Source organism: Ochotona princeps, chromosome 22 (assembly GCF_030435755.1).
Source record: "Ochotona princeps isolate mOchPri1 chromosome 22, mOchPri1.hap1, whole genome shotgun sequence".
Taxonomy (NCBI): Eukaryota; Metazoa; Chordata; class Mammalia; order Lagomorpha; family Ochotonidae; genus Ochotona; species Ochotona princeps.
Window position 1 is genome coordinate 35,932,655 of NC_080853.1, and position 62,934 is coordinate 35,995,588.

The 62,934-nt window shown below is 52.6% G+C and overlaps 2 protein-coding genes and 1 non-coding gene across 4 annotated transcripts in view; all 3 read left to right on the forward strand.

The window, feature by feature from the left end:
* The window catches only part of MAVS (mitochondrial antiviral signaling protein), a 13,667-nt gene extending 4 nt beyond the window's left edge, over window positions 1–13,663 (forward strand). The window contains 7 exon segments of the mRNA XM_058679579.1: window positions 1–88; window positions 4,630–4,815; window positions 6,260–6,434; window positions 9,129–9,540; window positions 9,543–9,763; window positions 11,064–11,539; window positions 12,369–13,663. The exon segment at window positions 1–88 is cut by the window's left edge and continues 4 nt beyond it. Of these exon segments, the coding sequence (XP_058535562.1) occupies window positions 4,699–4,815; window positions 6,260–6,434; window positions 9,129–9,540; window positions 9,543–9,763; window positions 11,064–11,539; window positions 12,369–12,794 (1,827 nt within the window). The 5' untranslated portion in view covers window positions 1–88; window positions 4,630–4,698 and the 3' untranslated portion in view covers window positions 12,795–13,663.
* Window positions 13,664–19,937: 6,274 nt separating this feature from the next.
* Window positions 19,938–20,044, forward strand: LOC118760213 (U6 spliceosomal RNA). Its single transcript, XR_004996649.2, has one exon. It is a non-coding gene; the product is annotated as a U6 spliceosomal RNA (small nuclear RNA).
* A 16,816-nt stretch (window positions 20,045–36,860) lies between these two features.
* Window positions 36,861–57,932, forward strand: PANK2 (pantothenate kinase 2). 2 transcript variants are annotated; one of them, XM_058679460.1, is made up of 7 exons: window positions 36,861–37,570; window positions 43,560–43,912; window positions 47,005–47,258; window positions 48,401–48,577; window positions 52,782–52,905; window positions 53,900–54,025; window positions 57,691–57,932. In XM_058679460.1, exons 1-7 carry the CDS (start codon window positions 37,309–37,311, stop codon window positions 57,739–57,741), a joined length of 1,347 nt encoding a protein of 448 aa, XP_058535443.1. In that variant the 5' UTR covers window positions 36,861–37,308; the 3' UTR covers window positions 57,742–57,932. The 2 variants fall into 2 exon arrangements, with proteins under 2 accessions (XP_058535443.1, XP_058535442.1); XM_058679459.1 differs by lacking the exon at window positions 36,861–37,570 and adding an exon at window positions 37,918–37,936.
* The last annotated feature ends 5,002 nt before the right edge of the window (window positions 57,933–62,934 follow it).

The window sequence follows — 62,934 nt, forward strand, 5'->3', positions numbered from 1 at the left end:
CTCCTGGGCCAGGCCCGCCCCAGCGCGCCTCTCTGCGTTCCGGCCTGGAGGCTGCTGTCTGCGGGTCGCCGGGTTGTGGCTGCCCGAGGTAAGGTCACCGTGCCCTGGTTGTCCAGCGCTCTCGGGCCCGCGAGCGCCGACGCCTTTCGGGGAGGTGGGCTGCGGTGGCAGAAGTGGACTCGGAGTCCATGGGGGGCTGGCCATGCAGCGCCCTGAGCCTAAGGCTCGCGGGGACCCTCTAGGGGACAGAGTGCGCGCGCGACGTGGGGTTGGGGCACCTTTGGCCCAGCGTGCCGCATGGAGTGCCCGGGCAGAGGGGCACAGGGCACAGGGCTTCTGCTCTGTCCCTGGAGGAGGTTGGGCCGGAAGGAGCTGGGCTGTGATCGCCGAGCTCCTCCCGCAGGCCCAGGGTGACCCCTGGTAAAGGCCCAGCCCGGGTGCGCCGACCTGTGGTGGCCGCCCTCCCCTGGCCTTTGCAGTTCTCCGCGGTGACACCTGCCTGGAGCAGCCTCCCAGCTCTGTGCAGACCGGGGCCATGCCCAGGAACCTGATGGGGCCTGGGTCAACCCCTACCCAGAGAGGTGGCGGGGTATTTTCTGGGACGTGTCTGGGCTGGGGATCTCTGAACTGGTCAGGTTGGAAACTTCGCTGCTTCATTGAGGACACTCCCCCGCCTCCACCTCATCTTTTCTTTTAAAAAGTTATTTACTTTAAAAATATATATATACATATTATTATTTTTATTGGAAAGTGAAATATGCAGAGAGGAGGAGAGACAGAGAGGAAGATATTCTGTCTGTTGATTCACTCCCCAAGTGAGCCGCAGTGGCCGGAGCTGCGCCGATCTGGAGCCAAGAGCCAGGATTCTCTTCTGGGTCTCCCACATGGGTGCAGGGTCCCAAGGCTTTGGGCCGTCCTCGACCGCTTTCCCAGGCCACAGTCAGGGAGCTGGATGGGAAGTGGAGCAGCTGGGACATGAACTAGCTCCCATATGGGATCCTGGCACTTGCAGACAGAGGATTAGCTAATTGAGCCATTGTGCCAGCCCCTCTGCCTGGCCTTACAGACAAGACAGGAAGAAGGTGAAAATGAAACTCAATGAAATAAAACACAATGCATTCTTGGATGGAAGCTTCTAGGCCTCAGAAACAAGGACAAAGTGGTGCCCAGATCCTCTTCAGAGGGGTTAACTGTTAGCTTTTCCAGGCCACCATCTCTGGGCAGTGAGTTCAACCCCTCTCTGGGCTTGAAGGCAGGAACCTCTCTGCTGGGCAGGTGCAATGAGTCCTGGGATGAAATTCCACCCAGGCCCTAGCGAGCATTGTGTTCAGCGTCATTAAGTCCCTTACAGGGCTTGATTGAGAGGAGCCTGGATGCAGCATCTCTGAGCTGTGTGCCTGGGCCACATCACGACCCCTCCCTGCGCCTCAGCTGCTTCCTGGAGCCCTCTCAGGTGCCTGGGAAAGGAAGGAGAAGGACTTCTGTTGCCCTTTGGGGGGTTGTGCTGTGTCCCCTCACAACTTGAAAGGCTCAGAGGACCTCTGACTTTCCTGCCTGGTGTTTTTGGACAGGCATTGGCACCTGCCCTGTCAGGAAGGTGGCAGGTTGCACAGGCAGGCATGGCTGCTGCTCTGTTTCCTATGTTACAAGGCCCCAGCGGCCTCAGCAGCTGTGAGGTGGTTCTGGGCCCTGCAGCAGCAGGTGACACACAGGTTTAGTGTCCACACGCTCCTCTCTCCCTCCGCTCTCCCACAGGCCTGGCGTCCACTCACCCCTCTCTCCCTCTGCTCTCCCACAGGCCTGGCGTCCACTCACCCCTCTCTCCCTCCCATACGTTAATTTGTTATTTTTACTCTTTTGAGAGGCATAAACAGCTCTCCTGATTGCTTTTCCTCCCCACATGTGTGCAGCAGCTGGGCCGGGTGTAAACCAGCAAACCAGGGGCAGGATGGGGTTCCTCTGTGGGCGGAGCAACCTGCCATCTCCCAGGGCATCAGCAGGAAGCTGGGATATAAACCAGGCGCTGTGTAGGGATGCTGCGTCCCACGCTTCGTGGTTAGCACAGGGCCTTTTCCACCTGTTTGCTGCCTGGTGGCTCCCCGCTTCCTGGTCCCTCAGCCTCTCTGGCCTGCTGGCTGGCTCCTTTCCCACCACCCAAGGAGTGCCCTCTCGCTTCTCCACGTTCATTAGCCACAGGACACTGGGAAGACATCTGTCTTGTGCCCCCTCTGAGGCTGCTCGCTGGCCATTCCCATCATGTCTTCCCTGCTGTGGCGTCCCAGCCTGTCTGCCTGCCTTCATCTGGCCCCTGGGCATCCCTCTGCCAGAGAGCTCTGGTCTAACAAGCATGCAGAAGGCAGAGTCTCTCACACACAGAGCATGCTTCCATCGCTCATTCACTCCCCCGGATGGCCACGGGAACACAGCCGGGTGAGGAGCCCAGGGGCCAGGGAGTCCGTCCCGGTCTCCCACATGCATGGCAGGCAATGCAGTGCCTGAGCATCGTCCGCTGTCTTGCTAAGCACAGTGGCAGGAACGTGGACCAAAGGTGGAGCAGCTGGAGCTCAGATCCACGTTGGACTTTGAAAGCCGTGACTCACCCCACTGCGCCACAGGGAATCACATCCTCTCCTTTGTCCCTCAGGCCTCCCAACAGTTCCTATTTCACTCTCAATAAAACCCAAAGTCTTGGGGTCCGGCGTGACCTAGCGGCTAAAGTCCTCGCCCTGAACGCGCCGGGATCCCATATGGGCGCCGGTTCTAATCCCGGCAGCTCCACTTTCCATCCAGCTCCCTGCTTGTGGCCTGGGAAAGCAGTTGAGGACGGCCCAATGCTTTGGGACCCTGCACCCGCGTGGGAGACCTGGAAGAGGTTCCAGGTTCCCGGCTTCGGATCGGCGCGCATCGGCCTGTTGCGGCTCACTTGGAGAATGAATCATCGGACAGAAGATCTTCCTCTCTGTCTCTCCTCCTCTCTGTATATCTGACTGTAATAAAATAAATATATCTTAAAAAAAAATTAAAAAAAAAACCCAAAGTCTTTACTGCAATGCCCTGTGTAAGTGACCACTGCCAATCTCCTGGACCTTGATCTCTGTCCCTTCATACCTTTCCATTTGTTTTTTTGTTTGTTTTTGTTTTTTTAATATTTATTTATTTTTATTGCAAAGTCAGATATACAGAGAGGAGGAGAGACAGAGAGGAAGATCTTCCATCCAATGATTCACTCCCCAAGCAGCCACAACAGCTGGAGCTGAGCCAATCCGAAGCCAGGAGCTTCTTCCCAGTCTCCCACGCGGGTGCAGGGTCCCAAGGCTTTGGGCCATCCTCGACTGCTTTCCAAGGCCACAAGCAGGGAGCTGGATGGGAAGCAGGGCTGCCGATTTAGAACTGGCAGCCATATGGGAACCCGGCGCGTGCAAGGCGAGGACTTTAGCCACTATGCTATCGTGCCAGGCCCATCCATTTGTTTTTTAATATTTACATTTTTATGTGAAAGGCAGAGTTACAGAGAGAGAGAGCTCGTGTGCACGGGAGGTTTCTGTCCCCTGATGCACTCCCCGAGTGGCCACAGCAACAGCCAGCCTGGGCCAGGCTGAAACCAGGGGTCAGGCCTCTATCTGTCTCCCACATGGGTATCCGGGGGTCTGAGCTCTTGGGCCATCTTGCACAGCACTTTATGAGGGAGCTGCATTGGAAGTGGAATGCTTGGGACTCAAATGGCGTTCATACTGGGTGCCTGAACACTGGCCCCCGACCATGTTTCTCTAACTGCCAGCTGGGGGAGGCAAACAGGAAACAAGCCTCTGCGTCCATCTCTTAATTGTGACCTTGCTAGAGTGCTGCTGAGGCAAGGACTTGCATTTAAAAATTGTAAACACGCTCCCGGGGCCATGGGAGGTGCAAGGGGAAAGATGCGTAATGGATCCTGGATCACGCGGCAAGTTCTGGGCGGTGGCATGGGGTCTCCCCGGAACACCGTGCACGTGGCAGCTGGAGCGGTGGCCTGCAGTAATCCCAAAGCCCCGGCTCTTCGTTCTTCACATCCAGCAGCTCCCTGACTTGCTTGCTGCCTCATTTTCCCTGTCTTTAACATCAGATGATCATGTGGTTATCAAATTGGCCTTCTCTGCCCCCACCACGCAATCTAGCCAAAAGAAGCCTCACATCGAGATGAGGGGTTATTGCTGTTCTTGGAAGGGCCTTGTAGCTGGGAGCCAGAAACTCACAGCTGTGGTACCAGCACCCGCAGCACGCCCTGCCCGCACGTGTGTGCAGGGATAGCAGCACACACTCCCCGTGTTCACACACACACACACGCAGGGATAACAGCACACACTCCCCGTGCTCACACATACACACACACACACACACAGGGATAGCAGCACACCCTCCCTGTGTCGACCATCTAAGACAGCCACGGGCCCAGCATCCTCCGGATCATTTTTGGGTCTTCAGTTCTTCGTTCACTAAATCTGTTGAGAGTGCCTGGGATCCTGGCAGTCAAGATGCTAAAAGCAGCTGAGAGGTCAGGAGCCATGGAAGTGCTGCGGTCTGTAGAGGACGGGGCAGCCTCTTGTCTGGCCCCCTGCCAAGCCTGTCACACATGCGCTCTGTTTTCTTGCCCAGTCATTCCCACGTCGCCCACTCCCGTTGCCCTGGGCGCAGCCGGAGCCCACCTGCGGTGCTTGAGTAGCGATGATGTTTGCCGAGGAGAAGACCTACAAGTTCATCTGCCACCAGCACAGCAGGTTCTGCCGTGTGGAGGTTCTGGAGATCCTGCCTCACCTGCCCTGCCTCACGGCCAGTGACCAGGTGAGCCGGGGAAGTGGCTGCACCCGAGCCAAGGCCAGCCCCTTCCTCTGTCCCTGGAAGGAGCTTCATTCAACATGTTCGTGGTGAAGGCATACTCTGAAACGACTATGCACGCATTTCACAACTTTTGTGCCCAAATAAACAGCTTTCGCTGTTTCCGCTAATGTTTGAAAGCACCCGTGTCTTGCTGCTACAGCACTAACTGGATGTAACCGGATGAGGTGTGCTGGGAGATGGCTCTGCTACCTGCGCCCCGCCCTCTCTGATCCAGACTCCCTCTTGTGTTGGATTCTGTGTAGTGCCTGGAAATCTGGCGAGGGCAAGCTGTGGCCTCCGGTTCCAGTGTTACAGGAATCGGCCCTTCCTCTTGTCCTTGCCTGCTCCACTTTGAAGTCCCTTCTCTATGGCACAGGACTGAGGGCTGGCAGGGATCTCTGGGACTTGTTCTGAGCACCCAACCCAGGGGAGTTCCCACTTGAGCTGCTGTCTCTGGCAGGGGCCCTGTGCTGTCCTCTGGGGCGCCTATCCTGGTGTCTGAGGAGCAGCGCCTGCCCCTGCCCCTCCCACACTGACACTGTGACAAGGTCTGGGGCTGCTGGGGTTGGATCCTCCCTGTCGTATTTTGCATGCTGAGGGTCCCTGTCCCATCGCTTAGTAAACATTTTCTGTTGGCTCTGTTTTTCCTATCCAGATTTCTTCTTTTGTTTGTTTAAAGATTTATTTATTTTTTTTAGAAAGGCAGATTTGCAGAGAGAAGGAGAGACAGAGAGAAAGATCTTCCATCTGCTGGTTCATTCTACAAACGGCCACAACGGCTGGAACCAAGCCAATCCGAAGCCAGGAGCCAGGAGCCTCTTCTGGGTCTCCCAAGGCTTTGGGCCATCCTCAACTGCTTTCCCAGATGACAAGCAGGCCGCTGGAAGGGAAGCAAAGCAGCTGGGACACAAACTGGTGCCCATATGGGATGCTGGTGCTTGCAAGGTGATAATTTAGCCACTGGGCTGTTGCTCCAGCCTGCTAGCCGGCTTCTTGCTTTTGCCCTGGGGCATGTGTAGGTTTCTGTAATCCCAGGGCTTTTGTGTGCAATGAAGCTGGCTTCTGCTATGCATCCTCCATCAACAAAGGACAGACCAGAATAACAAGAAAGGAAGCAGAGAGCCTGGGCCACTGCTGGCCTGCTCCCTGGCCGCTGCCTTTACTGCAATTGCTACAGCCCAGGCTGCAGACGGCCTGCTCTGCCTTTACTAAAGTCGCTGTTGCTACTTGTTCTTCCTTAGGAGTTCTTGGGCCCTGACCCTGGCCCTGTCCCGGGCTGGGGTATAGTTTCCAGGTTGTTGCTTTCCTTTGGGGTCCTCTTAGGTCCCCTCTCTGCAGCTGTCACCGCCTGGACAGAGAGAGGGCTAGACACCCAGCTTGAGCAGGCTCTGGGCTCTGTGTCTTCCAGGACCGACTGCGGGCCACTTACAACCGCCTGGGCAACCGGGACACCCTATGGGATCTGTTCAACACCCTGCAGCGGCGGACGGGCTGGGTGAACTACTTTGTTGAGGCCCTGAGGGTCTGTGAGCTGGCCGATCTTGCTGACCTAGTGGCCCACGAATACCAGAGCTACCTGCCTCGTGAGCTCCCTGCCCTGGCCCTCCCTGAAAACTGCCTGCTCACCCTGCCTTCTTTGCCCCCTCCCCTTCCCTGTAGCTCTTCACCCTCCCTCCCGTCCCTGCCTGGCAGCAGCATAAAGCCTGGCTGAGCTATCTTTCGCTCTGTGCAATGGGGCTGGTGGCAGGCCAGCGCCTGTAGTGAGTAGGTATGGCGGGATGGCGCACTCCTGCAGTTCTGGTGGCTGGAGGGACTGAAGCTTTGATTTTAAAAAAGTCTTTGTAAATGGATTTTTATTTATTTATTTCAAGTAGTTAGAGAGATCAGTCTTCTGTTTGTTGTTTCACTCCCCAATGGTTACACTTGCTAGTACTGGACCCTTCCTGAATGCAGGAATTTCTTCTGGGGCTCCCATGTGGGTACAGGCACCTGAACACCTGGCCATCCTCCATTGCTTTCCCAGGCCGAGGTAGGGAGCTGGATTGGATGTGAAGCAGCAAGGACTCAAGCTGGCAGCCATGTGGGATGCTTGGCATTGCAAGTGGTGCTTTTATGTGCTATGCCACAATGCTCACTCCTGAAGTGGTGTTTATTTATTTGTTTTTTAAGATTTATTTATTGGACCTGAATATTATTTTTTTTTTAAAAAGATTTATTCATTTTATTACAGCCAGATATATACAGAGGAGGAGAGATAGAGAGGAAGATCTTCCGTCCGATGATTCACTCCCCAAGTGAGCCGCAACGGCCGGTGCGCGCCAATCTGATGCCGGGAACCAGGAACCTCTTCTGGGTCTCCCACACGGGTGCAGGGTCCCAATGCATTGGGCCGTCCTCAACTGCTTTCCCAGGCCACAAGCAGGGAGCTGGATGGGAAGTGGAGCTGCCAGGATTAGAACCGGCACCCATATGGGATCCCGGGGCTTTCAAGGCGAGGACTTTAGCCGCTAGGCCACGCCGCCGGGCCCTAATTGTTTGTTTTTTAAGATTTATTTATTGGGCCTGGAGAGGTAGCCTAATGGCTTCAGTCCTTGCCTTGCATGCCCAGGATCCCGTATGGGCATCAGTTTGTATCCCAGCTGCTCCACTTCCCATCCAGCTCCGTACTTGTGACCTGGGAAAACAGTTGAGGATGGCCCAAAGCCTTGGGACCCTCCCATGTGGGAGACCCGGAGGAGACTCCAGGATTCTAGCTTTGGATCGACTCTGCTCTGGCCATTGTAGCTACCTAGGGAGTGAACCAGAAAATGGAAGATCTTTCTGTCTTCCTTCTCTCTGTAAATCTACCTTTCCAATAGACATAAATAAATCATTTTATTTATTAATAAATCATTTATGTTTATTGGAAAGGCAGATTTACAGAGAAGGAGAGACGGAAAGAACTTCCAACTACTATTTCATTGCCCAAATTTTGGATTGGAGCTGAGCTGATCAGAAGATAGGATCTGGGAGCCTCTTCCTAGTCTCCCCCGCGGATGCAGGATCCCAAGGCTTTGGGCTGTCCTCGACTACTTCCCAGGCCACAAGCAGGGGGCTGGAAGGGAAGTGGAGCAGCTGGGACACGAACTGGTACCCATGTAGGATCCTGGTGCTTGGAGGTGGAGGATTAGCTGGTGGAACCATCACACCCTTCTCCTTTTTTTAAAAAAATTTTGTTTTATTACAAAGTCAGATATACAGAGACGAGGAGGAGAGAGAGAGGAAGATGTTCTGTCCGATGATTCACTCCCCAAGTGAGCCGCAACAGTCGGTGCGTGCCGATCCGAAGCCAGGAGCCAGGAACCTCCTCCAGGTCTCCCACGCGGGTGCAGGGTCCCAAAGCATTGGGCCGTCCTCGACTGCTTTCCCAGGCCACAAGCAGGGAGCTGGATGGGAAGTGGAGCTGCCGGGATTAGAACCGGCACCCATATGGGATCCTGGCGCATTTAAGGCAAGGACTTTAGCCGCTAGGCCACGCCGCCGGGCCCACAGCCCTCTCCTGTTTAAATATCTTTCTCAACGCACATGTACACACAGAGGTGTCTTCCATCCTTGTTCACTCCCTAAGTGTCCATAGACTGATCTAGGACAGCAGCTAGAGGCTGGAATTGCCACTGGAATTCGCACATGTGTGGCAGAGGCCCAGTTACCCCAGCTGTCACTGCTGCCTCCCAGGGTTTGCATTAGCAGGAGTCAGGAGCAGGAGCTGGGAGTTGAACCCAGTTGGGCAGGTGAGCTGCAGGGCTCCTGAGCTGAGACTCACCTGTTAGCGTGAAGCCCATCAGATGTCCAGCCTCGGGTCATGCCACGTGGGCCTTCTCTCCCCCCGCAGTCAGTCTCTGGGTTGGTGGAGTTTGCGGTGACCCCCCTGAGTGTTAGCAGCTGCAGGGGACGGGGACAAATGAGACAGGTCTGTGAACGACAGCAGCCATGAAGACGAGAACACCACTGGGCCCCCGCATGTCTGGGGACAAAGGAGGGGTGACTGCTGAGGCAGTCGAGGAGGTGGGAGGCTCAGAAGCTCCCCACGCCCCAGCTTCACTGTCCCTCTGCTATCTGCCCTCGGCTTCCCCCGCTCCCCCTCCTTTCCTGCTCCCACCCCTCCCAGGTCTGTACCACACATGGGGGAGTTTGGAGCTGTGGGAGGGGGCTGGGACCCCAAGATCAGCCAGGTGTCACCCGTCAAGGTAGCCCCCCAATTCCTTCCTTCCTGATCCCATCGTGTCTTTCTCCTGCAGGGAACCTGAACCATCCCAGAGCCACGCGGGAGGTGCCTGCACCTGCTACTCCTGCTACACCTGCTGTAGACCACGATGGCAGCAGGCAACAGCTGAGTTACCCGCTGCCTGTCCAGGACACCCAGCAGCCCAAGTCCCTAGGACAGGCGCGTGTTCACAAGCCATCCCACTTCTGCCTTCCAAGAGCCTCTCTGTCCCTCAGCCCATGTAGTGTCCTGCAGCCTAAGCAGGGGTCTGTGTGGGGGTCACAGAGAGGAGGACTCTGTGCAGGACCACCTGTGGACAGGTGTCTGCCCTCGGGATGCTGGGTGCCTCCTGTGAGGTTGAGGCAAGGTTGCCCATGGACACAGGGTCCAGCTGTGTCTGGATCCAAGCTAGGGCTCCCTTGTCTTCTGGATCCCAGGGTGTGACTGGAGCACTCCCGAGGGACCCTGTATGGAACTTGCTCTTAGGGCTAAATCATTGCCCATTTTCCCTCTTGCAGAGCCCGGAGCAGGCACCTCAGATACCCAGCTCTGAGCCCGTCCTGAGGACACCGCCGGTGCCCCTGGAGCCCTCTTGTGACCTGGCAGCCATCAGTCCTCAGGTGACCACCAGGCCCCAAGACGTGGGACCAGACAGTCCCCACACTGGAGGTACGTGTGTGACTTGATGTCGCAGGGAGGGTGAGGGGCAGAGGGTGCCCTCAGCCTTCCTTGGATCCAGAGTAAAGCGAGGATGGAGGAGTTTGGTCCACGTAGCCCACCAACTCCTTAGCCTGTGACATGGTGGTTGAGGTTGCTGTGGAGTGAGCCTTACTGGCTCCTAGCCAGCAGATCAGCAACACCTCTCAACTGGGCCTGCCGGACCTCTGCACTGCCCCTCAGGGACTGGAGCGGGTCCACCCTGAGCCCCCAGGTCCGTGTCCCTCCATTGGCTGCCCCAGGCATGTGCCCAGGCTATGTGTTCCCCAGGAGCCCCAGTGGCACCAAGCAGCTGAAGGCAGGGAGACACCACCTTAGTGCCCCCACTGCAGCCACCTCCCAGACTGCCCCAAGCACCTGTTTTGCCCTCTGCAATGTCACCTTATCCTTGGACACCCTTCATGGGCTACTGCTGGGCTTTGTGGGGACAAAGGCACTTAGGTTTTGGGACATTCATGGTCCCGTGTCCTGGGCAAGTCTGTGCCATCCTATTTGAGAGGAAGACACATTGGAGACTTCCCTGGGGAGTGGGTGTCTATCCTGGCAGCTAGGACACCTGTGTGCCATGGCCAAGTTTTTGGGTTGAGTTCCTGGTTTTACCTCTCACCCATACTGACCCCACATGCAACACCTAGGTGGAGTTCTTGGCTCCTGGTGGGTTTGTCCCTGGCCTGTCCCAGCCTTGATGGGCACTTGGGAAGTGACACAGGTGGGATGTCTTTATATGCCTCTCAAATAAATCAACGTATATATTCAAAGTCACCCCTGGCCTGTGTCAACCACGGCCCAGCATGTGCATTCCCATGGGCCTCTACGAGTGTCACCACCTGACCCCTCCTGCTTCCTCCTGGGGCAGCTTTGTCCTTGGCCCCTGGGGGCTGGCGGCTTCTGGCGCCAAGTGACCAATGGGACTGCTCAGCTCCGGAAGCCTGATGTCCCTTGCCTGGGGCAGGATTGTGCTGGATCTCATCTGGATGAGGAGAAAGTAATAGAGAGAGACGCCCGGGAGGAGGGGCTTGTCCCGGGCAGGAAGAAGAAAAAGCAGGCAGAGTAATGGATAGTGGTCTCCCAGGTCCCGGGTCTCGTTCCCGAGAGAGACCATTTAGTGCCTGGGGACAGGACAGACTTGAGGTTTCAGATTGGGGACAGAGACCAGAAGGCCCGTGGGAGGAGCCTGGGCAGCCTGAGTGCTGAAGGGGACTCTTTCCCAGCTCTCAGGGTCACAGTCGCCTGCATTTGTGTCCACTTGCAGGTACTGTCTCCAGTCCCATGCCACCCCAGGGACCTGTGTCTCCATCCGTCTCCTTCCAGCCGCTGGCACGCTCCACCCCCAGAGCATCCTCTGGACCTGCCGTATCAGTTTCCTCTACTGGTACCTCCTGCTCCTCTGGCCAGGGTGTGCGAGCCCAGGACGAGGCCACCGTGTGCCCCAATGATACAGTGCCTGCTGGCTCTGGGACCGCCGTCCCGACATCCTGCAGGGTGCCCAGCAACTTGATGCCCGTGAGCACAATGCCTTCGGGAGCATCCGCCAACCTAGCACTCGCCAGCACGGTGCCTTCCAAGTCGCCTGCCAACCCAGAGACCCTTGGTGCCACACCCTCAGATGTGCTTCCCAGTCTGGCGCCATCCCAGCTGCCCATCGTCTCTCCCACAGATGCTGCTTCCGTGTCTCCCAAAGTGCCTGCCTCCCCACTGCCCACCAGCAGGAGCAGCAACAGAGCCCAGGTGGGTCCTGGCCCCGCACCCTCTGACCCCCCCATCTCCAGCCTTGGCTGGTCTGCTGCCTCTCCTTGCCTGGAGAGCTGCAGCCTCCCCTGACCTCAGGAGGAATCACCCGTCATTCAAATGCCTGGGATTCCTCGGGCAGGGTCCAGCATGCTGCTGCTCACTCCTATAGGCCTCTCAGCTCCAGGAAGCTCAGCAAGGCTGTGTCTGTGTTTTCTTTTAAGATGTATATATTTGAAAGTCGGATGGCTGCTGGGTCTCCCACATTGGTGCAGGGATCCAAGCATTTGGCCATCCTCCACTGCTTTCCCAGGCTATAAGCACAGAGCTGGGTTAGAAGTGAAACAGCCAGGACATGAACTGTTGCCCACGTGGGATGCTGATATCACAGACAGAGGTCTTACCCTCCTTGCCACAGGGCCAGCCCTTAGAAAAGCCATGTCACAGATGAGGAAGCAGCGAGGGCCTCAGTGCCTGGCTCTTCACCATTAGTGAAGGGTGTCTGCCTGGCATTGCATGAGCAGGGTCTTACCCACAGTCATCCCTGCCCACCAGCCTGGCCCTGCTGCCTCCAGAGTGCCCCCTGGAGTCCCTCACATCTGACTCTGTCTCAGCCTAAGTCCGTGGGGAGCGCTCACCTGTGGCTGCCCCGCCACCCTCAGGCCCAGAGATGCTGAGCGGAGATCAGTTCACCCAGGCCTGATGGCCTAGGTTACAGAGGGAAGGTGGCTTGGACTGCCCGTGCTGGAGCTTGCCTGGGGAGGGGGCGGAAGGACAGCTTGGCTCCCTGCCGTCGCCGCTTCCTTGAACACCCTGCTTTCTTTCCCAGGAGACCCCGATGGCTCCAGCACCCGGAGATGCCCCAGGAGACGGCTTGCTCTCAGGGCCGGAGCTGAGCAAGCCCAATGAGCTGCTCTCCCAGTTTGCCAGCCTGCCTTACTCGGGCTGCTCGGCAGACCTGGACATCAGCCGGAATAGCTCCCTGGCCCCTGGGGCCAGCCACCTCCCGGAGGAGAATGAGTATGTGTCGGTGGGCACTTTTGGGGTCCATGTGGTGGAGGAACCCAGTGCCAACCTCCTGGCAGGCAATCCCGGGCCCAGTGTCTCCCCGCGCCTCCAAGAGGAGGAGGAAGATGAAGAGGAGATACAGTGCAACTGGGTGGCTCCCTGGGCTCCGTGGTTTGGAGCTGCCATAGCCGGTGCACTTGTGGCCACCCTCCTGGCCATGCTCTACCGGCGGCGCGCACTTCAGTGACAACCCTGGGACTGCCTGCTGTACACCTGCTCAGTTCTCTTGGATGCTCCCTGCCCTCTGGCCCTTCGTCAGGGTTGCAGGGCTGAGCCCCTGGGAGCTGGGCTCTACACTGGCCTGCTAGGAGAGCCAAGATTGTGCCCTCTGAGGTCCCTCTCTCTGTCCTCAGCTTCCTGCACCCCACCGTGTCCACCTGTGCCTGTCTACTTGTAGTCCAGGTTGTCACTTCCTGTGCCAGGCTCATGTTTGCCCAAGTCTGTAAGACTCACCCTATCCTTGTGCTGTGAGGCTGGAGGGCAGGTGTGCCTGTGGGAGATCTCGTCCTGGCTCCCTGCCCTAACAGTACAGCCCCCAGACAGCCCCCAGACACCCTCACCAGCTTCTTCACCCCCGCCCAGGTCTCAGAGTTGGGGTGCGGGCCACCTGGCAAGCAGAGATCAGCTCAAGGTCCTGCTTCAGCACACCCCTTCCTAGGCTGGGAAGACGTCACGGTGGTCTGACCATGGTCTCGGATGCACAGCAGGTGTCTGAGATGGAGCAGATGGGTGATGGCCCACAGTGGGTGACCCCTGAATGCTTCCCCGCTCTGCTGCCCAGACGTGAGGGACAGAGCGCACAGTGGGCTGACGGCTGTTCTGCAGCCTCCACTTCCCGGCCCTCCCGGGCTCTGAGCAAGCCCTTACCCTCTACGTGCCTCATCGTCTCGTCTTGGAGCGGGATTGAATGTGGACGTGTATGTGGCCTCCTGACACCTGGTGAGCGTGGAGTGTGTTCATCTGTGCTGATTGTGCAGTGGTTCCTGATGTTTTCTGAGAGCTGAGCACAGCTGTGACCTCCATTTGCTGTGGGAGGACCTCAGCCCTTGGTTCACTGTGGGGTGCGAGAGGGTGAGTCCACTAGGCCAGCCATACATGATATGGGCTGGGGCCTCCTCCCCCACGGCCAGGTGGGTCCCATGGCCCTGACCCCAGGCCAGCCAGCATGCTGGTGGGAAGACTGGCTGTGTTCATACTAGAAATACATGGGGGGTATCTCGGGGCTCTCTCCATGTGGCCATTGCTGGACAAGGAACAGGCACAGGAGCCACCTCCGTGCCTGGGCTGTGCCCATAGAGACATTGGGGGTGGGGCTTGCTGCAGGCTCCAGCTAGTCTGGCAACCTGCAGCTCTGGCACGCTGGCTTGGCTGCCAGGCTCGCTCTGCATGGTCCCAGGGACATCAGTAGCCTTGACTCTGAGCTTCTCTTTACCTTGAACTCCAGTCCTGACCGTCCGAACTGTGAACCTGGGGAAGACCCCTTCTCACATTACCTGCACCCCTGCCCATCCACCAAACCTGCTCACTCAGCCCTGCCTGTTCCCAATCCCTCTCAGGTGCCTGCACAAGGCAGCTCTCAGGAGTCTTCCGTATGATGTGGCCTGCAGCTGTGTGCTGGAGACCAAGGAAGGGCCAGTAGTCCCCACCCATGGGAGCTCCCTGGCTACCGTGCTTGGGGCAGTGTACCTCTGCTTGAGGGAGGTGGGACCAGCACCCTCCTTAGCACTTGGGGCTAGACCCACTCGCAAACTCACATCTAAACCTCTTTGTGCCTTGTTTCTCTAGTGGGAGCATTTGCCCCTGTCCCGAGCCATCCCTGCTTCTGTCAGGTCTCTGCTTGTGGCCCATCAAGGCTGGGTGGGCAGTGCCACTTCTCAGAGTGAGCTGAGTCACAGCAGCTGCCTTTGGGTGACGCAGATAACTGTGGCCTATTCGTGGAGGCCACATGCCAGACGCTGGCTTCAGTAACCATGCTTGTGGCTGGCTAGTCGGCCCCTGGGGGCTGCCCCTTTTCTCCTGCATCCTCCTTGTGGAGCTGTGTTGGAGCTGACACCTGTAGAAGGCCCCGGGCATTGGGAGGACTTTGTGTCTGAGGGCCTTGCGTCTTCCCCTGCACCAGCATTGGGTGACAGTGAGGCATCTGTGATTTGGTTCCTCAGCCTCTGAGTGCAAGCAGTGCAGGACTTGGGCTCAGGGGCAGGGCCCGCAGGGGCGGGGTGCAGGGGGCCACAGGGGGCTCCTCCATTGTCAGGCTCCTTGAAGGAGCCTAGGTGTTGCTCTTTCCCCTTGTATTACAGGCTTCCAAGGCCCTGTCATGATCCCTCATCAGGTGCAGGCGCAAGTGCCCAGGCCAGGCAACAGTCCAACTCCATAGCATGGTTCCTCTGGTCCCTTAGGAGTGAAGGCCTTGAGATCCCACCCATGGTGGGCGTGCTGGCGGGAAGGTGGGAAGGTGATGGCCAAGATTCCTCCCCTGTCTCCAGGGGCAGGAGGTCTAGGGCGTAAGGCTAGTGTGCCTATGCTGAAACTGACGGCCTGTCTGTGGACAGCAGTCCCGTGCCCACCTGGCTGCACTTTCTCTTCTGAAGTCCCTGCCTGGTGCTGGACAGGACCATCCTGAGCCTGTTGCCACCAGCAGCAGCCACCTTCCATATACTAACTCCTGCAGTTCCTGCTGCGAGCTGGTTGGGAAGGCTGGGAGGGGGTGAGTGGGGGTGAGTGCTGGGGGTAGGGGCGCAGCAGAGGAGAGCCTGGGGCCCTGGGGCCGGGGGTTTGCATCGTGCACAGATCTTGTCTGTTCACTTTGTGATTTTTCACATCAGCATGTCCTCACCCAGGATACCAGGATCACCACCTGCTTTAACAGAGCGATACACTAGCATGGAATGAATCAATAGCATCTCAGGGATGTGACAACAATGTGATTGAAGTCATTGAGTGTGTGCCCAGGCTCAGTGGGCTGCGACAGGGCAGCCAGCTGGGTGGAGCAGACACTGGTGGGGACAGGTGTCCCATGTGCCAGGCCCCAGACCCAACAGGAGGATGACCCGGAGAGTGCCTGTGGGTGACTGGGGACCTCGGTGGTGTGTGGCGCAGACCTCTGGGCTCTGTCCCAGGTGGCTCTCTCGTGTGCATTGTGTGCAGAACACTGGCATGGGCCTGGAAAGCCTGAACTGTATAAAGGGACTCTGCGAGTTCATGGAAAATGAAATTAGAAGGGAAGTTGATTTTGCTGGAAAAAAATTGAAATTCCTGCGTGTGTGTGTGTTAGGGAGTAGTTCTTCGAAAAGTTCATGAAAAACGTGTTATTAAAGAAATGCATGGGTTTCAAGTTTTTTTGCACCAGAATGGACTTATACCTTAGAATTCCATTTTCCTAAGCACTTGTGGAGTCCCCGCTCTCTGCTGTACACTGAGAGTGGCTGAGTATTTCTGGAGCATGGGGTGGGGGACTTGGGTCACATGTTCCTATCAGCTGCGCACTATTAATTGTTATGATATTGATTGTAATACTCAAATCCAGGCAAGAAGTATCACTTGGAACTCTGACAAAATCAAATGTTGGCAAAACTAGGCAGCAAGTGAAACTTGTAACTCCAGAAGGAATTTGTGGTAATTGGCACTGTCGGCTGACTCTCTGTGTCCCACTGGAACCCATATGCAGACACCGAACGTGGTGGTGTCGTGTGGCTGCGGGGAGGTGGCCAGGGCATGGCATCGGGGCCCCCTTGAATGGGAGGGGCCCCTTCCGCCGGGTGAGGGTGCAGCGAGAAGGGCTGTGTTTGCGCAGGGTGAGCTCCCACTGGACACTGAGTCCACTGCCACCTTGACCTTGGTTTGCCTGGTCTCAAAACTGTGAGTAATAAAACCCATTTGTCTGTGCATTGCCCAGTGTGAGGCATTCTGTTCAAGCAGCTCGAATGAACGAGGACGGGTGGTGTGAGCCTCGGGGGGAAGCCGAGTGTGCGTGGAACCTGCATCCCAATGGTCCACTCCTGGCAGCACGCAGCTGCAACAAGGGCCATGCCACCACCACTCAGCATAGCCAGGACTGGAAACGATCTGAAAGTTGATGCATGGCAGAATACTAGCAGGTAGCAATGAATACAAAGTGAAAGTATTGCTACATGCGGCAACACAGGTGAACTCACAGCCTCACTGTTGAATTTGAGCTCCTGCCGCTCAAATATTTGGGCCATCCTTTTGAGCTAGTCTTAGGCATAGACAGCATAAAGTTCCGGCTGTTGTGGGCCGTTCAGGGAGTGGAGTAGCAGATGGGAGATCGACCTCTCTCTCCCTTCCTCTCTGTTGTTCTAGATTTCAAGCAAGTTAAATTTTTTTTAAAGATTTATTTTATTTTTTATTACAAAGTCAGATATACTGAGAGGAGGAGAGACAGAGAGGAAGTGGAGCTGCCGGGACTAGAACCAGCGGCCATATGGGATCAAGGCGAGGACCTTAGCCACTAGGCCACACTGCCAAGCCCCCAAGCAAGTTATTTTTAAAAAAATAAAATTGGGGCTCAGTACTGTTGTAGCCCACTTGTAGTCCAAACATCCCACATGGACGCTGGTTCGAGTTCCGGCTGCTCCACTTCTGATCCAGTTCCTGCTAATGTGCTTGGGAGCAGCAGAGGATGGCCCAAGTGCTTGGGCCCTGCACCCACAATGGAGACCTGGAAGAAGCTCCTGGCTGGGACCTGGCCCAGTGCCAGCCGTTGCAGCCATCTAGAAAGTGAGCCAACCGATGAAGATTCTCTCTCTGTCCCTCTCTCCCCCCTCCCTACCTGCCCTTCCTTCTCTCCTTCCTTTTCTGCAACTCTGACTTTCAAACAAATAAATAAAAATAAAGGGGCAAGAAGACATCTTTAAAAGTGTGGTTCTATTCATATAAAACTACAGGAAAACAGGGCTCGGCAGCGTGGCCTAGTGGCTAAGGTCCTCGCCTTGATCCCATATGGCCGCTGGTTCTAATCCTGGCAGCTCTACTTCCTCTCTATCTCTCCTCCTCTCAGTATATCTGACTTTGTAAAAAAAAAAAAAAAAAAACTACAGGAAAACAAAACAATACTGGTCTTGCTGATAGAAATCAGAGAATGGGCAGGGACCTTCTGGGGTGCTGGCGCTTCTGGTTGGGGCTCTGGAGCCCGAGGCAGGCCCAGCCCCAGCATTGTGTTGGCCAGCACTGGGGTTGGCAGTCACTGGGGCACTTGCAGGTAGAAGGGAAGGAACGGCTTTGGCTGTGCGTGCTGCAATGGCCAGAAGTCAGTATGGAGGCACCAAAGGTACACCAGACGTAGAGGGGGCAGCTCGTGGTTGTTTGGGGGACTTGCTGGGCTGTCTGTGGTGGTCCCGAGTCGGGAGCTGGGGATCGGGAAGCAGCTGGCCGTTGCCGGTCAATCTGGCTGTTTGGGGCTGAGGATTGCCCAGGTTTGGTTTCTGCTTTCCTGGGCCTAGTGTTCCGTCTCAGAGGGAGGGGATGGGCTCCAGGAGGGGTCACGTCCCTGGAAGAGGAGGGATTCCAGGCACACTGTGTTCCTATTGCTCCCTGGAGTCGACAGGGTTGGCATCAGCAGAAGCCTGGGTGCTCCAAGTCACTGGCTTGGTGACCACGCCTCCTGCCATGGTCTGAAAGTGGCTTGCTCCACCAGGACTCATCAGAGTTTACTTTTCAGTGTGGCAGTGTTGGGAGGTAATGAGGTTGAGTTGGGATTGTGGCTCAGTGGATTCGGTTAGGTGCCCGTTCGAGTCTCAGCTGTTCCACACCCACTCCAGCTCCTTGCCAATGTGCCTGGGAAAGCAGCAGAGGAAACCCCAAGTACTCGGGTCCCTGCAGCCCCACAGGAGACCTGGACATTAGTTCTGAAATCCTGACTTGGGTCCGGCCCAGCTCTGGCCAGTGTAGGCATTTGGGGAGTGAACCAATGGGTGAAAGATCTTTCTAACTCTGCCATCCAAATGCAATAAATCAAGAGATAAGGTGGAGTCCAGTCACAAAATGGAGTCACATTGTCCCATGATATTAAACAATAACAAAAACAAAACACCCAGACAAAATAAGAAATGAACAAAACATGGGAGGGCTAGAGAGCTTGAGGTGCTAACGCCGTGGTGGCCACCTGGACTTCAGACAATTTTCAAAGTCCTTACCTGGAGCTTCCTGAACCAAACCAGAAGAGTCCACTGGTGTCCCAGCTAGAGTCCTGACTTGGGGCAACACGCTGTGTCCAGCTTGGCCCTGAGTCCCAGTGGTGCACCTAGACAGATGACCTGCTCTTTAAGGGATCTTGAGCCTTTCCTGCAGTGGCTCAGTCTCCGATTCCACACTTCCAAGGGAGGCTGGATGGTGCAACGGAGGCAAAATTCCCAGCCAACGCACCAAACGTTGCATCCGACTGGAGTCTCTCCCCAAGAAGTGCAGCCCAGACAACTCTTCTAAGCAACAAAGTTGATTGAGGAGGCAGATGAACAGACCAACCAGGTGGGGTCAACTCTCCTTTCCCTCAGAGAATGACCCGAGGTGAGGTTTCCAAGGGTTTTTACAGAGCTGGTGAGTTGGGCAGCTGTGGGAGGCGGCCGTGGGAGGCAACCACGGGATCCAGGGTCACTGGCAGGACATGTTACATCTTGTGCTCTGGTCCAAAGAGCAGGAAGCTGGCAAAGCATTTTGTACAGAAGCATAAAGATCAGGTTAGTAAACTCAGGCAGGCCTGAACCAAAGTGACTCCATTTTGTGACTGGATTCGGCAGTAATGGGGTCACTAAGTGAGATTATTTCCTTTCTTCAGGGAGTTCTTGCTCTCCTGAGACTACAGTTGCAAAGAGAACAGTGGTAACAAAGCCAAACTGCATGCCCCGTGGGCACCTGCCTGCTCTCTGCCTTCTGCCCCAGGCTGCCCTGTGCCCGCCCTCGCCACATGTGGCTGCCTGGTTTCAGTGTGACCCTCTTTCCCTTTTCAATTTCCCAGCAGGCTGAGGACCCTTTGTTCTTCCAAGGGCCATGTGGATGTTTATAACCTCAGCTGCAGGCTGACTTAAAAACCAGCCTGCTGTAGAGGAAGTGAATTTTGAGTCTCACTGTAATTGCCATGCGGGGCCAGACCAGGGGATGTTATGCGCTGATAAAAACCTGCAGGCTGGCCGGTCAGGAAGCCTACCTAGCCGCGGTGTGTGCCTGAAGGCCTGGCTGAAAACTCCGCTCCTAAGGACACAACCTGAGTGGGCTTCTCTCACTGCGCTTCCTTGGGCTACCCCAAACCCTGCTCTTATGTGCCAAGTCTGACCGCTCTGCCTACATTTTATTGATTTTTAAAAAAGATTTATTTACTTTTGTGCTCACTTTGGCAGCACATACACTAAAATTGGAACGATACAGAGAAGATTAGCACGGCCCCTGAGCAAGGATGACACGCAAATTCGTGAAGCATTCCATATTTTTTTGTAATTTAGTTCAAAAAAGAATCTGTTCTTTAACAGTACATGATTTGTCAATGATTGCAAAAATACCTTAATAAGGGTTATCTACAGATGGTGAGATTGACAAGTTTTTATTTTCTTTCTAAACTGTATTTTTGCCACATTTTTGAAATTACAATATACAACACTCAACATAAAAGGTTTTTAATATGAATATACATATTGGATAAGGTTAGCAATTAATATGTTCAATAGAGATTGAGTAGAGACAGGGAAATCTTTATTTTTTTAAATATTCTTATAGCTGAGTACTTTTTTCATGTAGTCATGAAAAATGAATAGCATATTGACCTTAACAAATGTCACATAAAATTGATATAAAAAATAGACAAAGGGCCCGGCGGCGTGGCCTAGCAGCTAAAGTCCTCACCTTGAACGCACCGGGATCCCATATGGGCGCCGGTTCTAATCCCGGCTGCTCCACTTCCCATCCAGCTCCCTGCTTGTGGCCTGGGAAAGCAGTTGAGGACGGCCCAATGCATTGGGACACTGCACCCGTGTGGGAGACGCGGAAGAGGTCCAGGTTCCCAGCATCGGATCGGCGCGCATCGGCCCGTTGCGGCTCACTTTGCAATAAAAGTAAATAAATCTTTTTTTCTATTTTTTTTAAAGATTTATTCATTTTATTACAGTCAGATATATAGAGAGGAGGAGAGACAGACAGGAATATCTTCTGTCCGTTGATTCACTCCCCAAGCAGCTGCAACAGCTGGAACTGAGCCAATCTGAAGCCAGAAGCCAGGAGCTTCTTCCCAGTCTCCCAAGCGGGTGCAGGGTCCCAAGGCTTTGGGCCATCCTCGACTGCTTTCCCAGGCCACAAGCAGGGAGCTGGATGGGAAGCAGGGCTTCCGGGATCAGAACCAGCGCCCGTATGGGATCCCAGTGCATTCAAGGCGAGGACTTGAGCTGCTAGGCTACTGTGCTGGGCCCTCTGCCTGCATTTTAAAAGACGAATATTTTTACATCTTCCTTTTATTTCCTCAGCACTGTTTTGTTTACAAAAGGAATGAAAAACCCACAACTTTTAATGTACATATAAAATTCAGACCCTGAAGGGCACTCAGACAAGGGAGGGGCAAGGGTGGGAGAAGGAGAGAGAAGGCTGAGATGGGAAAAAGTGAGGAAGGCGAGGTCTGCGGCCAATGCACAGCACCCCAGCCGGCACGTGCAGGTCTGTAAAGCACGGGGCTGGGCATGGCTGGTAGATGCTATCGCTGCTCGGCCCTGGGGTCCTTGCAGTGGGCTGCCCAGGCGGCACGGCCTTCCTGCACCTCCATGCACCTCTCCCCCATCCCAGGCACTGCTGCCTCCTGTGAGTCGCTGGTTTTCCAGCAATCAGACACTCCCTTCAGTCCATCAATCCACTTATATTTAGCAAAAGGAGAAAGAAAATTTTCTCATTGCTGCATACAGCTACAGATCAGCCTCTTGCAGGAGGCCCATCCAAAGGAATGGAGCAAGAGAGAAACTGGTCATTGCTGAAGGAATGATTTTCATGTTTTCCTACTTGCTGTCACCACGTCCTTGGAGTCCTGAGCCCATGGACCTTAGTGTGTGGAAATTCTAGTACCCCTTTTCAAAATCTTATTCCTTTCTACTTCATTTTGAAGGTAGGGATGAGGGAAGGGAGAGAGTTTGTTCTCCCGTGTACTGGTCCGTTGCCTAAAGTGCCTGCTACAAATCAGGGCTGGGCCAGGCTGGGGTCAGGAGCCCAGAACTGCATCCAGGTCTCCCATGTGCGTTGCTGGGACTCAAGCACTAGCAGGAAGCTGCATTGGAAGTGGAGGAGCTGGGATTTGAACCAGGCACTTCTCAGCATCCCACATGGCCACTGCGTTGTGTCTCAGCTGCTCTGCTTCTGACGCTGCTGCTGAGGCTGCCGCAGCACCTTAGCTGAGTCACTTCCACCCAAGTCCCCCAGTAGGTGGCCGTCTTGCATGGCTTTCCCAGGTGCGTTAACAGGGAGCTGGGGTGGAAGTGGAACGGCCAGGGCTCAGGTGAGACATCAGCATGACAGGCGGCACAGTGCTTAGCTCCAGGGAGCCCTCTTTGAGCAAAGACAAAGTATAGCCACTTAGAGGCCTTGGCTCCTCTCCGGTTCTGCTGTCTTCCTGTGGGTGTCACCACCTGCCTCTCTGTGTGTCCCTCTGTGCCATCTCCAGCTGTGAGCCACGTGGTCTCACACTTGGCTTGGAGCTGGGACCCTCAGAGCAGGGCGGTGCAAGGTCTCCAGCCCTCCCGCTGCACACTCCCCTCAGCTCCCTGCAGCGTTCCACCTAGTGCTGCTGCCAAGTTGAACGGAGTTTCCTTCCTATCACAGTCCAAACAATCCAGGCCCTGCTTCAGCTGAAGTCCCTCTCGTTCCATATTCCTTACGGATGTGCAGGATGAGCCAGCAGATCACAGCAGAGCCCAGCACAGGCTACCCAGACTTCATCAGTCGACCTCGTGACAAGTCATCACCTTTCCAAGCATCCTCCGGCTGCATGCCGACCACACTTCTGGAGAGAACCCATTCCTTATGTGCTGGGTAAGCCACAGTGAATGTCTCACAGCTTCCCTGGGTCATCCTCTAAGACTGCCATCATGGTGCGACTGGGGCGATGGCCATCCAAAGGCTGGATGTGGACGTGGGGGAGGCACGCTTCCAAGCTCACCCACTGGTTGTTGCAGGATTCAAGAGCCGGTTCCTGGCCTTCTGTGTTTATCAGAAATTCAATTAGGGCTAGCATTGTTGCAAGATTCACTGACCACCAGGGAAAGAATACCTCAGCTGAACGAATAAAAAGAATTTAGATGGCCTTTATTCTGGGGAACCACGGTCATGGGCTTCCCTTCCCGGTGTAGCGGAAAGACAGATGTGAAGGAGAGGGCTACTGAGGAAGAAGAGCCAGGAAGAGAGGTGCAAGGGACTTTTAAACTCTCCCTGACACGGAAGCCGAAGGTCCTTCATTGGTGGAGCTGTGCCTTGGGGCCTGCCATGCCGTCCTTCTGGGTTGTAGCCTGAGGTCGGGTCGGCCGAAGCAAGTTCCGCCCTCTTCCAGTTACAGGGCACCCATCAGTTGTGATGCTACAAGCTGAATGGCCACTACCCCATATCATAATGCCAATTCCAGTTCCCTGTCCTTCGGCTCCAGCTTCCTGCTTGATGTGCCTGGGAAGGCAGCAGATGATGGCCCAAGTGTTTGGGTTCCTGTCCGTGTGGGAAACCTGGATGGAGTTCCTGACTCCTGGTTTTGGTGTGGCCTAACTTTGCCTGATGCAGCCATCTGGGGGAGTGAACTAGCAGATGAAAGCTCTCTGTGTGACTGTGTGTGTGTGTGACTTCAAATAAGAGAGCAGGAGAATATGGCTCACACCTCAGACACCTGCTGTTTGACACTGCAACAGCTGGGGCTGGGCAAGTCACTGCCAGGAGCCCAAAATTAGCCAGCTCTCGCACTCCCTTGGCAGGGAATCAAGAACTGGAGTTGTCATCTAACACCCCAGGACGAACATTAGCAAGAAGATGTGAGTGGAGCTGGGATGTATCCAGGCTCTCCTGTACCTGCCCTTGTGAGTGGAGCTGGGGTGCACCCAGGCTATCCTGCATAGCTCTGGGAGTGATTCCCAAAAGCCTGCTGCCTCCGAGGGATTCTTTTTTTCTTTCCAGATTTATTTGTGTTTATTGGAAAGTCAGACTTACAGAGAGAAGGAGAGACAGAAAGAGCTTCTGTCCACTGGTGCACTACCAAAGCGTCTGCAACCACTAGAGCTGAACTGCTCCGAAGCCAGGAACCAGGAGCCTCTTCCAGGTGCAGGGTTCCAAGTCTTTGGGTCATCCTCCACTGCTTTCCCAGGCCACAAGCAGAGAGCTGGATGGAAAGTGGAGCATCTGGGATACAAACTGGTGCCCATTTGGGATCCCAGTGCTTGCAAGGCAAGAACTTAGGCACGCCAAGGGATTCTTCCAGCATTACTAACCTCTCCTTCTCAGGCTGGCTTGGCACAGTGGCTGATCAGCATTGGGATGACCTCTAAGTAGAGCAGCCTATGGCCAGATGGCACCCTCAACCCTAGTAACCTCTCTACGGCTGGTTGTTTTATGCCCGGGGCCTGCTGTGTACAGTCACCTGGGCCAGGCCAGAGCACACCTGCAGCTGTCCAGGTTCTTCTCTCGAGGTATACACACAGCCCAACTCTTTTCCTCCTTGAGGTCAGCCTCGGAAACCACAAGATGAGTGGAGGCGGGGAGAGGCTGACAGACCAAAGCGCTAGCACCTTTCTGTTTCTTTATGCAACAGAGGTGGAAGTCAGTGGGTAATCAAAATAGCATCTAGTTGCACCTTGCAGGCTGACCACAGAGGTGGCTTTGGGTCCATGCCTTAGTGCTCAAGCCCTGACAGTCTTACCCACCTGTTCCCAAGTGGCTGTGGAGTGCTCAGGCCCATCTGGTTCCCACCTAGCAGAGTGGCTGGCATGTGGTCCATGGGGAGACAGCTGGGGTCCCAAAAGCACGCCTCATTCCCTTCCGTCAGAGTCTCCCATTGGATAATGGCTTCTTCGTGCTACCGGTAGAGAGGGCCCTCACCCATGCATCAGCAGTGTGAGGCCACATCCAGGGCCAGCCCTGAGGCCAGGTGACCAAGGGGTCCCTGACCTCTCATATTCCTATCCATCAGCTCCTTAGAAAGCCACTGTCACTAATAGAGCCCTTGGAACATTCAACCCTTCCATATAGCAATTTTGGAAGGAAATTTCTATACATTACTAGATCTTTTTGGTCATTTTGTATCTGAGGCCCCAGCCTCTTGGAGCTCCTGGATTTCACCTTGCAGGATCTTCAAGGAGTAGGGGTTTGGCCTGGTGTCACACTGTGGGACAGTGCCCAGCGTCCTGGGAACGTGGGCCCTGGCAGGCAGCAGGCATGGCTCGAGCAGTCTTATCTGTCACCCACGGGGGAGGTCTGGATGGTGTTCCTGCTCCTGGCTTCAGCCTTGGGCCCAGTCCTGGCTCTTCTGGGCGTTTAAAGGGTAGTACTCTGTGTCTCTCTGATTCTGCATCTCAAATGAATACAGCTCTTTAAAAGATTTATTGATTTATTTGAAAGGCAGAGTCACATGCAGAGGAGAGACAAAGAAAGAGATCTTCCTTACCCTGGTTCACTTCCCACATGGCCATGACAGTTGAGGCTGGGCCAGGCCAAAGCCGGAAACCAGGGCTTCCTCTAGGTCTCCCATGTGGGTGAAGGGATCCAAAGACTTGAGCCATCCTCCACTGCTTTCCCAAGCCATAAACAAGGAGCTGGATGAGAAATGGAGCAGCTGGAATATGAACCAGCGCCCATATGGGATGCCAGCACCTCAGGCAGGGGCTTAGTCTACTATTCCGTGGCTCCTGCCCAGAATTATTTATTTATCTTATTTGAGAGAGAGCGAGAGAGCAAGCCCCCATGCTGCTGGTTGACCCTGCAAGCCTGGAGTGAGGAATTCAATCCAGATTTCCCAGTTGGTACAGGGACCTCATGTGCTGCTTTCATGAATGCACATGAACAGGAAGTTGGAACTGGGAGTGGAATCGGGACTTGAACCCAGGCACTTCCATCTGGGAACTTCTGCCAAAGCCTGCCCTGGGTATGGCAAACTCTACTGCAACCAAGGTGGTTCAAATGCATGTGGGCCGGAGGGGAAGCAAGTGCTACACAGAGTCAACAGGCTGTGAGCAGGCGGGTGAGTGCCATCTCCTCAGAGATGGTGAGAGTAGTCCCTGAGGGACAGGATATTTCAGCTGAGCCGTCGGAGCACAGGGAGGAGGAGCAGACCAGAACTGGGGACGGACATTTCAGCTGAGCCATTGGAGGACAGGGAGGAGGAGCAGGCTAAGCTGGGGACGGGACATTTCATCTGAGCCGTCCAGGACAGGGAGGGGAGCAGGCTAAGCTGGGGACTGGACATTTCAGCTGAGCCGTCGGAGGACAGGGAGGGGAGCAGGCTGAGCTGGGGACGGTGTTCTCTGGGCAGGAGGAGGAGTGCGAGTCAACCACAAAGCTTGAACTTCGACCCTGGTCTCCTGAAAACCAGGCAGGAGTCGTTTGGCCTGCTTAAGGTAACCCAAAAACTTAGGCAAACTTGAGCCTGCACACATGAACAACTCACAACACGTGGCTTTCATCAGTCCAGGGCCCCTGAGGAACACTTGCTAAGCCACTCATTGTAGTTATGTGTGAAGGCTTGAGAGTCAGCCAACAGCTCCTTTGCCACCCCAGGAGCAGAGCTGTATGTTCTCTTGTGGGGACTCTGCGTCTGGATGGCCCAGGTCCCAGCAAAGGGAGCCTTTTGGGGAAGGGCTGCCATGGCTCTGCTCACCAGGTGGGGACAGACTTGGTGGCCTCTGCAGCTATGGGAAATGTGAGGATCCCTGAGAAATGAGCTCTGGACCTTTTCACTAGGAAAGGTAGGATCCAAGGACTCAGGTCATGTAGAAGACAGAGTTAAGTGGCCTTAGCCCTGAAGCTTTGGTCTCTGAGTGTTGGAATCCAAGTAGCAGATCAAAGAGGGGTGTGTGTTTGTGTGTGTGTGTGTGTGTGTGTGTTGGGGGGCATACTTAAGAAATGCATTTTAGGGACTGGTACTGTGTCCCAACAGGCTCATCTTCTACCTGTAAAACATCAGCATCCCATATAGGCAGTGGTTCATGTCCCAGCTACTTCACTTCCCGTCCAACTCCCTGCTTGTTGCCTGGGAAAGCAGTAGAAGACGGCGCAAAGCCTTGGGACTCTACACCCATGTGGGAGACTTGGAAGAAGCTCCTGGCTCCTGGCTTTGGATTGGCTCATCCCCAGCTGTTGTGGCCATTTAGGAAGTGAAACAGCATATGGAAGACCTTTCAGTTCTTCTTTCTGTACAGCTGCCTTTCTAATAAAAAATACATATATTTTAAAGATTTCTTTATTGGAAGTCAGATATACAGAGAGGAGGAGAGACAGAGAGGAAGATCTTCCATCCGTTGATTCACTCTCCAAGTGACCGCAATGGCTGATGCTGAGCCGATCCAAAGCTAGGAGCCAGGAACTTCTTCTAGGTCTCCCATATGGGGCAGGGTCCCAAGGCTTTGGGCCATCCTTGATTGCTTTCCCAGGCCACAAGCAGGGAGCTGGATGGGAAGTGGAGCTGCTGGGATTAGAACCAGCGTCCATATAGGATGCCGGCACATTCAAGGTGAGGACTTGAGCTGCTAGGCCACCACAGCAGATCCTCTAATAAAAACAAATAAATCTTATGTGAGCACACCATGTCCTTGCCTGGCCCTCTGTGTGTGCCTACCCATCCTTGGGTCTCTCCGACGTATCTGTCACACAGGGCACGTGTCATCACACGGAGAGAATGAAGTCTCTTTTCTAAGATCATGCGATGCAAGCATGTTTGTTGGGACCTCTTCCTCCTCCACCTCTTTCTTCTTCTTCGAAGATTTATTTGAAAGGCAGAGTTACAAAGAGAGCAGAGACATGGCTCTTGCGTTCACTGGCTCACTTCCCAAATGGTCACAATGGCCGGCACTGGGCTAGACCAAAGCTAAAAGCCAGGAGCTTCTCTTGGGTCTCCCACATGGGTGCAGGGGCCCAAGGCTTGGGGCTTGGGTTCAGGGGCCCAAGAAGCAGAGGGTGGCTCCAGTCCTTGGCCCCTGCGCACATGGGAGTCCCCAGGAGAAGCTTCCGGCTCTCAGCCTTGGCCTGAGTCAGTCCTGGCTGTTGGCAGTCATTTGAAATGTGTAATAAGCAATAGGAGATTTCTTTCTCTGCCTTTCAATCAAAAAACTTATATTTAGAAGCCTAGTGAGCTGTCATCAGACAGCTCCGATGGGGCCTTGGCCTTGGCCCCCAGTGTCCGTCATAGGGCACTGCTGCACAGAGCCTCCTGCAGAACGGCAGCACAGCGAGTACTGCAGCTCATGCCCGGTGGCTCTGGCCGGATGAACGGGGCTTCATGGTGCGCCCAAAGAGACCCACCAGAGACCACCTTCCCCCCGAAGGACAAACTGTGAGACGTAAAGGAAGCAGGAAGGCACGCATTTATTTAACACAAGCTTTTTTGTTGTTGTTTTCTTTAAAAGGTTTATTTTTATTTGAAAGGCAGAGTTGTAGAGAGAGTCAGAGAGATGGAGCCACTGGGTCATTCCCTAAGTCGCTGTTACTGAAGCTGGGACAGGCAAAGCTGGGAGTTTGCTCTGAGTCTCCCACGCTGGTAGGAGAGCCCAGGCATTTGGGCCATCTTCTGGTACTTTTCCGGGGGCATCAGCAGGGAGCTGGATGGGAAGTGGAGCAGCTGGGAGTGGAACCAGTGCCCATGTGGGACGCTGGCAGGCATTAACTGATGCCAGGTGACCAGCAGGTAGAAGCCAGCCGTGCCCTCAGGAAGTTAGCTCCTTCTGTACTTCCTACGCCCCAGTTTGTCATTAGGTGAGACATTTGGTGGTACAATAGAGATCAGACGTGGTGCTAATGCAAGGAGAGGGGGCAGTAGGGTTTGGGTGTTACTGGGCAGACAGCACAGGGATACAGGAGTTTAAAACCTGTTGATTCTGAATAATTCCTAGAGCTGGAGCCTGAGAGAACACATAACACACATCTGTGGATCTAGTTAGAACAAGTGGTGCAAGAACTGCTCAGTAACTCAACGCTTGATCTGCACTGGGGTTTCCATCAGGCTTCCTCCTCCACTTCCTACGCAGCTAGGACTGTGAGACTGTGACACTAAAGTAAGCGCTCAGTAGTACTAAGGTGTGCTGAGTGATAGATAAAAGAAGACAATAGTATGTAAAACAGTAGGTAAATAGTACTAGAATGATAGTAATAAGAAATAGTATTAGGGAGTACTATTAAGAAACAGTTCAGGGCCCGGCAGCGTGGCCTAGCGGCTAAAGTCCTCGCCTTGAACGCCCCGGGATCCCATATGGGCGCCGGTTCTAATCCCGGCTGCTCCACTTCCCATCCAGCTCCCTGCTTGTGGCCTGGGAAAGCAGTTGAGGACGGCCCAAGGCATTGGGACCCTGCACCTGCGTGGGAGACCCGGAAGAGGTTCCAGGTTCCCGGCTTCGGATCGGCGCACACCGGCCCGTTGCGGCTCACTTGGGGAGTGAATCAACGGACGGAAGATCTTCCTGTCTGTCTCTCCTCCTCTGTGTATATCTGGCTGTAATAAAATGAATAAATCTAAAAAAAAAAAAAGAAACAGTTCAATAATAAATAAATGTCTAGCAAAAAAAGAAAATAAAGTTTTTTTCAAGATTTATTTATTTTTATTACAAAGTCAGATATACAGAGAGGCGGAGAGACAGAGAGGAAGATCTTCCATCCGATGATTCACTCCCCAAGTGAGCTCAATGGCCAGTGCTGTGCCGATCTGAAGCCAGGAGCCAGGAGCCAGGAACCTCCTCCAGGTCTCCCACATGGGCACAGAATCCCAAAGCTTTGGGCCGTCCTCAACTGACTTCCCAGACCACAAGCAGGAAGCTGGATGGGAAGTGGACTTTAGCCACTAGGCCACGCCACCGGGCCCAGAAAATAAAGTTAATGACAAAACTATGTAAGTGTTAAAAGATAACATTAGGTAATTATAGAGATTAAGGTTAACAGATAGCAACTAGTAGAGAGTTGGATGAGTAATGGTAATTAGAATGCAGGATAAATGATATTAGAATGATGCTGATTAATTAATTGCTAAGCTAACCACTAAGTTTGGCCTCTACAATAAGTGCTTTGCTTGCCTCAAAGGGGAACCAAAGTAAAGCCATGACAGGCTTTGGATAGGCCTCGCACAGGCTAGGCTTAAGCTTCAGTCCCTAGAATTGAGGCACCCGCTTCCCTGATGTGGACCACCACACACCCTGGACAGAGCCGACCAATCAGAGGAGACTTGAAAGGTCTCTAGTCATCAGGTGGTCATGGTGATAGAGGCTGACCACTGGGGTGGGCACGGATAAGAGAGACTGACCACCAGAGTGGTCACGGGTGATAGAAACTGACCAATTATAGTCTTGCCAATGCCTGTTCGTAGAATCAATGGCCCTTTCCTTGAACTGCAGCCAGAACCTTATATAAACTATGTGAAATGTATGGTCAGGGTCCTTGTCAAGACTCCACTGCGCTGGATGAGACTTGGACCCCAGCATGCTAGCAATAAAGTTTCTTTGCTTTTTTTTTTTTTTTAAGATTTATTTATTTTTATTGCAAAGGCAAATAGGAGAGACAGAGAGAAAGATCTTCCATCCGTTGATTCACTCCCCAAGTGACCACATCGGCCGGTGCTGCGCCGATCCGAAGCCAGGAGCCAGGAACTCTTCTGGGTCTCCCATGCAGGTGCAGGGTCCCAAGGCTTTGGGCCATCCTCGACTGCTTTTCCAGGCCACAAGCAGGGAGCTGGATGGGAAGTGGAGCTGCCGGGACTAGAACTGGTGCCCATATGGGATCCCAGCACATTCAAGGTGAGGACTTTGGCTGCTAGGCCACGCTGCTGGGCCCTCCTTTGCTTTTGTATTATCTAGTGTGGAACTCCTCTGCTCAAGGTGGTGGGATAAATTCCGGACCCAACAGGACCAGACCCTGATGTCACGGCTGTGCTGAGGCTGAGTTGTTGTGAAGGCACACCTTGGGGTCAACCCTAGAGCTCTGAGAAAGGCCAGCAGGCGAGCTGTGCCTCAGCGGCCCAGGTGCTGGGACAGCGTGGGGCCTGGCTCCAGGCCCTGGCCTCCAGAGAGCGGGGCAGCCTCAAGGCTGGCACGTTCAGAGACACAAGCACTGGACAAGCCTACGCTTACAGACGGAATCCTCTGTTTTAGCTCTGTGGGGTTGCACTGGCTGTACTGATGGGACACCCTCGCTGCCCAGCATCCTGGCTGCTGGTTCTCAGGGAACCCATCTGGAGCCCGTCTTTGTGGCTGCCTGCCCTGCATGTTTTTGGGACAACCAACAGTGTTCCAGCTCAGGGGAGTATGCAACCAGCTAACTGCTTCCCTGGAGACATCATCCTCACCTGTTCTGGTCATTTCATCGTCCAACCGCAGCCTAGTGCCAGGCCTACCTCAAGTTCTTGCACTGGTTTGAAGAGTGAAAACTCAACAAATGCCTCTCCCAGGCATCCTTGTTCAGAGGGGAAACAAGGGCTGGCATTGCTTTAGCTGCCACACAACGAAGCGGTGACTTGGTGGAGGGTCGGGGAAAAGAGTGACAATATCAGAGAAGATGCTCTTTGCTCACAGTGCAGCGAAGGAAGACCCAGGAGAGGATGCTGCCTGGGCTGTGCTGTGGAGGTCGTGCTGGGGTGTAGTGAGCAGAGTAGGATGGCCAGCAGATGCAGAGATGAGGGAGTGAGTTCTGGCTGGGGAGCTGTGAGAGCGGCTTTGCTGGGACGTGATGTGTGAGCACGTGGCAGGAAGAGAGCAGAAGCAAGAGGAGGGCGGAAGGTGGTCGTCCTTGCATATTAATTTGTTGGCGCTTTAGTTGAGTTGTTGAAACCACCAAAACGTTTCCAATGGGGGCAGGATTGTACCTGTACAGTCTTTACTGCAATGAGCCTGAAAGCAGTGGGCCTGTCGAGGTAGACAGAGCTAGCATTCAGGAGGCAACGGTGATGGAGAACCTACTGTGACAGCTGTTAGCACGCTATCGGCTGGGCGCTTGACAGATGACTTGTGGTAAAATGATAATGTTTTAGGCCTGCTAAGTTATATATATTAACTCTTTTTTTTTCTTTTAAAAAATGTGGCTACAGGCGAATACCAGGTTGCACATGTGGTTTGTGTTATGTTTGTCTCGAACAGCGCTGGATTCCAGGAAGGGGCCACACTAGAGGAAAGAATCAAGTTTCAGTGACAGACCCAAGGAAAGTCTGCAAGAGACACGAAGCTCTTGTCTTTCAAAGGAAGTGCTTCTACATCGGGGTTTGTTTGGGAGTAAAAATGACAGCAGTCATCAAGCTTCTTTTTCACTCCTTTTCATTACCATTATTATTATAATTTTATGATATAGTTCCATAGGCTCTGGGATTTCCCTTCTCCTCTCCTCAAGTTCCCCCCCCACTGAGTTCCCCTATATTATTATTATTACAGTATAGTTGTCCATAAACAGTCATATGTCCGTCATTGCGGGCATGGACAACGGCAGAGAGTCCAGCATCCTATTGTCAAGATATAGTGAACAGTCTCATTGGAAGTTCATCTCTGATCTGGAAGTAGAGATGAATATTGCATTGTATCCTCAAATCTGGATACGATAGTCTCCATTACACAGTTACTATACATCCCCTTATATGAAAAGCCACAAAACAAAATCAACAACAGGAAGAAAAATGGAAATTTGCAATGCTATGAAATTAAATAACATGATACTGAAGGATTAATGTGTCACTGAAGAAATGAAAATCAAGAACCTTTTTGAAGAAAATGATGCTATTGTATGATCTATGAGTCAGTGAAGAATTTAATGAAAAAGTGTTTTGAAGAGATGAAACTAGAACAAAAGTAAAAATCCATGATACAGTTTCCATTGATCTTTGTTGGTGAGTTATGTCTCTATAGGCAACAAATGGGTTTTATTTTTTAATCCAGTCTACTTATCTATGACATTTGATTGATGAATTTGATCCATTTACATTCAGGGTTAATATGAGTGGTAATTTGGTCCTGTCATTTTACCAATGGGTTGTTTATTGATTCAGTCTTCTGTTGTTATATTACTGAGATGTTCTTCGCATTTACCTTTGGTTTTGGTGGGTGCTATTCCTCTTCTCTGTCAAGAGAACATCTTTAAGTATCATTTACAGAGCTGGTTTGGAAGAGGCATATTTTTTTAAAGATTTATTGTTATTGCAAAGTCAGATACATATAGAGAGGAAGAGAGACAGAAAGGAAGATCCTCTGTCCGATGATTCACTCCCCAAGTGGCTGCAATGACCAGAACTGCACCGATCCGAAGCCAGGAACCAGGAGCTCTTCCAAGTCTCCCATGCAGATGCAGGGTCCCAAAGCTTTGGGCCATCCTTGGCTGCCTTCCCAGGCCACAAGCAGGGAGCTGGATGGGAAGCAGGGCTGCTGGGATATGAACCGAACTGGTGCCCGTTTTTAAACCCAACTTCTCTTTCTGTACCTTCTGGGACTCCCATAACTCTTATATTTGGCCTTTTAATCATGTCTTTCAGTTCCTGAATACTGTTTTTAGCTTGACCTAGCTCTGTTTCCAGCTTTTTGTTAGTTTCCCCTCTGGTGGCAGGAAATACACTCCAATTCTATCGCCTCCTTCATTCTATTTTGGAGACCTTCCACTGTGCTTTTAATTTGCTCCACTGTATTCTTAATTTCTGATGTATCAGCTTTCATTTGATTCATTTCCTGTGTGATATATTTTGAACTCCTGTATTCCATGCTTCTCATTGTTGATTAACTTTAGAACAAGTGTTTTGAATTCTGTATTCCCCATTTTCTTGATGTCTTCTTCAGTTAACCATGAAGTCGGCAAACACTTTTGCTCCTTTGCAGAAGAGTCTTCAGTAATATTCGTTGTCTCTTCTTTTGCTCTTGATCATTGCACTTCTGGTTAGCAGAGTCTTCTCCTTGGGGCAGGTTTCTACGCTGTATCACCCACAGGCCTACAATTAGATTTTACTTATTGTCGTTGGTACACGGCTCTTTGCTGTCACTTGTGCCACTCTCTCCAGCGAGGTCTGGGTTCTTATGTTAGACTTCCATCATGGTCTGTAACCACAGCTCCGTAACTCTCCTCCACCTCTTGTGATACCATACTGAGGCTGCATAGTTGTCTGTACAAACTTTCTACCACTTCTGGTTTGAGCAGTTCCCAGGATTAGGGAGACTCCAGGTGTCCTATATAGCTAGGTTGTTATTGGTGGTGATCTTGCCAGAACCCACTGGCCATTAGGTCTGAGGGCTACCTGGACCTATCTTGGGTAGAACCTGTAGGATGCCAGGTTGCTGCAGTTCACTGAGCCAGAAATGAGTTCACCCGCAGCTCAGTGCATGCGCAGTACTGTTGCACAGCCTTTGACTCCCTATACAAAATGGTGCCCTATTCAGCTCTAGAAGGGCAGACGGGGCTGTGAAATCCACCCTGTTCCCGCACTACTCATCTTGGACCTGCTGCTCATTCTGTGTTCTTTATCAAGTCAAACAGACCGGCAGGACAGGCGGTTATTTATCTGGGTTCACCTCTGAAGCTCCTGGTGAACGCCCCTTCCCATCTTGTTGCTGGTGCAGTTCGGGCTGCCGGTGGCGTTCAGATTGCCGTTTGCTGAATGCTGCTGGGGTGTCAGTCACTGCCACACCACACTGTTGTGTCCGCTGCTTTCCCATGTCTGTCAGTCTCCAGATGTCCCTCTGCTGTCATTCTGTCCTCTCCTATTTCCTGAAATGTGCCCTCTCTGCTTCACACTGGCTAACGCTTTCCCATCTGTTTAAATGCGTCTTTACCCTATTCTGCCATCTTGACTCTCCCAGTCATCAAGTTTTCAGTGTGGCTTAAAGAGCTCTGCTGCCATAGAAGAGCAGCTAGTGATGTGGGAGATTCACTTCTCTATTAAGCTGAAGAACAGAGCAAGAGACAGAAACAAAGCAATTTCTCACATGCTGGTTTACTCCCCAGTTGGCCGTGGTACCTGGGCATGGTCCGGGCCAAGGCCTTGAGCCGTCCTCTACTGCTTCCCCAGGCCACAAGCAGGGAAGTGAAGCAGCCAGGACATGAACCAGTGCCCATATGGGATCCTGGTGTTTGCGAAGTGAGGTGTTTACAAAGCACTGAATCATTGTGCGAAGCCCAGGATTTGGGTTTTCATCTCTGCTTTCTAAGAGCCACACAAGGGAGGGGACAGAGCTCCCTGAGCTTCCATTGTCTTGCACTGGATAATAAATACTAAGACACCATGAAGGCCAGCCCACAGGGCTTACAGAACCACTTCCTCCTCCTTCCATTGGTGGCAGAAACAAGAAGGACGGCAATATGGTAGGTGAGTGTTCTATAGGATGTTTTGTCACTGAAAAGACTCTAGATTTGCTTTTAAAAAAGTATTTATTTGAAAGGTAGAGTTACAGACAGAGAGGAGATTGCCCATCTTCTAGGTCAGTCCCCAAAGGGTACCATGGCCAGGAGTGGGCCGGGCCAAAGCCAAGGGCCTAGAGCTCCATCCACGTCTCCCAGGGGCCCAAGGGCTTGGGTCATCTTAGCTGCTTTCTCTGGCATTTCAGCAGGAAGCTGGGGCAGAAGTGGCACATGCAGCAGCTGAACTGGTGCTCTGTGTGGGATGCCAGCATTCCAGGCAGGGGCTGCACACCCTGCTTGCGGCCCACCCTGCAAATTACTGCTCTGGAATCTGAGTAGATGCTTGCTGTGACACCCTGTGCTGCTGCTTTTTTAAAAAGATTTATTTATTTTTATTGGAAAGTCAGATATACAGAGAGGCGGAGATACAGAGAGGAAGATCTTCCATCCGCTGATTCACTCATCAAGTTGCTGCTATGGTCAGAGCTGAGTCAGTCTGTAGCCAGGAACTCGGAGCTGCTTCTGGGTCTCCCATGTGGGTGCAGGTTCCAAGGCTTTGGGCCGTTCTCGACTGCTTTCCCAGGCCACAAGCAGGGAGATGGATGGGAAGTGGGGCCACCAGGATTAGAAGCGGCGCCCATATGGGATCTTGGCGCATGCAAGGCACGGACTTTAGCCGCTAGGCTACGGCGCCACACCTCCCTTTCAAAATAAATAAATCTTAAAAAAAAAAAAAGAATAAAGACAGGGAAAAAATTCTCATCTCTTGCTTGCCATGATAAACCACAGATCAGGCCTAGCACAATAGCTCAGTGGCTAAATCCTCGCCTTGCCCACGCCCGGGATCCCATGTGGAGACCAGTTCATGTCCTGGCTGCTCCACTTTCCCTTCATCTCCCTGCTTGTGGCCTGGGAAAGCAGTCGAGGATGACCCAAAAATTTGGGACCCTGCACCCAAATACAAGACTCAGAAGAAACCTCTGACTACTGACTTTGGATTGGCTCAGCTCCCGCTGTTGTGGCTTCTTGGGGAGTACATCAGTGGATAGAAGAACTTTATTTCTTCCTTCTCCGTAATCTGACTCTCCAATAGGAGTAAGTTTTTAAAAAATACATTAATACTGAACAAATAATCAATAATAATAATAATAATAATAATAATAATAAAGGTCACGGTGCCATGGGGGAGTTTTCATCCTTTAGGATGGGCTCCAGAGCTCAGAGGCTTGGAAGCCCGAGGCCGGGGAGGAGGGCGCTGCGGCGGCCAGGCCACTGGTGTTTCCACGCGGTGCCGGGCCACGGGCCTTCCTGTGGAAGCCCCTTGGGTGGCCGCCCACAGGGGCAGCGGAGCTGATCTGGAGAGAGCGTGAGACTTCAGCTCCAGAAGCAGGAGGAGCTCAACCTTCTTAACCCTGCCCCTGCCTTTCTTTTGGGGGGGATGGGAGCGAATGAAGAAAATAAGTCCATGTCCACCCGCTAACCCAGCGGGCACCACGCAGGAAAGGGACTCCCTCCCTGAAAAGGCCAAGTCTACTCTGGCGATTCACACAACCCCTCCTTTGCTGTGGGAAGCCGGCGAAGGATGTACAACCCGCCGCCTTCTCTTGTTGCCGTGGAGACCAGCCAGGGGCCTTGCTCGGCCCGCAGGGGAGGGACCAGGCCGGGGGACAAAGGCTCAGGTCAGCCGCAGGGAGAGTCCATCCGCGTGCTAACGGTCAGGGCAAGGGCTGCGGGGAGCCCCGGAGCCCCGGAGCCCCGGAGCTGGACGTGGCGGCGTCCCGGCAGAGGTCCGAGCCTCGGAGGCCCGACTGCCCACGCGTTGTGGGTGGGCGGCTGGGCAAAAGGGTGGCGCGGACGCCCCCAACCCTCCGCCGTTCCACGCGCCCATTGGGCGGTGTCCCCATCACTCTCCTCTCGGAGACACCACCTTCTCCCCGAGGCCGGATCCTTCCCTCCGCCGCGTCCTGGAAGCCTCTGATTGGACTGAGGCGAGGTCCATCCGCCACGAGTCCTGCAATCTACTGGACGCGAGGTGTTCGGGCCGCCTCCCGCCTGCTGGGATTGGCTCGCTGCGTGTTGGCGCAACGGAAGAGGCGGCCAGCCGCGGGTGCCCCTCCTCTGCGGCCGCACTGCCCGCCGCCGGAGAGGCTCGGGCGGCAGCGGCGCTGGGGGGCTGGCTCGGGCGGCAGCGGCTGCTGCTGCTGCGGATGGGAGCGGGCCGGCGCGGCGCGCCCATGGAGCGCCACGGAGGGGCCGCCGACGCCCCCGCCCCGGCGGCTGGGGTGCCGGCGCCCGGGGCCCCCGAAGGGCGGCTGCGGCGGGAGCCGCTGCGGCGCCGGGCGAGCAGCGCGTCGGCGCCGGCGGTCGAGGCCGCGGCGCAGGGCGTGAGGCGGGTCCGGCCCGGCTCCTACAGCGGCCCTGCCTCCGGGGCCCGCCCGCGCGCCGAAAGCCTCCGGAAGAAGCGGCCGCGTAAGTGCCCCCCTCCCGGCCTGGCCGCCGTTTGTCCTTCTCCCGCGCGCGGAGCGAGCGCTAGCTCGGTGCGCGCCGTCGGGGCTCGGCCGCTCATGGGTGGGGGGGCCCTCCAGGTCCCGGGGCGACCCGAAAGGCACGTGAGCGCAGCCCCGCGCAGGCTGGACTCGGTCTCACCACCTCCCCTCCCCCGGACCCTTTGAATGGTCCGTGCGCCCTGCTGCCGAGGGCGACCGGAGAGCTGCTCTCCCGGGCGTGGTCTCTGCCGGCTCCCAGCCCCCCGGGGCTGCAGGCCTGCAGGCGCCTCCCGCGGCCGGTGCACCCTAAGCTCTGGCTGTCGTCCGCTCTCACCCGGAGAGCGCCCTGGTGTTTTTTCTCTGCCCCGTAGTTGCAGGTGCTCACGGTTCGGATCTGTAATTGTGTAATTCCGCCCATGTGGAGGGGAAGCAGTATTCAGGGAGTTGCCCACTGGCGGTGCGTCTGTGTCTGCGTTCTGTCGTCAGGTTCCTTTGTCCGGAGTGCTGCTTGCTCTTCTCCGGGCTGTCAGTCGGGCTGTCTGCGGGTTCCTGTGCGAGCGGGCTGCCGGCTGGGGCCTTGTTGGAGAATCTGGGCCCTGCCGCCCCGTTCCTTCTCTTCCACCCCGGAGATTTGGGTGACTGAGCGAGCGGCCGACTCCTCTTTTTCCATCATCTTGGAGGAAGAGTTGGAAAACAGTTTTCAGTTTGTGCATTTGCAGAGTTGGTTAACCTGGTGTTTATGGTGTTTGAGAAGCGCCTGATTCTTGAGCAAGTCGTTTCTTTTCTGGTTTCTGATTTTTCTCCTGGAGATGTGGAGAGGAGCAGCCGTTTTGTGCTGTCACAGGGCCGGCGCTCTGCGGAGAATGGAGTCCTCGTGGCTCTCAGCCCTGCCTGGTGCTGGTGAGAGCGCTGGGGGCACGTGTGCCCACCGTCAGTGTGAGGCAAAGGGGAACCCAGAAAACCTGGCTTTCTTATCTTGGGCCTCGGGCTGTGCTCTGCTGAGTGGTTTTCTCTGAGATCAGACCCACCGGTGATGGTCTGGAGTGCTTCGGGGCAGAATTTGTAGTTATTGTGAAGTGCTCGGTGGGCAGTCTGTGTCTGGGACCAGACTCTGGAGGGAGGTTGTATTCAGAGTATCGAAAAGTGGCGGAGTTTGTGTGTGGGAGGCTTGTTAATATCACAGGTAGTTTTGAAGCATCCTTCAAGGAACTGAGACGTATTCCTGTTGGAGGGCTTTGCTTCTGGTGTCTGTGGTCTCCCCACTTCTCGGGTTAAGTCAAGTGGAGTAAGAGACCTGCTGATTTAGACCAGCTCTCCCTCGTAGGTGCTGTAGGTACCGCAGCTGCTTGCTGACTGCTGACCCCCCCAGTATGCATTTGTTTAACTTTGCAAGAATCAAATGAAGGTTAAGTCTTGTATTTACAAGAAGGGTCATAGAAAATCAGAATTTAAAGAGTAATATTTTGGTGGAAAATTAAGGCCTGGGGTGGGCATTGAGCCCTGACCAGTGTGGTGTAGGCTGGTACAGCTGCCCCCTGTGACCTGTGCGTCCTATATAGAGGCCAGCTTGTTCCCCAGCTGCTCCGCTGGCCCAGCTCCCTAATGGGCTGGGAAAGCAGTGGAAGATTGTCTACCTGTTTGGAGCCCGCTGCCCACGTGAGGGATGACCTGAGCGTTGCTGGCTGTGGCCTGGCCCAGCCCAAGTCACAGCTGCTCGGGGGTGAGCCAGTCAGTGGAGGCTCTGTCTCACTGTCTTTCATACCACACAACACTGGCCCCTCTCAAGGTTTTTTTTTTTCTTAACCTAATATATTTTTATTGGAAAGGCAGGTTACAGAGAGAGACAGATCTTCCATCCATCTGCTGGTTCACTCCCCAAAGTGGCTGCAGTGACCAGAGCTGAGCTAATCCGAAGCTAGGAGCCAGGAGCTTCTTCAGGGTCTCCCACATGGGTGCAGGGTTCCAAGGCTTTGGGCCGCCCTCCACTGCCTTCCCACGTCACAGGCAGGGAGCTGGATGGGAAGTGGAGCTGCTGGGACATGAACTGGTGCTGGTATGGGATCCCGGCGTGTGCAAGGTGAGGATTTAGTCAATGAGCCATTGTATAGGCCCTAAAAGTTGAGGTTCTCTAAAGCGTGTGGAGTTAATTTTTGTTTTTGATGGCTGTTCATCCTTTTTGTTTGTTTCGAGATTTATTTATGTTGCTTGAAAGAGTTCTATATAGGGATGTTTCACCCACTGGTTCACTCCTTAAATGGCCACCGTGGCCACAGCTGGGCTCCTTTGAAATCAGGAGCCAGGAGCTTCTTCCAGGTCTCCCCCGTGGGTGCAGGGTTCCAAGGCATTGGACCGTCTTCCACTGCTTTCACATCCAGCAGGGAGCTGGACGGGAAGTGGAGCAGCCGGGACACGAACCCACACCTAGTGCTTGCAGGCAGAGGATCAGCCAGTTGAGCCATTGTGCCCTCCACAGGCAGTTAATTTTTGTTAAGTTTATGGGTACCTGAAAAGAAAGTGTCTTGTTTTTGCTTCTGGTAGGAACTTGTTGGTGCTCAGATCCTCTGTATATTTTGTGTGTTTGTAGATGAACCACACAGTTCTGAGATCTCTCATCTCACACCCATCTGTGGATTTATTTTCATTTTAAAAAGTTGTTTTGAAAGGCAGGGTAATGAAGAAAGGGAGAGGCAGAGAGAGATCTGTACTTGCTGGTGCAGTCCCCAAATGCCTGCAGTGAATAAGGTGGCGCAGGGAAGCCAGGAGTCAAGAACTTCATCCGCTCCTTCCCCGTGGGTGACTGGGGCGCAGGCAGGCACCCAGGGGAAGCCTCTGCCTGCAGCTCCGGCGGCCCATCTGGGTGCTGGTTTGAGTCCGGCTTGCAGCCTGGGAAAGCAGCAGACTTGGGCTCCTGCATCCATCTGGACGACTGGGAGGAAACTCCTGGCTGTGAGTGACCCGGTAACAGCGGGAGTGAGCCGGCAGAAGAAACATTTGTTCTGCTTATAACTCAGCCTTTCAAGTAAAACACAGTGCAGGTAGTGACCGCATGTGGCAGCACAGCTGTCCCTTTGAGGGTGAGGTCGGTAGGCAGGGGCTGAGCTGGTTGAAGGGCCTCACATACCTCTCCACCCCTTTGAATTGTTCGGTCCCCAGGTGCCTGACGGAAGCTGGGGGCTCAGTCCTCCCATGCCTGATGGAAGTTGGGGGCTTAGTCCTGAGCCACACCTGCTGCCTTTCGGGGTGTTGTTTGGCAAGCAGCTGAGGTTGAAAGCAGAGCAGGGCTCAGATCCAGGCCCTGGCTTGCGAGCTGAGGGGTCCCAGGCAGTAACTTCACCTCGGTGCCAGAAGGTGGCACCTGCTGTTTGTCCCACACCCGGTCTTGGTATTCTCTTGGTAGTGCGTATTGGTGTGCATGTATCCATTCATTCCTGGCACTTTAGTTTTGTACTTTCTTTCCTTGTTCTTGAATAATTTACTTTTTCAGGTTTGAAGGTGTATGTGTGTGTGTGTGTTCTGGAATTACTAACTTTTTAGTGTATATTTAAGGGTCAGTTCTCTTATTCAGAATTAATCAGATTATTGTGTTTTTCCCATCAAGACAGAGTTGCTGCTTGCTTTCAATTCCTCCTTTCTTTCTTTCTCTTCCCTCTTTGACCTCAAATCATGTAAGTAAGTATTTTGGTTCTAGGTTGCTTATTTTTCTAAAAGTCAGCGTGTGGTGGTTTCTGTGCTTATGTGTAAGAACATTTCTGGAAGTTCTTGGATATTGTTGCATTAGTGGATGTGCACCTGCTGGTGGGCCGTGCAGGTTGAGCCCTGGCCTGCGCGCTCTCCCGGGAGAGGCCGGCCTACGCGGCCGCTGCAGCTGCCAGTGCTCTGTCTTGCTGAAGGAAGGTCTGCTCTGTGTGTGTGTGTGTGTGGGGGGGGGGGGGGGTTGTCTGCTTCCAGCTCCCCACCTTGCAGAGGCTGTTTGTGGGGCTTCCCTTCTCCACTGGCTCTGTGCAGCATTTTGGGTTTCCACCTGAGTGATTCCCCTCCTCCTGGGGGGGCTGTCTAAAGCACCTGCTGAATAGGTGCTGAACTTTCTAGTTCTGTAGTCTGTACTTCTGTCTTCCGTGTACAGACCTTATTTAAATATAGCCAACTTTTCATACTCATTGCGCATGCATGCTGAGTTGCAAATAATTTTAAAAAATGATTTATTTATTTACTTGGAAGGTAGAGTAGAAACAGGAAATCTTCATTTGCTGGCTTATTCCCCCGAAATGGCTGCAGCAGTCAGGGCTGGGCCAGGCTGAAGCCAGGAGCCTGGAGCTCCATCCTGGTCTCCCACCTGAGTGACAGGGGCCCAAATGTTTAGGTTGTTTGTTACTGCCTTTTCAGGAATGTTAGCAGGAAGCTTGATCAGAAGTGGCGTATCCGTAACTCCAGACAGCACTCCCACTGCACGTGGTAGCTTAAGCCGCTGTGCCACTGCACTTGTCCCTTGTTGCAAATAGTTCTATCACATAATTTTTATAACCGTACCATAGTTAGCAGTCTCTCTCTCTCTTAAAATGCCCAAACAGCCACCAGCAGCTGGGACAGAGTCAGAGCCAGGAGCAGTGTCTGGCTCTTAAACTTGGGTGCCAGGAACTCACGTATTTGACCCAGGATTTGCTGCTTCCAGTTGGACCTGGAGTGTCTAGGGCTTGAGTCGGGGCTCTGATCCTGGAGGCAAGTGCTGCAGGCTGCACAGTAGCCTGCTGCGTCCCAATTCAAGTCTTGGCAGTCATTGTTGGTAGTGGGGAGGGATGCTATCCTGGACCCCAAACGTGTTTCTCCTGCAGCTCCCCATGGCTGTTTGCAGGGTGGGCCCTCCTGCCTGTGTACCCCATTCGTTTTAAAGGTCCTCAGCTGTCACTGCCCTTGTCAGCCTTGGTCAGCTGGTGATGTCGCTTCTCGTTGCCCAGAATTGTTTAGAATAAATAAATCAGTGTATCTATCTATATTTATATATAAATATTTAAAAATTTTTTTATGTTACTTGAAGAGGGGGAGTGATGGGGAAGATCTCCATCTGCTGGTTTACTTCTTAAATGGCCGCAGTGACCAGAGCTGAGCCAATCTGAGGTTGGGAGCCAGGAGCTTCTTCTGGGTCTCCCATGTGGGTGCAGGGACTCAAGGGCTTGGGCCGTCTTCCATTGCTTTCCCAGGCCATTAGCAGGGAGCTGGGTCAAAGCAGAGTGGCTGGGACATGAAGCAGTACCCATGTGGGATGCTGGCTTTGGGTTAGCCTGTCATGTCAGCAGTTTGGGGCAGGAGGGGGAGGACTTGTGTGTCTTTGCGGTCCGTCTGGGTCTAACTTGCTTCTTTGGGAACAGATACTAAAATACCTTTACACCTTTTATGTTTAGTATGAGGGTTTTTTTTTTAATGCAACAGATTTTTTTTTTTTTTTTTTTTAAATTAAAAGACAGAACAAGAGAGATCTTAAATTGGGGTTAGTTCACTTCTCAGATTCCCACAGCAGCTGGGCCCGCCGCCTGAAGCTGTGCCACTGAGACCACCTGTTGTGCTTGGAGAAAGGAACCAGCCTCAGGGGCTTCCATGTGTGGGGTTTGGATTCCTTCTCTACTTGACCACTAAACTGGAGTGCTGAAGTCTCTGTTTCTCACATTTGAAGTTTATGAGTGGTTATTTAGTTACTTTTTAAGGTGTTTGATAGTGTAGTTTGGGCTTATCTGTACAGAGAGAGTGCGTTGGGGGTGTGTTTTAATCTCTGTCCTAGTTTTTTGTTTTTAAGACATGCTTCCAAAAAAAAAAAATTAAGACATGCTTCCAAATCAGAATCGTTTTTTTTTCCCCCCAAACCTTTTTGTGCAACCCAGGGAAACCACAGGGTAGGACATTTTAAATTACTAACCCAGTAAGTGTAAATTCAGCTTTCAGGAAAAAGGCTGTTCTGACTTTTTTCTTCCTTCCCCATGTAGTCTTTCCGTGGTTTGGCTTGGATATTGGTGGAACCCTGGTCAAGCTGGTTTATTTTGAACCCAAAGACATCACTGCTGAAGAAGAAGAGGAAGAAGTGGAAAGCCTTAAGAGCATTCGGAAGTACCTGACCTCCAATGTGGCGTACGGGTCCACGGGCATTCGGGACGTGCACCTGGAGCTGAAGGACCTGACTCTGTGCGGACGCAAAGGCGACCTGCACTTTATCCGCTTTCCCACTCATGACATGCCCGCTTTTATCCAGATGGGCAGAGATAAAAACTTCTCAAGTCTCCACACTGTCTTTTGTGCCACTGGAGGTGGAGCATACAAATTTGAGCAGGACTTTCTCACAGTATGCATTTTTTAGCTTATATACAACTTATGGGAATTTGGTGGTTAAAAATAATTCCATTGCAAGTGACAGAATCATTTCCTTCTCTAACAGAGCTTGAATTCTCTCGAGTCAGATGGAGATGTGTTATAGCGATAGGAGTTAGCCGTCCAGAGTGGCGTCTAGTTGAGTTTTTCCCGAGTTTAGCTACTTGGGTCGGAGTCAGGCCTCTGAAAAGAAGCATTTTTAGCTTGCGAAAGGAATGCATCTGTGCTAAGTAGAAGAAGGAACTGCCTGTGAGAAACATGACCGTTAAAGAGTTGAGAGCGAGAACTGGAGATGAGTCAGGGAGTGAATGCTGCAGCCCAATCCAGGTCTGCCTGTGGAGGGCGGGAGCCGTCACTGCCATCCCCCAGCGTCTGTGTTAGCAGGAGGCTGGGCTCAGGAGCGGGAGTCGGGACTTGAACCCAGGGACTCGGAGGTGGGGCGTGGGTGTCCTGACCGGCATGTCGGCTTCTAGGCTGAATGCCCACCTTGTCAGGAAATCAACAACGAAATGGAAAATAGTTTTATATCACAAAATCATTTCCACTGTCCACCTGATTTCCCTTGTTCCTCTTGTTTCTCGGCGTGTTTACTCATTTTAAAAATGAGGAACTCTGCTCAGAACCAGGACACTGGCTGGTTGGAGGTGTCTGACAGGAGAGTGGTCCTCCCTCAAGGACACCCGGCTGGTTGGAGATGGCCGACAGGAGAGTGGTCCTCCCTTAAGGACACCTGGCTGGTTGGAGATGGCCGACAGGAGAGTGGTCCTCCCTCAAGGACACCCGGCTGGTTGGAGATGGCCGACAGGAGAGTGGTCCTCCCTCAAGGACACCCGGCTGGTTGGAGATGGCCGACAAGAGAGCTGTGCGCCGCGCCGTGTCTGGCTGGCCTGTAGGGGGAGCGCTCTGGGCACTTTTGCCCAGTTCACACTGTGAGCCGGCCCTTAAGGCTGGGTGCTGGGAGCGTGGTTGTGTGGCTAGGCGGGAGGACTGATCAGTGACTTGGCCATGACCCTGACCTTCAGGGCTCTGTACACATAGAAAATGGCTTCAGTAACTGTGTTTCTTGACAGCAAATGAGAATGTTAGTTCAGAGGAGCGCCTGCCTTGTGTTGTACTTGTCTTTCTGTTCTCCCTCGAGTGTCCTGGGAAGGTGTGTGGTCTTGTCCTTTTGTCTTTTAATGTTTTCTGTAACTGACCATCTAGTAATCATAATACATAAGTTCTCTGGGGGCTTGTTTTTGGCTTTCAGTGGTTTCTTTTCCACCCATCAGTGAAGAGGAGGTCGCAGGAGAGGACTGCTGCCCTGGGGAGAGGCCTGTTGGAGGACTCGGGGCAGTAGTGCTGGGTGAAGGGGAACCCCTCTGTTGCCAGGAGCCTGAGGGTGCTCTTGGGAGCACACCGGGAAAGCACTCGGGCTGGAGCAGGACTGTGGTGCTATGTTGGTACTCTGCTGTTCCCGTAATGATGCCTTCACCGACATTTCTCACAACACTCCTGTCATTTGTAAGTGATGCTCGACTGCATTTAGATGCTGGAATCTGTCGGGTAATTTCACTAGCCCAAGCACCTCAACTCGCAGGTATAGCACTGACAAGCTTGGTGTTATGTGAGGAAATCCTGACTTTAGCAGTAAGGTTGAGATGTGTCGGGGTAGTAGCAGTGGAGCAGTAGGAGGTTGGAGGATAACATGAATAGGGAAAAGGTTGGAGGAACAATTAATTTGACGTACAGTGGCAGAAAATTGCTTGGATTGCAACGGGCCAATATAACATGATTTGATCCAGAAATGAAAATGCTGAACAAGTCTGCTTGGACTCCTCTTGGCATGAGGCAGTGGCTAGGTGGTACAGCACAGTGATTAGTTTGGGTTTGGTCAGAGGAGTTTATTAAGGATTAAGATGAAATGAGCTTTCCCATCTCCCATAGTGGATGGGATGGATTGAGGGTGCATGTGGTGAGGTGGGAGTTGAGTTCCTGGGGAGAGCTTGCCAGCCGACCTGAGTGTGCGCAGAGCGGAGCTTTCGCCCGTCACACTCAGGGGTGTGAACTTTGAACTGAGTCAGTGGGGAGTTCTCTCTGCGGTCATGCTTGTTTCTCTGAATAACTGGGAGGGACATACATGTGGGCTTAAGAGCAGGAACAGGCAAACTGGATCATATTGTATGAAATGTCTATGTTTTTGGCAAAATGTGGCAAAAATGTGCTGAAGGTCTTGCCACTGCAGTACGTACAGATTCTCTTCATTCCTTAATGGCTGTGCAGTGCCCCGTAACATGAATAATAACTTTCATGGTTCTCTTACTATTCAAATGGAAGCAAGCGGATACAGTGGTTTACATTTTTTTAAAAGATACTTATGTTTTTTGGAAAGTCAGATATACGGAGAGGAGGAGAGACAGGAAGATCTTCCATCCGCTGATTTACTCCCCAAGCGGCCGCAATGGCCAGAGCTGAGCTGATCTGAAGGCAGGAGCCTCTTCCGGGTCTCCCACGTGGGTGCAGGGTCCCAATGCATTGGGCCGTCCTCTGCTGCCTTCCCAAGCCACAAGCTGGGAGCTGGGTGGGAAGTGGGGCTACCAGTATACAAACTGGCACCCATATGGGATCCTGGCAGGTTCAAGGCGAAGGCTTTAGCCTTTAGGCTATCTTGCTGGGCCCGAAATGGTTTAAATTTAAAATTTTGATACTTTTGCTCATGTGCTCTGATGGGTAGGGACATTCTTACTTGGTCCTTACACACTTTCAGGCCTTTGGTTTCACTTGTTAAATAATATAGTGTAGCCCTTTTGATTCTGTTCCACAGGCTTGAAGATGGTCTTGGGTAGGCAGAAGGCAGGTTCCTGGTGACTGGCTAGGGCTGTCGCCAGGACTACGGCCGTCTGGGCACAGCTGCCTTACCTGGTGTCCTGCTGGTGTTGGGCACGCTTCCGCAGCTGCGGCCGTGTGCCGTAGTGCGTCTGTGAGCGGGCACTCTGGCATTGTAGAGTGGAGAGCCGAGGTCTTACTGAATGGAGTCTTCATTTCTTTGGCTTGTTACAAGCTCTGCCTCATCTTCTGTCGTTACAGATAGGTGATCTTCAGCTTTGCAAACTGGATGAACTAGACTGCTTGATAAAGGGGATTTTGTACATAGACTCTGTTGGATTCAATGGACGGTCACAGTGCTATTACTTTGAAAATCCTGCGGATTCTGAAAAATGCCAGAAGTTACCATTTGATTTGAAAAATCCATACCCTCTGCTTCTGGTGAACATTGGCTCGGGGGTCAGCATCTTAGCAGTCTATTCCAAAGACAACTACAAGCGGGTCACGGGTACCAGGTAAGTCTTTTATGCAAGAATGACTTTTCTTTTTTTTAAAGATTTATTTTGTTTGTATTGGAGAGTCAGATAGACAGAGAGGAGGATTTTCCGTCTGTTGATTCAATCCTTGAGTGGCCACAATGGCTGGGGAGCTGAGCTGATCTGAAGCCAGGAGCCAGGAGCTTCTTCTGGGTCTCTCACGCCGGTGCAGGGTCCCAAGGCTTTGGGCCGTCCTCGACTGCTTTCCCAGGCCACAAGCAGGGAGCTGGATGGGAAGTAGGGCTGCTGGGATTAGAACCGGCGCCCATATGGGATCCTGGTGTGTACAGGGCGAGGATTAGAGCCACTAGGCTACTGTGCTGGGCCCATGACTCTTATTCTTAATATCATGGGTTGTTTGAGATTTCAGTTTCTGTGTGTAACTATAGCTTTAAGAACCAATTAAAATTTTGTGAAAGAAAATTTTTCTGGGAGTATACTGATGTCCCTTTTTGAAATTCTGACTTTCTGGCCAAGTTTCCTTTACTTGCTATTCTAGTTTTTTGGATCATGATTGCTCTGCATTGGTGTTTCAGTTTACGATCTGCATGTGGGCCTGGAGTACAGCTCGAGTTCCTGGGTAGCATCTGTGAGAAGGCAAGGCCACACACACACACGCACGGCCAGGAGATGGTAGCGTTCCAGCAGCTGAAGGGCCCATTGGTGGGGAGCATCACTGGAGGGGATGGTCAGGAAGGGAAGGTGATGTGGAAGACCTTGAGAGAGGACATGGTGCCTGGCTGAGCGTGACAGCGAATGGGTGTGGTAGAGGGAAGAGGAGTGGTGGCAGCGAGGGGTCATCTGTAGCCAGGGGTCTTTCTGCCCAGCAGGCACCGAGCTCGTGTGCGGGCGAGGACAGGGCAGCGGGCCCTGCCTTGTCCGTTGCTGGGACCGTACTGTCAGCGTGCGTGTGGATCAGGCCATGGACCTGCCAGATAGATCAGTGTACAGTCAGGGTGTAGAGCGGCTGCCTGACGGCGGTTAGTTTTGTAGACTTGTTTGCCACTAGTAACATCTTTGTGATCGGGTTGGATTGGGTGATGCACAGATAGGATTTAGGGGCTCCTGAAGTTACCTTCCTGTTTCCACTTTTTTAAGAAAGTGTTTGTTTTGAACTGCAGTCTTGGAGGAGGGACTTTCTTTGGTCTCTGCTGTCTCCTCACCGGCTGCACCACTTTCGAAGAAGCTCTGGAGATGGCATCCCGCGGAGATAGCACCAAAGTGGACAAGCTTGTGCGAGACATTTACGGCGGGGACTACGAGAGGTTTGGCCTGCCGGGCTGGGCTGTGGCCTCGAGGTGAGTGTGTGCACGCACACAGCAGAACACAAAGAGGCATTTCTCCTTTTTACTTTATTTATTCTTGGTAATTATTTTATTTTGATAATCTTTACGTAGTTGATCAGGGCAAAAAGGGTCAAGGGCTACAGGAAAGTGGGGAAGACTATTGTTTCCACATTATTATTTTCTTTTTTCCCTGTGTCTGGGGTTAAGGGAGGAGATAAAGGGAGAAGCCCCACCCAGCCTCCCCACCCATCCCAGGTCCCCGATGTGGGGCATGCTCCGAGGGTCTTGCTCAAGTGGTTTTGGTAGTTCAACAGTTCTGAACTGCTGCCAGTCTTGTCATTCCAAGCACAGTGAAGTCGCTACAGAATCCACTGGCTGACATAGTCCACCTTATAGTCTCTGTTTGCCCAGAATTTCACTGCCAGCAAATGGCTGAGGTAGTTGATTGATTTGTTCTGTCCTCTGAGGTTCCAGTGGACTGCCATATCCTCCGTGTGCACCTGGGCATGCTGTCCACTGCTCCTTCTGAGCCTCTGGGGAGGCTCGGCTTTGACACTTGCACTCCAAGGTCAGACCATGGAACCTGCACTTCTCTTCGTGGTTGGAGTTCTGAGTCTGGCAGTTTGGGGGGAATCTCCAAAGAAACTTCATCTGAAGTGATCCCAGACCAGGTTCTTGTGTGCGCATGCCAGTACAGGGCTCGGCACAGTCTGTCACCCCAATCAGCTGGTGGTTACAATTGCTGGGTCGGTTCTGTTTCCAGTCCTGTCTTCCACATGAACCAAAGGGTGTTGCTGTCCAGCCTGATTCTGCCCAGCACACACTGGGCCCTCACATAAACCAGTGGAAGCTGCAGCCTAGTTAGAGTGACCCACAATAACCCCCACCAGGCCCGCTCCCTGCCCTGGTTCCTATGCTTGCCAGTATGTGCAGCAGACTAGTCCAGTCTATCCCACATCCCAATCAGCTCTCATACATGTCTATGGGCACTGAAGCCTAGTTCAACCCAACCAGCTCTACTCTCTAGCCCGCACACATGCTGGTGGGTGCTGTTCTGTCCAGCCACGTCTGCCCCAGACGTTTTTCATGCTCTCCTGTGGGAGTTTATTTTATTTTATTTATTTTATTATTATTTTTTAATTGGAAAGGCAGATATACAGAGAGAGGGAGATGCAAAGAGAAGGCTCTTCTATTGGTTCACTCGCCAAGTGGCTGCAGTGGCTGGAACTGAGCCAATCTGAAGCTGGGAGGCAAAAGCTTCTTCAGTTCTCTTCACACAGGTGCAGGGTCCCAAACTCTTGGGCCACCCTGTACTGCATTTCCAGGCCACAAGCAGGGAGCTGGATGGGCAGTGGAGTGGGCAGGACACAAACCGGTGCCCACATGGGATCCCAGCGCATTCAAGGCAAGGACTTTTGCCGCTAGGCTACTGTATTAGGCTCATCTTTTTCTCTTTTTAAAAGATTTATTCACTTGAAAGGCAGAGTTAGAAAAAAAAAATATTTTTTTTTTCCATTAGTCCACTTGCATGATCACAGTGATCAATCTGAAAGCCAGGGGCTTCTTCCTGGTCTCCCATGTTGATGCAGGGGCCCCAGGACTTGGACCATCCTCTGCTGCTTTCCCAGACACATGAACAGGGAGATGGGTTGGAACTGGAGGAGCCAGGACAGGAACTGGTACTCAGATTTATCCACTCTGCCACAGTACTTGCCCTTTCCCTTTGAATTGTCTTATTCAGGTAGAATTTATCTGCCATAAAGTCACCTGTGTAGAGTGTCCAATTTTTTTTAAAATTGTTTTTATTGGAAGGGCAGATCAGATTCATAGAGACAAGGGGACATGGAAAGGTCTTGGATTGGCTGGCTCATTTCCCATATGGCTGCAACGGTGGGAACTGAGCTGATCCCAAACCAGGAGCTTCTTTTGGGTCTCCCATGTGGGTGCAGGGTGCCAAGTACTTGCGCCTCCTTTGCTACTTTCTCAGGCCATAAGCATGGAGCTGGCTGGGAAGTGGAGTAGCCAGGACATGAACTGGCCCTTGTAGAGTCCTGGCGCTTGCAAGGTGAGGATTTTAGCCATTGAGTCATTGCGCTGGGCTCTAGAGTGTCCGATTTAATGGTTTCTACTGTGTTTATAGAATTGTCCAGCCATTACCATAACCTAATTTCAGAACATTTTTGTCATTCTAAAAAGAAGCCTTGTTGTGTCCATTAGCTGCTGCTTCCTATTCCTCCATGCCTGGTTTTGCCAAAACCTCTTCTACTTTCTGTTTTTGTGTGTTCACTTGTTAGGAACCTTTTTTTTTTTTTTTTAAATGGAATTATTTTTCCTTAAGATTTATTTTTATTTTTATTGGAAAGGCAGATATACAGAGAGGAGGAGAGACAGAGAGGAAGATCTTCCGTCCGTTGACTCACTCCCCAAGCGGCCGTAATGGTTGGAGCTGAGCCTATCCGAAGCCAGGAGCCAGGAACTTCTTCCAGGTCTGCCACATGGGTGCAGGGTCCCAAGGCTTTGGGCCATCCTCCACTGCTTTCCCAGGCCACAAGCAGGGAGCTGGATGGGAAGTGGAGCTGCTGGGATTAGAACTGGCGCCCGTATGGGATGCCGGCGTGTGGAAGGCCAGGGCCTTCCTACCTCGCTGGGCCCTACTTGTTAGGAATCTGTCAGATAAATGATATCATAGATTAGTAAGCTTCAACAGGTTGATAGAACATTTGCGTGCAAAATTTTAAAACTGTTTTGTTACTTGAGAGACAGACCTCCCATCCACTGGTGCTCTCCCAGTGTGCATGAGACCCAGACCTGCTGCAGGGTTGCAGGGACTGCTCTACTCCATTTTTGTTCTGTTTGAAAGTCAGGGAAAGCAAGATCTTCTAGCCCCTGGATCACGCTTCAAGTGCCTGCAGTAGCTGGGGCGGGGCGGGGTTGCAGCTGAGCACCCAGAACCCAAGCCAGGTTTCGTATGTGGCTGGATGACAGGATTCACGTTGTTGAGCTGTTCATTGCTTGCTGTCCTTGCAGGGGGGCTGTTCAGGGGGAGGTAGAGCTGGCACTCTGGTTCGGGTTGCAGTCCCAGAGTTGTGGGGTCTGTAACATGCTTGCGCTTGTCTGTTGGGTTGAGACACACAGACATCCTCACACCCCCTCCCACCTGCTTGTTCACTCTGCAAGGCTGGCAGGGGGCTTAGGGCTGGCAGGGGATTGGGGTGGTGGGCCTTGAACACGGCAGGAACTCCGTCACCTGTACCTTCCAGGTTCTATCTTAGCAGGAATGTCAGGAAATGAATTCAGGTACTCGAGTGTGGGGATGTGGCTTCTTCACCACTCGGTACACACCTGCCTACACACCCGCCTCGGCTGACATCTTGGCCGGAGCGGCTGTTTATTACTGAGGGCATCCTAGCGACACCAAGTCATAGGATTCAGAGGATGGACTCTCTTTTATTTCTTTGCTGGTTGTTTTTTTGTTGTTGTTGTTGTTTTTTTGTTTGTTTGTTTTTTGTTTTAAACAATGTTTTTGGATTTCAGTGTATGAAAATTATACTGCTTTTGTTAAATATTTCTAAGTTTTTTTTCTCCTTGCTATTAAAATTAATATTTTTAGCTTTTGAGATTGAGAAATGCGGTTGCTTTTTGTAGGTACTGGAGTACGTGTTTTTTTGAAATAGAAAATACAGTTATGTAAATGTCCATTTTAGGCATTCAGTAAATACAGATGGAATTTCGGTGGCTCTGCTCAGTGGTCCTCACTTCCCTTCCGGTGGGTTTGGACAAGTTATTAACGTGGCAGTTCTGCTTTTGAAGTACTCTGAAGTGCCTTGCGTATTCTAGGGACATCCGAAATGCCTTTGTTTCAGCTGTCTGCTCTGCTCTGCTCCGGGGTAGTAGTTTACCAGATGTTTATGTGGCTGCAGAACAGCTGGGCTGGACAGGTCTTGCTGATAGGGGGGTGTCTTTTTGGGAACGGTCTGGTTGCTGTGGGAACAGTGAGGAAGATCTTAGCTGAATGGGCAGGTTTCTGGTGTCGGGGTTGGGTTTCCTGAGAGGCACAGGATCTGCTCCTGGAGGATGCTGGAGGCTCTCCTGAAGTTGCAGATGCTCCATCGGTGTGAACAGTGTCCCACTTCATCTGCGCGAGATGACATCCAGCTTCTGTTGGGCTGAGTTCCTTCCGGTTTAACAACAGCATGTCATGTTTTTCTCATCACAGCTTTGGAAACATGATGAGCAAGGAGAAGCGGGAGGCCGTCACAAAGGAGGACCTGGCCAGGGCCACTCTGATCACCATCACCAACAACATTGGCTCCATCGCCAGAATGTGTGCCCTGAATGAAGTAAGGGCACCTGCTTTTCTTTCATTGCTAAGGGGCCGTGTCATGTGATGTCCAACGTGACCTTTCACAACAGTGCCTACATAGAGTCTTTTCGGATGGAGTTTGAAAGTGAAGTTAGAACTCCAAATGCAGATTAATGTTGTTTTTATTTTCTTACTGAAGATGACCACTGCCACTATGTACAGGTAAGGTGTCCTCTTCAGAGGGGGGGGTTCCTCGAGCGTCCTGGTGAGTGGCACTGCTCATCGTGGGCCGCAGAGTCCAGAGGAAGGCGCTGGAGCTGGGAGAGGACTGCCCCGCCTCGGCAGAGCTGCGACTTGGTGCTTTCAGCTTCTTTACAGTGCTGCCTTGTAGCATTCGGGTCAAGCAGCATTGTACAGGGCTATGAAAGAACCAAGAATGGGCTGCCCTTGGGGACAAGCGTCTTGTCCCTACTTATACGTTTTTGTTTAAAATCATTCTTTAACTAGGAAATACAGCCTTGTGACTTAAACAAACGAGGCCTGAGAAGGCACAAGAGGATTTGTCACTTTAACAGTACTGTTTCAGCAGCCAGTTACAAATGTCTCCATCTGAGTAGTGTAACCCTTTGTCTTCACTGCCTGTTTCCTCCCTTGTGCTGTGTCTTCTAGAGATTTTAGTTGGTGTACCCGCCACTTCATGGTTTTTGCAAAAATGCTCTGTGTTTCATGACTGTAAATTGGATCACTCACATAGAGCTGGGCATTGGTTGCTTGCTGGTGATACTCAGCATTCAATGTTGGACGTGAACATTTTCATAGTAGTGATACTCGTATTTAATACAAATGCCTTGCCTCACTGTAACAGTAAGTCCCAAGTTATCTGGGGTCGCTCTGAAGCAGCCCTGGACCAGCTCAGTTCAATTTGATCAGCAAATTCCTGTTGGAAACTGCACGCGCTGCTCAGTTTAGGGTAGCTTTTATCAGAAAACAAATTAAGGCAAAAACTAATTGCCTGTTTTTGATGTGCTCAGAACATTAACCAGGTGGTATTTGTTGGAAATTTCTTGAGAATTAACACGATCGCCATGCGACTTTTGGCGTATGCTTTGGATTACTGGTCCAAGGGGCAGCTGAAGGCACTGTTCTCGGAACATGAGGTAAGCCAACCTGTTTCCTGTGAAGTTACAGGGACACTGAGGGAAGGGGGCTGCAGAATTTAATTTTTTAAAACAATTGTGTGATATACATTTTATAACATTATTTGTAACATTTTGTAACTGTTCTAAAATTCTTTGAAACAGTTTTGTGGAAGACTTGGATGGATATCCTCTGTTTCTGACGTTGTCATGTTTCCTGAACTACCCTTGTGCTTTTCTCATTGCTCATGCCCATTAAGTGTAGTTATTCTGGTTTCTGCGCTTACATTTTTATGCCAGTTTTGTATACTGGTACAAATCATGTGGCATTTAAGATGCATGTTCTAAAAATCGTTGGTAGAAAACGTGCCATCCAGCAACGTCCGTCATGAGGACCTTCCCACTGCCCGCCTGGACTGCGTGTAGAACTTTCTTGTCGGTTAATTCCTACCTATCGTTGCATATTTACCTAGGTGAAAGAATATGGAGATCAGCTTCTTATAAAGACTGGTTGTTAGAAGGGCCGATTTACAAAGAGATCTTCCATCTGCTGGTTCACTCCCCAAGTGGCCAAAGTGACCAGAGCCAAGCCGATCCTGGCGGCCGACTTACAAAGAGAAGCCAGGAGCTTCTTCCGGGTCTCCCATGCGGGTGCAGGGTCCCAAGGCTTTGGGCCGTCCTCGACTGCTTTCCCAGGCCACAGGCAGAGAGCTGGATGGGAAGTGGAGCAGCTGCACATGAACTGGAGCCCATCTGGGATGCTGATCCTTGCAAGGGGAGGATTAGCCAGCTGAATTATTGTGCCAGCCCCAGCATTTTTCTTTTTTGAATTTGTATTTTCCTATTGGATTGGATTAGGTCTAATCCTTTACTGTCTGTAGATGTGTATTTTTAACATTTTGTTACTCTGACCTCACCTTCCTGTGGCTGGCGTTACTGAGCCTCTTGCCTGAGTTTTTCCTCCTGGCAGGATTGGCGGAGCTGGCCTCTGAGCCTTGTTTACATACTTCGGAGGGTTGCATGCCCACGTGGGCCTCTGATCAGGGAGGGGAGGGTCAGGCATGAAGGAACGTGGGGCCGTCTTTGTTTTTCTTCTCCTCCTTTGTCTTCAATAAAGGGAGAGGGCCGATCCTTGCTGGGCTTAGAGGACAGTCCTGGATGATGCCCAGAGACCCCGAAGTGGAGACAAGTATTCTGAGGGTGTTGCTGGAGTGATTTTGCTAGCCCTGAAAAATGGTCTGTCTGGTTGCTCCGGGGTTAAGAAAATCTTTCCAAGGTCTACTGGTTGACTAAGTCTTAGTGCATCCCCGGGCCCAGGAACATGCCAGGAGAATTGTTCAACCTGTTCTGCTACCCTGTTCTCTTCCTCTGAAGAGGCAGTCTATCCCGCCTGCTGGCCTGGATGAGCGGGCTGTCCTGTCCCCCGTGTGCATGCGGACATGCTGTCCACTGCATAGGCATCGGCAGTGAAGAGCCCAGTCCTGACACGTGCACCGCAAGGCTGGGCCGCATATCCTGTGATTCTTTCTCTGTGGCTGGAGTCTGAGTCTAGCGGTCCAGTTGGGGAGTCACCTAAGAACCCTCACCTGGGGTGACTTTTGCATGTGCCAGCTGGTCCAGTGCCAGGTTTGGTCTGCCACATGTCCCAGCCAGTGTGCATACCAGCGGATTGAGCCTGGACAGTTCCAGCTCAGCCACATGTCTTACAAGCTGGTGCTGCAGCCCACCACAGGCCTGGTCCTCACACAGTCCATGGCTTAGTTGGGGCAACCCCCAATAATCCCTGAAAGGCCTGTCCTCAACTCCCCTTTTGTGTCTACCAGCTTCTGCTGCAGCCTAGCCCACATCCTGTCCAGCTTTCATGCATACACGTGGGTGCTGTGGCTTAGCTCAGCCCATCCCGCCCCCATTCTGGCCTTTAGCTATGCCAACAGAAGCCATGCTTGGTCCCTCCGTCAGGAACTGTCACTGCTCAGGCTGCGGTCAGTTGCCATGCTTGGTCCTTCCACCGGGAGCCCTGTCACTGCTCAGGCTGTGGTCGGTGCCACGCTCAGTCCCTCTGTCAGAGCCCTGTCACTGCTCACGGTACTGCCTTGTCCAGCCTGGCTTGCCCTGATCCCTGGTTCTTGCGGAGCCCATCTCTTTCAGCCCTCGCTGCTCTCAGCTGAGCACTTGGCAGCTTCCAACAAGTTGGCTCTGTACTTGGTAACGGGGTCTGAGTCCTCAATGGAACCATTTAGTGGTTAGCTCTCATTTTTTATTATAAAGCGACACAGAAATAGTGACAGGACAGACTTGATGGCTCTCTGAAATGCACGCCCTTGCGCCGGTGTTCTGGGATCGGGGCTCCCAGGAGAGGCTGGTTCTGGCTGCTGGGCTGCTGGTCACCTAACAGCAGTGTGGTGTGGTGGGTTTTTCTGTTTTTGTTTTAAAACAGAGAACTAAGATGACAAGGCAGATTTCAGCCTTGTTGTTATGTTACATAGATGTGATATTTCTTCTAAAGCCATGAGTAGGTTTTTCAGGGTCATTCCACATTCCTTTTTATTTCTTTTGAAGGAATATTTTCATTTTCTTTAAGAAATGGGGATCTTCATCTGCTGGCTTATTCTCGGTGCCTGCAGGCGGCCAAGGCACAGCTAGGCCACAGCCAGGAGCCCAGAACTCTGTCTGGGTCATCGGCCTGGGTGGCGGGTAGCAGCAGCCCAGGTCCTTGAGCCGTCACCTGCCTTCTGGGGTGTGCGCTTGCAGGAAGCTGTGCTTGAGCCAGACCCTGTGGGATGTGAGTGTCCCTCGCGGTGACCGGATCTCTGCACCAAGTGCCTGCCTTCGTAATGTCTTCTGAATTCCTGTGTACCCATCTCTTGTGCCCTGGAGACCCGAGTGGACTTTGTGTCACACAGGGCTCTGCTGTTCCCTGCTGGCATTCTCTGTCACTGTGGGTTTTGTCTTAATGTTCTTGAATGTGTTGTCCATTTGTTTGGTACCTGACTGCTTGAATCTGGAAATAGAAGGAGGGTTGTCTCATGCCTCGATCCTTCCGCAGGAGCTCTCACTGCTCAGGCTGTGGTCGGTGCCACGCTGTCCTTGTTTTGGCACTGCTGTCCACTCTTGCATTGCCCTTCCTGAGACAGGGCATGTGCTGCCTGCCTGGGGACCTTGACCTTTCCGTCCTGAAGGGAACCCACCTGCCTTGCTCTCCACGTCTCTGGTGTCCCCAGTTCTGGGACTGGAACTGCACACTTCTCTGCTGCCTGTCTGTGCCTCTCCTCCTTCCGTCCAGCTCCTCCTGTCCTGTTGCACTTCATTCTTCAGTTGTGTGAGATGTGCCAGGCCTCTGCTGGTTCTCAGTGCCTCATCCCCAGGGCCCAGCCCAAGGGCCGTCTCCCCAGGGAGAACTGAGCTGCCCATGACCTCGGCTGCTGCAGCCCCACTGGGGGGGTGGAGGAGGGGTGTGTGTGGCTTTGTTCCTGCCACAGTGGTCTGACGTGCCCAGGGGGCCTTGCACATCCAGACCCCTCCCTGGCCTGCTCGCAGGCTGGCTCAGGCCTCCAGTGGATGCTCAAGAAATGTGTGAGGAGTTGTGGGCAGTGTTTGTTGGCTTTGACATTAGTGACCATATTTATGGTGATATAAACAAATAAGGAAAATTGCTCTTATTTGTGATGTTTTTCCCCCCACCCCAGGGTTATTTTGGAGCCGTTGGAGCACTGCTTGAATTATTGAAGATCCCCTGATTGTTACCTGGGGAAGGGTTTCTGGATCTTCCCATGATGGGACCTGTGGACTTTTTTTAAAAGACTCTCGATTTTGTGAATGTACTACCTGAATCAAAGCGAGAAGAGACAAGTGTATTTTTCTAAGTCATCAAGATGAATCTTAAAGCAGCCAGTAAGGAAAGGCATTAAAAGCAAAAGAAGTAAGTGGACCACATCCCGGTAGTGCAAGGAGTCGCTGTATTCATGTTGCTTTTCAGCACAGCGCTGTCAGCTGTTACAGCTATGTTGTCCTTTGGAAATCTCAGCATCACTGGAGATACTTTGGGGAAAGCTGTTGTGTGTAAGGCAGGTTACACTGTGCTGTAATCATGGACTATCAGCTTGGCCGTGGAGATCTCTGGGCATTACCGTCTGCACCTGCCTTCGTGTGAACAAACTGGAAGCCTGCAGCCTTTAGAGCAGGTTTACTTTATACCCGAAACTTGACAGGTCCTTTCGCAAGGGCAGTTTCACCTCACTACACATGTTCTGGAACAATCTGGGAAGATAAAACATTTCCTGTGGCAGTAGCTCCATCTTCTGGTGTTAGTGGGTGTGGTGAGCTGGGAGACAAAGCACATTCTAGAAGATGAACTCTGGACAGCAGGGCTGCTAGGAGGGACACCTCTTCAGGGAGCACAGTTGTTCCAGGCTGAATAGAAAAGAAGGAATGGATGTGTCTGGATTCCTGGGAGCTCTGGGCTCTGGAGACTGTGTGGTGAGAGCAACAGACTCCTGTCAGGTGGAGTCTTACAGCTTGATCCTTTTTTTGCTGCTATGCAGAAACTTGTAAAAGCCTTCTGGGAGCTGATATCACCTTTGTTTTTGTATCAAATGGTGCCTGCATTGAAGGCAAGGGTGGGTCTGTACAAAGAAAAATTGGGAACTCCACACAAGGCTGTTCTTTACTTTTTGGTCTTCCTGGCGGTGTGTCAGGGCTGGCTAGGTGCTGTGAGGGTGCAGGGAGAACAGGAGGGCCCCTTTGGGGTGACATTCCTGGGCAGAGTGACACCCCTCTCTGCCACCTGCTGCGCCTCTGAGCCACATTAGCCCAATCCCATGTCTCCGTGTCTGGGCCCTCCTCATTCCCCAGGGTGGAAGACAACTGTGAGCTGGCTGGCTTCCAGAGGAGATGCAGGCCTGCGGCTGGCCATCAGTGCTGTGTTTAGAGGTGGTGCCCTGTGCTCCTGCGGGTCATCTCCCCCTGCTAGTCACCCTGGTAGGAGGAGGAAATCGCGGGCCCAAGGAGCAGGCCTCAGAGCTGCAAAGCTGGGGCAAGTCTGAGTTAGTCTCCTGATGCTGTTGGCTCTCACCTGCCATTGCTGTCCTTCTGGGACCCAGCACCTTGAGAAGCTGTTCCACCTCCTCACTGTGTGCTCAGCCTGCCCCGTTGCTCCTTGGGAGCCTTCTTCGCAGGCCTAAATGAAGCACTGCATGTTAATAAATCCACGGATGTTTCAAGGCCTGTCTCCCCCAAGCTCTGACCCAGCAGCCCGCTCTGGGTTCTCCTGCCCCTGCCAGGCCCTTGAGCTCAGTGTCTGTCCATCGTCCATCCCCACTCCCTCCCAGGCCACAGTGCATGCCTGGACCCCCTCCAGCCCGCCTGCCCGCACTTGAACATCTTCAAAGCCACAGTCTCACCCCCCCCTTCTGCCACCTCACCACCTCCAGTCTGGCGTGTACCATGCCTGCAGCCGCTACTGCCACCTGTCATCTCTCAGTAGGTGTGCCTTTTACTGTACCACATGGTGCTTGAAGGGTCCTACCTCCCCCGATGAGTGTTGTGGGGCTTGCCGTGTTGGGTGCAAGCTGGCTCTGTTGTGGGAACGGGCATTTGGACACCCGAGGTTTCACGTGTCCAATGTTGCTACACCAAGTAGGCATTACATATCTGGGTTTGAGAGACAGCTGAGGAAGAAGTCACTCAGGTGGGAAAAGGGATTTATTGAATGCTAAGGAGGTGGGACAAGATGATGGCAGTGACAAGGCGCTGGAGACCATGACTCCACTAGGGAGGATTAGGGGACAAGATGGAGAGGCCCGGGGAAGACAGGACCATGGAACAGAATTACAGCTATGGGGCTGTCCTCGGGTATGTGGACGACAGCTCAGGGCCAGGCGGGACTGCAGGACTGAGGCGGGCGGGGGCGGGGGATGCAGCTCCACTCCTTACCCGTATTTTGATTCGTTGGTTCTCTTCCCTGGGGCCTTCTCACTGCTGACCAGCCTCCCCCACACGCACTCACCTTCACTTTACAAGTCTTGCTGTTAATATGTGAGGGGCCCCGGCCTCTCGGTGTGTGGGTGTGAGGGGCCTGGCCCCTTGGAGCTGAAAGGTAACTTGGTCATCAGGTTTTTTTTTTCAAAATCTGCATTTTATTTACACCTGTTTGTCAATTACATGCATGTCATTTTTTAAAACAGTGATTAGCAAAAAATGCATTAATTTTTAAAATAGCAATTAAATATACAAAAATATAGCTTACAAAAGACTGCGAATGTTTAAAAATATTCTGCTGCAGAATTCTTCGTGTACAAACACGTCTATGAAACCTGAGGCTCAGAATTCCATAAACCTTTTTTTTTTTTTTTTTAAGTTATATAACATCTAGTGAATAAACTCCAGAGGGCCTCGCTGCAGGACTGGTTAGTGTCTCACTTCTAGAGACAGGTGTCACCAGGGACATGCTTAGGAGAGCAAGCTCTCAGCAAGAGGCCAGGCCTGGGAGGGAGGGACAGACAGGAAGGATGTGTAGTGGATACAGGCACCAGGAAAAACCTGAACCCCTAGAACTTTCCCTGTCCTCGGTGAGCCTGCAGTGTAGGTACAGCATTGCCCTGGAGCCTTGAGGGGGTACTCCCTGACCCACAGCCACAGGCCAGAAGAGCATACAGCTTGGATCTTGCAGTAATTTGGGCTCTAAACCTGAACTGGGAGAAGATCAAGCAAGCCCGTTTTTTCCCAACCATCTCCTCTGCTAAGGAAACGTGTATTAACTACCGGTAAGCACACCAACCCTGGGCCAGAAAAGCAGGATTTTCTACTGTGCTCTCCGTGTCGGGGTACAGGAAGGAAAGCAAGGACTTGGAGGCTGCTGGAGGGCCGTGGATGGGTGGCCCTGGAGGAGGCAGCTCTTCGTCCCACGTGGAGGCATTAAATGAACTTAAATTCTTTTTTAAAAACTGCTGGTGGTTTAGTTAACTGGAACAGAAGGGACTGGAGGGAAGACTATAGGAAGCACTGCCTTTTGTGTGTGCTCAGAGGGAGAGAGCAAAGGCGGAAACTTACAGGGGCACGAAGGCATGGCTGGCATGCCCCACAAAATGGAAACCTTCAGCTGCTGTCCAGGCTCCTGTGTCGGAGACTGACGGCTGCAGCCAGACATCAGTGCTGGACTCGTGGCCCAGCAGGCAGCGGCACATGCAGGAAAGACGGGGAACTCGGTCGGGATGCTCTTGGGTTAGCTGCACATCACCTTCAGACAGGTGGAAACTTAGAATCTCAGTGTGTTATAAGCAAGTTAAATGCCTTGGATAAGAACGTGACTATGAGTAGACGTCTCAGGCTGGTAGCACACCTTCCACATGGAGAGGAGTGGTCCTTGATGATACTTGGCTGGCTTCACATGAGGGATATCTGTCCAGGTGATCTCTTGAGGGATGCCCAAGGGATGAGACCCCTATGCTTTGTGAGCCTTGGGGCAGGATTATCTGTTAGACAGGAAAACCAGGACAGGGTCTGCTGTGATGAGGGCAAGATGTCAAGGAAGATTGAGGCTGTCTGCCCATTGTGGGACCTGGGTGACAATGTTGGCATCTCCCATAGTCTCAGGCTTGCCCTAGAACAGGCTCTGGCCACAGGCTGATCCTCAGAAGAATGGCAAGAGGGACACCATTGTTCCATGGATGCATGTCATAATTCTCAAAGTTGTTCAGAGTAGCTCAGCATGAGGCTGTGAAAAGTGACATCATTCCTGTGATGGCTCTAAGGAGCCTCGTGGCAGTGATGGAGGGGCCGCTGTCAGGCTGGGGTCTGCAGGACCGCCTGCCCCCATCTGGCTACTTCTCCCTTGCAAGGTGAACGCAGCCTGCAAGGGTCTTCTCCCAAGGGCAGGCCTAACCAAATCATACTTGGTCAAGGACAGAAGATGTCAGCCTCCTGTGTTCATCCTGGAATCAGGTCAGGCTGTTTTGTCACCTGGCCTTAGGTCTCCCCTCTGTAACACAAGTTTTAAGAGTATCCCAGGGCAGCCAGGTTTCTCGTACCTACATCTTCGTGGGTAATCGGCAGCTAACTCACGCCCTGTCATCTTTTTGTAGGATTTAAGCCTAAGCCAAGTTCTTGAAAAACAAAAGAAACCCTGAATGGAATCACTTTCAAACAGAAGGTGGATTATAAGCAGAATCCAAGGAAGCCCTAAATGAAAAGGCCTGCTGCCATTGGGCTGGGGAAGCATCCTGGCCAGGACTGAGAGCAGAATGGACATTGATGGCCCAGCTTCCCGCCATCCCTGGCCGCAGGAACGCACTTACTCCCAAGGGTGCAGAGGGTGAGGTGGAGGAGCTAAGCTGGGAGAGCAGACCCTTGTGTTCTTGCCCATGGCCCTAATGTAGATCCAGGATGCCAAGACACGGGGACGGAGTGCCACAGAAAGGCTGGACACAGCAGCGGTGGGCATTAAACATTATGTGGAATTCCTCTCTTGAGGGGGAAGAAACGTCTTCCTATTGGCAACATCTGTCCCGAAGCCATTTCGTGAGGTTAGTCCAGTAGCAAGCCTACTTTTCAGCACTGGTCACTGGAAACATTTCACTGCAAACTGGGTGCTTTGTGGTATTCAGCGCCTACCGTGCTATAAATAGAGAACGCAGAAAGAAGGTGAAAGTAGCAGTGTACAAAGTGTTCTCTCCGTGGTGCCAAATAGGCTAAGGCGTTCATACAGAAACATGCCACCCTTCCCTTGCCCTGCTCAGGAAGAGTCCAGCTGGCAGGCTGCAGTAGGTCACACATAGGAAACAGCCCGTTCTGCCCAACTGGATTTGTAATTTTCCAAGCTGGATTCTGCCCAGCACTTGCCTAGGCTAACAGGAATTTTCCTTCTCATCTGACCTGAGCCACCAGAGCCAAGGGCAGGTTCTCCCTCCCACTGTAAGAAGGTAGAGGTTAAATTC

Excerpts from the sequence above, each read along its gene's own strand:
- PANK2 (XM_058679460.1), top strand. The coding sequence starts at position 37,309 with ATGGGAGCGGGCCGGCGCGGCGCGCCCATGGAGCGCCACGGAGGGGCC. Across the intron at positions 47,259-48,400 it reads AAGCGGGTCACGGGTACCAG|TCTTGGAGGAGGGACTTTCT; the intron begins GTAAGTCTTTTA and ends TTTGAACTGCAG. Across the intron at positions 48,578-52,781 it reads GGCTGGGCTGTGGCCTCGAG|CTTTGGAAACATGATGAGCA; the intron begins GTGAGTGTGTGC and ends TTCTCATCACAG.